This window comes from Brachycentrus maculatus, unplaced genomic scaffold (genome assembly GCF_059751285.1).
Source record: "Brachycentrus maculatus isolate JH-2025_06_01 unplaced genomic scaffold, ASM5975128v1 h1tg000304l, whole genome shotgun sequence".
Lineage (NCBI taxonomy): Eukaryota > Metazoa > Arthropoda > Insecta > Trichoptera > Brachycentridae > Brachycentrus > Brachycentrus maculatus.
This window is the reverse complement of record NW_028281054.1, coordinates 1-60,000: the sequence shown is the minus strand read 5'-3', so window position 1 is coordinate 60,000 and position 60,000 is coordinate 1. Positions and strand designations below refer to the sequence as shown.

At 31.7% G+C, this 60,000-nt stretch overlaps 2 protein-coding genes and 1 long non-coding RNA gene across 4 annotated transcripts; 2 read left to right on the top strand and 1 right to left on the bottom strand.

Moving 5' to 3' along the window:
* Positions 1 to 33,282: 33,282 nt before the first annotated feature.
* LOC148304783 (putative Ras-related protein Rab-33) lies at positions 33,283 to 38,545 on the top strand. Of its 2 annotated transcripts, XR_015838299.1 has the most exons (5): positions 33,283 to 33,607; positions 34,293 to 34,412; positions 35,217 to 35,366; positions 36,737 to 37,825; positions 37,987 to 38,545. XR_015838299.1 is itself a non-coding variant. In XM_088267741.1 (4 exons), the coding sequence occupies exons 1-4, from the start codon at positions 33,374 to 33,376 to the stop codon at positions 36,950 to 36,952; spliced, it is 720 nt and encodes a 239-aa protein (XP_088123867.1). In that variant the 5' UTR covers positions 33,283 to 33,373; the 3' UTR covers positions 36,953 to 38,187. The 2 variants fall into 2 exon arrangements, 1 of the variants encoding a protein (XP_088123867.1); XM_088267741.1 differs by having other exon boundaries at positions 36,737 to 38,187.
* Positions 38,546 to 41,307: 2,762 nt separating this feature from the next.
* Positions 41,308 to 50,611, bottom strand: LOC148304782 (RNA polymerase II-associated factor 1 homolog). The gene is made up of 8 exons (XM_088267744.1): positions 50,409 to 50,611; positions 49,951 to 50,326; positions 48,384 to 48,673; positions 46,629 to 46,827; positions 45,601 to 45,795; positions 44,009 to 44,073; positions 42,858 to 43,341; positions 41,308 to 41,460 (listed from the first exon to the last, which is right to left on the bottom strand). The coding sequence occupies exons 1-8, from the start codon at positions 50,474 to 50,476 to the stop codon at positions 41,389 to 41,391; spliced, it is 1,749 nt and encodes a 582-aa protein (XP_088123870.1). The 5' UTR covers positions 50,477 to 50,611; the 3' UTR covers positions 41,308 to 41,388.
* Positions 50,612 to 51,590: 979 nt separating this feature from the next.
* Positions 51,591 to 55,999, top strand: LOC148304781 (uncharacterized). The gene is made up of 3 exons (XR_015838300.1): positions 51,591 to 53,461; positions 54,191 to 54,576; positions 54,651 to 55,999. It is a non-coding gene; the product is annotated as an uncharacterized LOC148304781 (long non-coding RNA).
* Positions 56,000 to 60,000: the final 4,001 nt, after the last annotated feature.

Here is a 60,000-nt window from a genome sequence, read left to right as displayed (position 1 = left end):
CAGGTCGGGATTTGGAATAATCGGCGGGTTTGTATGAGGATATATATACATATATATATTTATATATATATATATATATATATATATATATATATATATATATATATATATATATATATATATATATATATATATATATATATATATATATATATATATATATATATATTTATATATATATATATACATATATAAATATATGTATAAATATATATATATATATATATATATATATATATATATATATATATATATATATATATATATATATATATATATATATATATATATATATATATATATATATATATATATCATTAAATATGTTTAATAGGATTAACCTGGTTTTTTCTAAAATTTATGATTGAAAAGTATATGTTTTCATACCACTATAAATATCAAATAATAAATAATTTTTTTGTAAGAAATGAATTTGTCTATTAAAACGTTTCTTTTCTACGGTCAAAAAGATCGAGAAAGAAATTTGGGAGCGAGAAAATGCCGGAAACAGTGAACAATGCGCTGAAATCAGTGTTCAAATCACCAAACAAAAGCTCATTATCGGAAACATAACGAGCGATGCGCACTTTATAGCGCAGTTATATGATATAATTGGTATTTAGGCAAAGCTCGCAAATAGCTTTACAGACAAGTCCTCAGAGCTTTCTATTTAGAGTAAAATAATGGTATATTGCCAATCTCGAAAAACATTTCAATTTTATCGTTATATACTACCTGTCTGTAAATCTCTTTGCGTTCTTTTTTGTGTCTCTGCATTTCAGCGTAAGTGTTCAATTATGGAAATCTATAAATTTCACAAATACACATCTGAAGTCAACACCCGTAGCCAAATTTTGTTATCTATGAAAATTAAAACTTATGTACGAAAACAAATAAATATTCATATTTTTACATTCAAATCATCATTACATAACTGCATAAAACGATCAATTAACACGTTCTGTACGAACACGGCTCCCGTGTCCATACAAATATTATGGCCACGCGTTGACGGGAGTCGTGTTGAATAAAAAAATGGGGTTAAATAAAAAAACGGAACCCACTTTTTATAGTGTTTAAATGTAAGAAAAAAATAATTTTTAACTAAGTTATGGGTTTTCAAAAAAATTTCGAATTAAAATTCCTCCGAATGACAATTTTATAAGCAGTGAACGTGTTAAGCATCACCGTCAGCCAAAATTATACATCTATCAAAATTACAACAAACAAATTAAAGAAATCCAACAACAGTGGATATGTTGTACATCTTTCTAAAATTCAATATGGGATGTTCGATAATGGGCAAAAAGGTTAATGTTAAAAGGATGTATAAAGTGAGCACTTAAACCGGCCAAATACCTGGTCGAAAGCCCTGAAATACTTGCATCTTCTTACGTATAAAAAAGATAGATGCTTCGACACAAGTAATCGACATGAATAAATTGTGATATTTTAATAATATTTTTTTTTAAACTGCATTGCTTCTTCAAAATAAATATGAAAACTGAGTGACACTAGTCATAATATGAGCTGTTGAACTTAGACAAATACCAAACAAATATTGTTTTGTGGATGTATAATATAAACGGTTAATTGCGGAGAAAATCTGTAACTGAGATAAACGTTATCTTAATGTTATCAACTGGAAAGTTTTTTAGGTTGGTTTTTATTTTAGAGAGGGGAAGTTTAATCCATCAGTTACAAGGAAATGAGAAGAGTAGTATTTTTATTATCACGTTAAATAATAACAAAGATTTGGACATTGTCAAAAATATTGTGGATATAAAAATGAAATAAAAACTTATACAATATCATTTTTGAGTTTATTCACGTAAACAAGTCTAGTTTCTTTCAACTTTCTCAACTTTTTTGTAATTTGTCTTTGAGTTTTATTATTTACTGATTTGGCATTAACTTTGTGGAATTTATATTGATTATCATAAATTGAAAAAATTGATAAATTGATTATCATAAAACTTGTATTAGACCTGTTTATTAAGTTTTATTTCATTTTATCATTATTATTAATATTTTAAGTATTTATTTTGTGCACAACACTTTGAGTGTGTCCAAATGCTTGTTCACAAAATCTGGATTATCTCCAATTACAGGAGTTATTTTCATATTAATTTTTGACATTTTCGTATTTTTTTACTCATCAAAGATGAAGAAGAATATGGAAGTCTGGGCATTTACGGGGCTGAATTAGAATTGATGAATGTTACACGTGTGTAAAGTGATCACTTAAACCAGCCTATGACGGTCGTCAGCCCCGTAAATGCCCAGACTTCCATATTCTTCTTCATCTTTGATGAGATGTCAAAAAATAATATTTATTTTGTGGTTATTCATTTTCACATTTATAATTTTTTTGACAAAAATATTAGTAACATTAGTATATTATCACCGAGATTTTTTGTCAACCCGTTTTAAGATGTACCCGTCTCTTCGTCGGACAATCAATACAACATTATGCGCACAATACTACACGTCACTACCATACCACTTTTCACACGCTTGAGTTTCAATTCATTTTTACTTATTTGTTTTATTTTTTATTGTTTTTGTCGATTAAAACATCCAAAATATTCAAAACTAGTCGAGTAAAATTAATAAAACACAATTAATAGTCTACTACAAGTGTTTAATTTTTATTACTGTCATTTTTCATTATTTCGAAACGAGAGTAATGCAATATATATAGTTTTTTGTTTTTTTAAAAAAAAATTATTTGTATATATTTATTTAAATCACAATTTATACATATTTAGAACTTTTTTTGCAGAGACCCACCAAGCCACCTTGTGTGTCTTGTCGGTGGAGTTCTTTTTTAATACATTTTTTATTGTTTTTAACGATTTTAACCTAATATAATTGAATTGCAATATACAGTATGTGTGAATGACAGCAATCAAAGTGCTTCAAACGAACAAATACTATACCGTCTACCTTGCTTATACAGTGATATCCCGACGATCTAATTCCGCTGTCTCGCCTAAATGAATTCAAAGTTTTGTAAAAAGTTTCGCCTGCTGAAAATCTTATGGAAAGTTTATTCTCACAAAAGAAATGTTACAAAGACAAAGTGTCGCTTCCACTTAAAGTGTGATGCTGGAATATTTAATTAGTTCATGTTTCAATGTGATTTTAAGATTTACTAGAGTATATAAATGAAAATTGGTTTTTATATGCGATGTGATATAGTATATTACCACATCTGTAACTGCTACTTTTTTGCTTCCCGATTGGGATGGTATTTGTCAACTTGTCTCAGTTTGTAATTCTTTCAAGCTTTAGTTTTTTATAACAAATTGTCAAATATTTTAATAAGGAGCTGGAAATACTTAAAACGCAACCAAATTTGTTAACGTATTGGCATGATAAAATTCAAGTGATGTGCTCAATATATGTAGAATTATATTAACCTATAATAATTATTTTTACATTTTTAGTTTGATATTTGTATGAATGAAAAAAGAAATATTTGATTTTAAAAATAAAACACTAGTTTAAATTCATTTTTGAGTTTATTAATGAAAACACGACAGATTTTCTCATCAAGAGGTGAAAATACAGACAGTTTGTATAATAAAACTAGTCGAAAGTCGCATTCACATTAATATACTCTAAATAGTGAATAATTTATATTAATGCTAGATAATTAACACACTAAACGTGGTCTTAAACATTTTTTTATTGAATGTTTTACAAAATTAATGCCAAATTGATCACCAAAAATAAAAAAAAATTATATATTTTAACTGTTTCGTAAATTTTAATCATAAACATGTTGCTCATTCCTTTCAACAACGTCATTTATAAAAAAAAATCGTCACTTTTCAGTTATGCATGTTTTCGGAATGCCCAGAAATTTTCCATATGTATAAATGGAGAAAAAACATTCAGGTTTTACCTAAAAAGATCTGTTGCACAGTAAAAAGTTCAATAAGTAGCTTAATATTTATTTTTAATACATTTTATTATATTTTTAAACTTTAAAAACGATCTCCTGAAAAATTAAATTTTTTGATATATGACGCTGTTGAAAGGAGTGAGCGATGTATAAAACAAAATAAAACATGGCAAATCGATTATTTTCTCTTATGAACTAGAAATTTCGATGCAAAAGGGCGGCAAAATTTTGTTTTATCGACAAATCATTCAATTCCATTAAATATTAGCAATAAAATAACTTTCAAACGGATTACAATAATGGGACCATTTTCGGACTTTCTTCGTGATATTCAACCTACCCACTGAGGTCCAACTACTGAAAAGGTCGTGAAATACTACCTCTTTTTGTGGCCGCACGATCATTGGTCGGGGACAATTGTAAATCACGTTCGTCCAAAATTCAGACGTTAAAATTTATCGGCTGAAATGGTCAATGGATTGTTACATAATGACCCGAAAATTCTTTGAAATCGGAATCAGTCAGAAATCTTTCATGAATTTTTCCATTCGGCTATTTTTCGTCGTAAAAATTCCTCCTTGAAATTCATAAGGCTATCGAAGTATAAATCAATCAGTTTGGCGTTTAGTGCATATAAAATACTATATTTATAACTGATTGAATTTTTATGAAAACTGAAATACGAAAAGCGATGTAGTTTTTTAGTACAGTTTAAAATTGCTGACGATTGTTTCATAAAAATGGAAAATTTTATATTATTTATTGTTTTAGCATTCACTTTGAAGTAAGATATAATTTAATCGTTAATAAAACGCTTATTTTTTGACCACTTGAATATTAAATTGTTACGACTAGTTTTTAAAAAAAATCCAAAAAAAAATCACGTAAAGAAAGAAAAGAAAAAAACCTCCAAAATACGTTTATTAAAAATTGAGGATAACTGGGCATGACCAAATATTTCAAATACTCGAATGTGGCCAGGTTGGAATAATCGGCGGATATATATGAGGAGATGCATGAATGTAAAAATAAAAAACATTGTTTGCAAAGACAGTTGTGTTGGCGATCATTCTCTCTGCCTACCCCTGTGGGGAAGCGGAGTGATGATTAGTTAGTTTTTTTTAACATATCTTGCCCTGTCACCTTAAAATTATACATTATTTTAATTTTCCAAGTATAAAACAATGTCGTTTCCATAAATCTACAGAAATCAGATTCTACAAATCATGTATTATATTTTCTCTTTTTTTTATATTTTCTCATTTGTTTATTTTAAATATACTTCTTACCTTATGTTTTTCTCATTTATTTCTTTTAAATATGCTTCTTATGTCTATTTACTAAACCTGTTTATTTTTTTTATATTCTGCCATGTTTTGGTTATTTTTTCAAAATCTTTTTTTTTTTTTACTTTATTCTTTGTGTTTCAGTCTTGTTGACCTTAATCCCATGTCCCAAAATGATAAATAGAAATTACTCATCGGGATTATTAAATATTATTATTATATGTGTAATATGTTTTTTTTCAATTACAAGTTGAATAGAAATTTCTAAACGAACGCGTAAATTCAAGAAAATTCTTAATCTTCTTCCACTTCTTCTTTTTGTAGGCCTTGTGGCATATTTTTAAGATGGGATTAGCGATGTCGATTCTCAGCTGTCAATCCATCTCTTTGGTGGTCTGCCCGGAAGTTATCTACCTTGGGGTTAGCCGTCCAGTGCAATGTGGGAGAGTCTGGATAGTTCCATTCTCCTCACATGCCCATACCGTTGTCTTCTTCGTCACCTTCCCCACCTAACGACATCTTCGATCTCTCATATCTCTCTTATCCTGGTGTTCCTTGCTCTATCTCGTAGACTCTTGCCAGATATGCTCCTAAGAGTCTTCATTTCAGATACTCTTGGCGCGTTTTTTGTTACAAGAGTATTCAATGAAGAATTATAATGATGAACATCAAGGCACTATTCACGTGTTGCTTTATTTTGTTATCTTGTATTTGCATTATAATATGGACCCGAAAAAAGATAAGATAAAATAAGGTGTTACCGCAGCAGATAACTATTCTAAAATATGTAAATAGGAGTATTCTTGATGTTTCATATTTCAGAAAATAGTACTAAATTTGAAATGGATCTGTTTGCAAAAAGGGGGCAAAACCTATACACAACTTATTTTATCCTTAAAATTAGTGAACTGGTTACTTTCTGCATAACGCCAGCCAGTGCCGGGTTGTGGTGGCGTGAATGTTATGGAATATTTACGAACCCAGTCTAAAATATCTTGATTCTTATTTTTAATAATGGGCCACTTAGTCCTACTAAAATAGTATGAACCTAATTATTTAAAAAATACATATTTACCGGCAATTTCTTTAACAATATTAATAAAAATATGTACAATAACAATAAATAATACGCTAATAAAAATCATCTGTGAATGAAAAACAACGTTTAAATTTATCCATTATAACATAGAGAAGAAATGCTGAGAAAGGACAGTACAAGTATTGGTGTATATAGTGAAGAAAAAAAAAATCTTTTAAAATGGACTATTCTGATACCTTAAATTTCGTAACTTGTGAAATGTCCTTTCGTAAATAACTTTAAATTTCCATTTTTAGAACTTGTTAAAAAAACATTTTACTTCGTAAAAAAAAAGTCCATAGGTCAGCACGCTCGGCTACCGTTCTGGAGGTCCTGGGTTCGATTCCCAGGGAGGGATCAAATAAATATAGGTGATTTTTTCACTCAAATATTTATACAATATTACCCTGGACTGGTACCTGAAGTGGAGGGCTGATCACCTTTCCTTCATGTGTTAACGATCAATATAACACTGCGTTTATATGACGCAGTTCCCTATGCACCATTGGGGTACGGGTAAGGGTTTTTTAAAAAAAAAAAAAAAAAGTATACTCCAGGTTGGCACAAAATTAATCACTCTATCGGAAGATGTTCTAATTTTTGCAAATGGCGGCGTACGACAATCATATTAGAAATTTATGAACTAGATAGTTGCAATATATTGTATAAACAAATTGAAAAAATGGGCACAAATGTGTATCAACACTGGCGGCAGCCACTTGACGGATATCATTATTTTACTTAACATAAAAATTAATTAAATGAAGATTTCCATTGCTTGTAATAAATGTTCTTTATTTGGGCAAAATAAATAAAATTTTAAGGCCGTACGAAGCCATTTGCAAAAATTATAACGTCTTTCGATAGGGTGATTGATTTTGCGCCATCTGTATAAAACTATACCATGGCAATTTTACCTTTTATTTTTTAAGTTAATATACGCTATTATATCGGTGGTGTAAAGGCAAAGGGGTATATCTGTCTCAGACCAAATTTTACAGGAGAGCAAAAACAAACTTGTGAAATTAAATAACTCATTTGTTTTATGTAGTTTTATATGTACATATCTTAAAAAACTAAATAAGTATTGCAACTACAGCTTTCTTCTTTTGCCAGATTATGGAATATACTATTTTAGATGTTTTGTGGAACAACCTTAGCCTTTCCGGGAGCACAAAAATTGACTTCCGATTTTCTCTGGGGAGTGGGTTCTTTTACCATGAAAAAAATTTTTTTTTTCATTAAATCGATAAATTATGAAGATAGAAATTATATTAAAATATTTTTTTTAGAAAAACGACTATTCGAAATATTTTTCAACTATGACAAAATTACACACAAATATCCACAGATGTCATTGCTATACAACTGACAGGCGGACTTCGACGTTCATTAACGTCGATACTCCTTTAAGGAAAATTTGCACTGACGTTCATTTATGTCCATACTCCCAGACAGGTTAAAAAATGAGAAATTTGACTGATATTATATTTGACCTTTACACTACCGATATATGGTATTACTCACACCACGCTCAAAGATTAATACTTCGTACTTCAACCTTAGGTTGCCACGTCATATTAATATTTGGTGGGAATCGATAAAGAAACGAACAATTTATCTAACGAATTTAATGATTGATTTATTATTCCCGTGGGAATGTCGGGAGAACCCAACTTTCCTCCACATTCCTCGATTGACCGATTTCCCTTTCATTAATTTTCCCGGCACAGAGCACACATCCCCCTCCCGTCAAATGCTGAAAACTAACTAACAACATTATTTACCATTTCCCATTTGATTAGGTTCAACCCTGCGGATAAGGCTTATGCGAAATGAACTTTTAAATCAATTAAAAGATGCCGCTAACTTTACTAGGACGGTTGTAAGCTGTAGAAAAATATCGATCCGGGTTTTCTTCAATCTGTGACGTAATTCAAAGAACATTCGTAAATTCCTGACAACTGTTTATTAAAATAAAACATGTGCAATTTTTGTACACGACAAAACTAAGTTTTCGTAATTTCATTTAATCTTTCAACCATTGGAAATATATTATACATTGATTTGGCATGAACTTTGTGGAATAACTTAATTATTTCTTAAACTTTATAAAATTAAACAAATTGGTTTTAACCACTTTTTGCATTATTAGTACCCTTAAACCTACCGGTTTCGACAAGAACCTTGACATCAGCAGGGTTTATTAAATTTTAAAACATTAAAATACTTATATTAAATTACATACCTAGTAAAAAATCCCAAATTTTATTTTTACTGCGCATTGCTTATTTTTTATTTATAATAATAAAAAAGTGGTTAAAACAAAGTTGTTTAATTTTATAAAGTTTATAAAATGTGTCACAAAGTATCTGCGGAAAACATTCAAGAAATAATTCTTTCTTCTTCAAACCCACACCCCATGGTGCATAAGGCACTGCATCATATAAATGCAGTGTTATCTTGATCGTTAACATATGAAGGAAAGGTGATCAGCCTTTCACTTCAGGTACCAGTCCAGGGTAATATTGCTTTAAATTTATAAATAAAACACTTGTATAAGACCATTATTTTTATTTAATTACTGATAATTTAGTTATGATAACTATATAGGAAACCTTTACTATTTATTAGGCCAGCTCATGACTCACCAAAAAATTAAAATATGATCTCCGTAAAAGTGCCTTCGTTTTCGAGATATTTCCACTTTTATGAATTTTCCGAAAATCTACCCCCTCAGGTATTTGAGTGCCACTTCTTCGAATCTTCATTTCTCAGGATTCTTATTTATGTTTCACAATAAAACACAAAAATGATTTAATTTAATATAAATTATTTTTACTTTACTAAACCAAAGCAAAGTTTTACATCAGAATTCCTAAAAAAATAAATAATAGAAAAAAAAAATTGACATCTCACCAAAGATGAAGAAGAATATAGAAGTCTGGGCATTTACGGGGCTGACGATAATATAATATCTGTAATTGGAGATAATCCAGATTTTATGAACACGTATTTGGACACACTCAAAATTATGTAAATTATAAAATCAGCTCATTTTGCATTAAAAAGGTACATATATATCGTAGTCGTACAGGAGAAAGTGACCAACTGACAAAAGGTAAAATGTTTAGGAAGGCCATTAAAGTCACTTTTGCTTAGCAACAAAATAAATATCAGTGCAGTTAGTCATTTTTACCAGGTCAATATATTATACTTCCAAGTTTAAAATCCTTTGGGATGTTTTCAGGGCAATAGTAAGCTAGTAATATATCAAATAGTCAATGATCACGTTTTTGTAAAAACATGCACTTGGTCACTTTCTCTTGTAGGACTACAATATTTATGTACATACGTTTTTGACAGACAAAATGGAGTTGAAAAAAAGTTTACTGCAATAGTTTGTATAGTATACACAACAATGCGGCTGTCCAAACTTAAAACACAGTAAGGGACATTTTTTGTAGTACGTTTTTTTTGCTTTTTTGGACTAAGTAGATTCTACTTATCCGAAATTGCAACAAAAAAACTTCTTCAAAAAAATGTCCCTTACTGTGTTTTAAGTTTGGACAGCCGAATACCTTTTGCAACGCTATGGGTAGGATCAAAAAATTAAAAAATAAAACATCGTAAATGGGAGTATTTTACCGTCGAAACTAGTCGTATCTCATTAGCATTCTGCGAGTTTATTTACCCCTAGTAAAATCTTTCAAGTAGCAAAATGCACGAAAAGTTGTTTTGTTGTTTTATTTCTAAATAAACAATGCTTAATTAAATTTAATGCAATGCAAATAAAACAAAAGCACTTCCTACGAAAATGCAGCGCAGTGTTGACATTAACACTAATTGCGTTAGGAAACCAACGAACGCTGTCTTTTTAAGCAGTAATTAGCCCCCGTTATAATACCCCTTCCGTTTCCCGCTCTTTATCTACAACCCTAATAATTATAAAATTAATCTTGGCTGAAAACCCTGAAGTCTCTTTATTTTACTTTTTAAGTTTTGCCTTTATTTTTTACATACTATTTTCTTTAATTCTAATAACGTAATTACATAAAAAAAAGTATAATAAAGAGCAGAGGCATCAAACTCAAAAGGCACCAAGGGCCGCATAAGGTATTTTGTGTATCCTGGCGGGCCGCATCAAAAAACTCAAAAATCTCATTTTCATTTTTATCTTGCCTTAAGTGAATAATTTAGTATCAAAGATAGTCACATGAGGTACAGTAGATTTTACTTTATGATTTTGTAAGAGAATATCATATGTTCCCGTACAAAAAAATTATTTCAATAAACAATTAAAATAAATGAAAAATATATCCGCGGGCCGCAAAAAAAATACCCGCGGGCCGCGAGTTTGACATGCCTGATAAAGAGCATAGATTTTACCACAAAGTGACTGCCGAATTAATCAATGAAATTTTTTACATATCCCTAGTTCAGATACACTTTACTAATATCTTCGTTCTTATGATATTTGTATGTACATAAAAGCAGCAGAAAGGTGAAAAATTGACGCTTTCAAAATGTGGTGTTGGAGGCGCATACTCCGAATTCCATGGACAGCTAGACGCACCAACGAGTCCATTCATCAGGAGTTACACTTGGATGGCTTGACTCTGTCCAATGTCTGTACACGACGGATTCCTTAGTTCATTGGACACGTTGCACTTAGCAACTGGTTGTGATCGGAAGAGAGGGAGAGGAATACCGATCAAGTTAAGGCAGCAGCAGGCACCTCGGTGGTTGGAGCGCTACGTGCAGCGCAGTCAAGGGATAACTGGAGAAGAGTCATTGCTTCCACAAGGGTCACAACCCTCAGTAATGAGGAACAAGGCGGAGAAGAACGTACATAATACATCATAGATCACGGCTTCCTTGGTTTTTTGCGTACTACAAAAATCTGCATGAATCTTTAATAATATGAAACAATATTTAAAAAATATATTAATAAGTATTTAATTTTAAATCGAACCCTGGATGATCACGACCCTCAGTCATAAGGATGCAAAGAAAACCAATGCATTAAAATAGTAAGTCTAAATTTTCGGATTCAACATCTTCAAGAGCAGACAAAAGGCAAACAGATAAACGTTCGAAAGTCCTTTTCTCTTCAGTTCTCGCTTACTGACCACTTTATTCCATCTTTACTCAGAAATTTCCTTTTAACATCCTATTTACCCGCAAATCCAAAGAACAAACCCATTACAATAGGAATATAATATAAGTTAGATCAGTGAAACAAGCCACGAGGTAAATATTAAAACTGCATCTGAGGGGAAAAAATTCAAATATTTGATTAAACTGCATTAATATCTTACCTTACTAACATTCGAGAGAAAACTTAAAAGGCATTAAATATTTTTCATATAATTTTACTAGGTAAAAGTAGCTTTTTTCATATGTTTAGGCTTGACACTTGTTTCGATGCATTCCGCATCATTTTCAAACACCGTATGTAAAGCTGAGTCTAAATTTTAGTGTTGTGTCCTTGGGACGTTGAAGGGTAAAGAGAGGGTGGGAGCTGCTTCTTATATTTATTTATTTATTATTATCTATATTTTACCAGTGGGAACATGGGAAAAAATGGGGAGGTTTTAGTCATTTTTCATATTGTTAATTATGAGGTTTTTTTTAAATGTGAATAACAAGGTGAAACAATTGCCAAAAAAAAACATTTTCATGTGTTTTTATAATAAAATACAATTTAGTAGACTCTAAAAATCAGTGAAAATTTTAATATTTAATATGTAAATTTATTATTTTTGATTTTTTATGAATTTCTGTTGTTCCAAAATGTTTTAGGATTTCTAAGTTATTGTTATTAAATGTGTTTTTATTTTTTTTATTCATTTAATATATTTACATTTTTGTTTATAACATAATACATTTGAATCATTTATACATACGGAGAACTTTTATATTTCGATTCGCTGTGCCTCTCCATAAAAGAGACTATGCTCTTGTGCTTGGAGAGGGACTTACACTTATCAATTACAATATCTATTAAATGATTCCCCTCTTCATTCTTCAACGTCTTCAGCTTCATATATGATATTTGAAAATGATACGAAATGCATCGAAACACGTATCACAATACATTTTTAAAAATATGGATGTATACCAAGTAAAATTAAATTAAAATGGAAACATATTACCACAAAATTACGAAAGTATCAAATATTATATTTACAACATTTTGAGTGCCTCCAAATACTTGTTCATTAACCTGGATTATCTTCAACTATAGGAGTATTTTTCTTATTATTTTTCATCTCAAAAAAATATATATAAAAAATTAAAAATATTGTATTATCAGCAACTTGGCAAATTTTAAATATTAAGTGAAATTTTATTAAAAAGATCAAACGATTTCTGTATTTTTCAATCTGTTGGTTCCACAAATCCAATGTCAAACGTGTCAGGCGCTTTACATTATAATACAATCCACTTTCATCGCACAATAGTAGTATCGAGTTACTATGCCCTGTGTTGACCAATAGAATATTACCCAAATATTGTATGTACGAGGGTAGTTTTCAATATTCGCGAAATGACAAGGACTCAGTTTTTAAATTGTATTCATACTTTATTTAATAAGGCTCAAAAAATATTTATATTATATAAAAACAAAAAAATATATAATTTAACAAAATATAAATGTAATGTTATGTGAAAATATATAAAATAAAAATAAAACTCCTATCCGCACCCCAATGATGCATACGGCACTGCGTCATATAAACGCAGTGTTATCTTGATCGTTTACACATGAAAGAAAGGTGATCAGCCCTCCGCTTCAGGTACCAGTCCAGGGTAATAATATTGAATAAATATTACAGTGAAAAAATTACTTATATTTATTTTACCCTCCTTGGGAATCGAACCCCGGACCTCCAGAACGGTAGTCGAGCTTGCTGACCATTACACCACGGAGGCGGACAAATCGCTCACTCCTTTCAACAACGTCATAAATCAAAAAACTTGATTTTTCAGTAGAACGATTATTAGAAGTTTAAAAATATAATACAATGTGTTAAAAATAAATATCAAGCCACTTATTGAACTTTTTACTGTGCAGCAGATCTTTTTAGGTAAAACCTAAACGTTTTTTCTCCACTTGAAAAATATTTAGTATACGTCAAAAATACTCAAACAATACCTTTTCTTCAAAATGCAAAAACAACACTTTCTGCCCTGTAGCGGGTAAATATTAAGTTAAAAATATGCCACTTTTGCTGGGATATAGTACATTTTTTGGGCATTCCGAAAACATGCACAACTAAAAATTGACGTTTTTTGGTTTATGACGTTCTTGAAAGGAGTGAGCGAAATGTGAAATTGTGAAAATATAATATGGAGAAACCCTAATTTATGTAAGTGAAGCATGAAGTTGTCAAAAGAAAAATGAAAGTAGACTGATCGAAATGCGGTCTCACAAGTGAATATGCGGCAAAACGATGCATGATATTCGAAAAGTTAAATTAAGAAAAAATGCAAGACTGAAAAAAGAGTTACAAATAAAATTTAAAAATGTGTGTTTCACTTTCAAGTATTTGAAATACTTGATCATGAAATATTTTCCTCGGTCTATTCTACTCCTTTTTCCGATTTCATTTGCATAAATTTGTTATGCTCTTCTTTCCTTATTCATTCATTCCACATATCCAAACCATCTCAACACACTTTTTATAATTTTATAGATAATGCTTTTCTCAGATTTGCATTTTTTCCTTATTTCACCATTTGAACATCTATCATATATCATTTTTGCTGCTCATTCGTCTGATGGATGATCGCATTGACTAAATTAAGTTAAGACCACCGACAAGACACACAAGGTGGCTTGGTGGGTCTCTGCAAAAAAAAAAAATAATAAAAAAGTCTCTTCCTCCATTATTTTGCCAAAACGCCAAGCTTCACCTCCGTCCATTAGGGTTGGAACCAGGACTCTGTTGTGTACTGTGGGTTTAGGCGTATTTAAATAATACATAAATATATTCAAAGATGTAATAGATGCATTTGATGTCCGAGATTTTAATGAAAAAAAAATACCGTATTTTCTCATATCGCAACTCATTCCACGAACTTAAAAACCACCCGTGTACATAGACATTTCCAGACTCACATACTTGATCATATTGTGACACGTGAAAACATGTCTACGGTTTAATAAAATGACTCAAATCAAATCAACTTGGAAAATGTATTACCTATATTGAAAACACACGTAAACTGGTTTGTCCTGGTTTGACGAAACTCTTCCCGCGTCTATTAATTCATACTACACAAGCGATTTTTTCGCTGAAGTATATTTTTTCTTCTGATATCAGGTCCCTTGGCGTCGACTATCACTTGAGAATAATTGCCCTTGTCCTGAGCGGCTCTCAACAGCGCCTCGACGGTCCTGATCCCCGTCCAATCTCGTATATTCCGGAGCCAAGAGATATGCCTTCTGCCCACACCTCGTCGACCCTCTATTTTGCCTTTTACGATTAGGTACAATAGCTCGTACTTCTCTCCTCTTAGCACATGCCCCAGATAGGATACCTTCCGGACCTTGATATCAGTCAGCAACTGTCTCCCTGCTCTTGCTCTTTGGAGCACATTTTCTATGCTGACCATATCGGCCCATGGAATGCGCAGTATTCTACAATGTAGCCACATTTTAAATGTCTCCATTCGGTTCATAGTGCGGTTCATATTACTTTTAGGGTCCATGATTCAACTCCGTAAAGAAGTACTGACCACAAATGCAGACATAGCACTTAACAACATTTTGAGTGTGTCCAAATACTTGTTCACAAAATCTGGATTATCTCCAATTACAGGTGTTATTTTTATATTATTTTTTGACATCTCATCAAAGATGAAGAAGAATATGGAAATCTGGGCATTTACGGGGCAAAAACATTTACATTTGTTGTGAATAAATTATCTGGTCAAATTACAATCTTAAATAATAAAAATGAAAACGATATTTTCCGGCGTGTCTCATGTGTGTTATTTTAATCCAGGATTCGGATCTCACATACTAATAAAAGAGTTTCTGCTCAATAAAAAGCTTCCTTTCATCTCACCAATAGAAGTCTCTAGTGAAGTTCTAGTGATTCAAGAACAATGTTTCAAAATTGGTTCATATATATAGAACTTCCAAGAATTTGAGTAGATTGTGTCAATAATGGGTAGAATTGGTGAATATTACACGTGTGTAAAGTGATCACTTAAACCAGCCTATGACGGTCGTCAGCCCCGTAAATACCCAGACTTCCATATTCTTCTTAATCTTTGATGAGCGTCAAAAAATAATATAGCACTCAACCATTTTCTATCAAAGCTTTAGATTGATACTGAATATATTTCATTTTTGTCGTTGCAGAATATATTTTTCATGTAGTGAAAAAATTCAGTGCATCATTTACGCTGTTTCCCGAATTTACTCTCCTTCCTTTATTTGTCATAAGTTTTTTCCATTCTTAGAAAACGTTATTCTCAAATTCCTGGAAGAATCAGAAAAACCCATTAAAACCCGAATATGTTCTTCCGACAGTGGACTCAGACCTTTCCTGCCCACTAAAACCCCGGAGACATTACTATACATAATTAACATCGGTAATAAAAATAATTAAGTAAGTAGGTACAATGTTGTATTTGGCTGGAAATAAGACTAATTTATTTGCCTCGAAAGCCTGAAATACGATTAGGTTGTCAACCCTGAATGAAGCACAGTAAACCCTCCTATAACGTTGAGATAAAAACCGCGTTATTAGAAGGAACATACAACAAAGGGAGTTGATGTTTTCAATTTGTATTTAAATTTTCTCCTTCGCGGTGTAATGGTTAGCGTGTTTAGCAACCGTGCTGGAGGGTTCGATTCCCACTGAGGGGAAAAATAAATAATTGTGATTTCAACCTGTAATATTTATTCAATACTACCCTGTACTGGTCCCTGAAGTGCAAGAGTGATCACCTTGCCTTTATCTGTCAAGATAACACTGCGTCAATATGATGCAGTGCCCTATGCAACATTGGGTGCGGATAAGGGTTAAAAGAAGAAGATTTTTATTTTAAATGACTCATTTCAGTCATTTATGTATAAATACAATTGTGGAGGTCCAACCAAAAGTTGCATTTCCAATATTGCACAAAAATCCTTTAAATGCACATCTGTTCTGTTTACTGTATTCTATCGAAATCTTAATTTAAGTTGCGACAAAACGTGATCAATCCTGTGTTAAACCAATATGAAATCATTAAATTGCACCAAAACGTAACAATTTTACAAGCTAGAATTCCTGATTACTTAAAATAATTTATTTTGGAAATGTAACATTTTGGTGAGGACCTCAACATTTTTTTTAAAAATTAACATCCTAAAACATATCCTCCGATAACGCGGTACCTATGTCCACGTTATAGGGGGATTTACTTACCTTATATTCGTGATATTGTAATACATGCCTGTAGGGTGATTAATCCAGTATCTGATTAAAAATTAACACCCCATAACATTTCCTCCGATAACGCGGTACCTATCTCCACGTTATAGGGGGGTTTGCTTACCTTACTTTCGTGATATTGTAATACATGCCAGTCTGAAGGCTGCTGTGTGTCACTGTCACGCCCACGCAGACTATCACTTCAGCTAACAATCGCTTTAACACGGAGCATACTTGCTGTGGTCAGGTACCCTTCACAATATGTACAATCGTAAATTTACCCTTACATATGAACTGAGACCCTTAATCCTATACAATAACCAAATTTATCATTTACGTTGGCGTAGGCTGGAATTTATATATATATATATATATATATATATATATATATATATATATATATATATATATATATATATATATATATATATATATATATATATATATATATATATATATTTATATATGTATATATATATTTATTTATATATATATATATATATATATATATATATATATATATATATATATATATATATATATGTATATATATATATATATATATATATATATATATATATATATATATATATATATATATATTTATATATATATAAATATATTTATATATATATATATATATATATATATATATATATATATATATATATATATATATATATATATATATATATATATATATATATATATATATATATATATATATATATATATATATATATATATATATATATATTATAATAATAATGATAATTATTATTATACCTTTACTTTATAAAAATACATCTTTTAAGTCAATATATTTAATTCTCTTTAGTTTTAAAACTTCTGAAATTGATTTTATGTTATAATCAATATTTGTAGCTCTAACTTTATAATTTTCCATTTCGTTACTTTCAAAATAGTTTTACATTAATAAATATTTTATAAAGACTATACTTTCTCTATACTTCCCCAAAATTTTGGCTGTTTGCTTCGAAACTAGTAGACAATATAATTAAATTATAATAAGATATACATTTTTCAAACAAATTGGTTTTATGAGATATAGATTTAATTCATTTTCAGTGTAAGCGATTTGTTCAAAGTTCAAAATAAAATCTTTTAATTGTACAATTCACTTTCACGCGCCGGTGATTAAAGCCTTTATTTTTACAGCGCTGAGCTTTGTAGATTGTAAACTTTTACCACAATTTAATTAAATGGCTTATCGTTAAAAGTTTTCTACAAGTAAACAGAGAAAATGTCTCGACATACTCCGACTGCCTTACACAGTACAAGATCCTGTTCTCCTTTTTACTTATTTACAATATATAGAGTGTCCTAAAATGCGTTTCTTATCATATACTGTATAGATATCGTCGATTTAACATTTTTTCTTTTAATAAAATGTAACTTTGTTTTAAAATCACTATAAATATTTTATTATGACTTAATTATAATGTCTGCCGGTTTCGAAGCTAACCGCTTCTCCAAGACTGATTAATAGTATTAATCAGTCATAAAACTTTGACTCTAACTTTGTTTTAAAATCACTTTAAATATTTTATTAAGACTTAATAACTTAATAATAGTTTCAAAGCTAATATCAGTCTAATTAATACTAATGAATACTATCAATAGTATTAATTAGACTGATTAATAGTATTAGCCAGTCTTGATAAAGAAGCGGTTAGCTTCGAAACCGGTAGACATAATAATTATATTGATTTTAAATGAAAGTCACATTTCCATTATAAAATGGAAAATCACAAAATTAGTGTTTAAATTTTTTTTCTATCATAAAAAAAATAATGTTAAATTATTTGTATTTCATAAAATATATTTCATTCATATACATAAGAATCTTGAGCCCAGGACTAATTGCCTTGCCTTTATGCAATTGCCATAAAGTTGACAGCACGATGATGCAACAAAATACCCTATGTACCATTGGATGGAAATAAAATAAATGTGCTGTTTTAGATTTTAAAAAAAATATTTTTTTTTATTAACATAAATAGTACATTTTTTTAAAGATCAATTATAAACAAATTTAAAATATTTTTTGCAGAGACCCACCAAGCCACCTTGTGTGTCTTGTCGGCGGAGTTCTTTTTACGTAGGTACATTTTATTGTTGTTTTTTATCCATTTTAACCTAATATGACAAAAATAACAAAAAAGAGAGAGAAAATTATGAATATAAACTAATTTACAATTTTCATAGAGTTGACTCTTGATCATTTACCCATTCCTTTCATATTTTATTTTCACCTCTAACCTCCATATAATGATAAATCTGATAAATAGGAATGAATACTATGAGGCATATAACTAACTTACTAACCATTGACACCGCTTCCCTGCAGAGTTAGGCAGAGAGAATAGACCACCACACCACTATGTATTTGCAAAACATTCTTCGCCTCTTCCATATTCATACATACCTGCCGATTATTCCGATTCCAACCTGGCTACTTTCAAAATAAAAGAGATAGTGTAGGTGATTAAATCTGAAATATGTCGCATCATTCGGCCATGTCGTATTTGATTGCGTGTCATAAAAAATCTTCTCATCATATAGTTTTACAAATAAGTATTGTAAAATATGCTCTCGGTACGGGAAAACTCAGTAAGGGTAAATTGTGAATTGTGAATTGTGAATTGTGAATTGTAAATTGTGAATTGTGAATTGTAAATTGTGAATTGTGAGTTTTAAATTGTAAATTGTAAAATTGTAAATTGTGAATTGTAAATTGTAAATTGTAAATTGTAAATCGTAAACTGTAAATGGAAATGGAAATTGGAAATTGTTATTATGTGTAATATGAAAAATAAATACGATACGAACTGTGGCGTATAGGCAGTACGTTTGCTGGAGTAAAAATTTATACAATTTCAACCGAAGTAATTATTTTTTTAATTTCTGTTGCTATGTAATATTCAGCTTTAAGATAGTAAAAAAATGAATGATAAAACGAATGAGTGATAACTTTTAAGACAACCTATATAAAAACATCTTCCTATAAATATATATATATATATATATATATATATATATATATATATATATATATATATATATATATATATATATATATATATATATATATATATATATATATATATATATATATATATATATATATATATATATATATATATATATATATATACATCACCCTTATACCCTTATTCTGTAAAACAACGCCCTACGATGAACGTGGAAATTAAAGTTCCGCAAGCCTGTCTCGCAACGAACATTCAATTAAACAAAATCGAACTATCCCCTTAGGAAAGAACTTTATAAAGATATCGAAGAAATAATTCGGATTGATGATCGAACATTATAAAATCGACATCAATTGCATTTGAACATTACAAGGAAAAAAACTTTTCAAAAATTTATATTGTACAAGATTTTTTCATGTCTTTATAACTTCCTTTAAATCATATTATTTTTTTCTCTCAAGTCAGAGCTTCTGAGATCGAACCCACTTTACCACAATTTGATACCTTTTTCTTATATTAAGCCACTTAGGCTCACAGAAATAGTATGAAATTGAAATATTTGTGTAAATAAGAAAAACACAAATATTTCTCTTTACATTTAATAAAAATGATGAAAAAATTTAGTATAAAAAATGTTTTTTAAAGAATTCTTAATCATGTCAAAATGTCTTGTTTACTACAAAATCTATCAGACAATGACTAAATAGCATTTCAATAACATATATATAGGAATTTGACTTTTTTTAGAGAATATATAGAAAAAAAATATTTATTTTTTCTAACTTCTTTCCTTTCAGCAACTTTTTTCTTTACAAAACCATATTTTTATTTCGATAAAAAAACTTATTTTTTCAAAACAAAAACGGCCTTTTAAGAAAAAAGTCGTCAAATGTTGCCTAGGTTTAAGGAAAATTAAGTTGCTATTTAACGAATACTAGGCTTTAAAGTAAAAAAATAAATTTTTATTATGCATGCGCATAAAGAAATATCTGTGAATACAAAGGTATATTATACCGTTGGCTCGCATCGAAATTCTTATCGCCTTCCGAAACAGATTTCTAAAAATGGCTGAACAAGTACCGTAGACCATAAACAAGTCGACATAAAAACACGTTCCAATGTTCGACCATAGAAAAGGGGATAGATAATAAACTTCAATTTTCGAAGAGAACATTTTCAAAATTCGTAAAAAGAACGCTCACTAAAAAAGAATGGTCACACTTTACATCAGAGGAAAAGTGACTCAACTAAAAAATTTGTGTTTTATTTTTTCTTCTTCTTCTTCTTCTTTTAGGACTAGGTCCTGTCATTCTCGGGTCGCTCCTGGGAGGTGGAAGACCAGCTATCCTTCCATCGTTTAGGTGGTCTTCCTGGGGGTCTGATCCCGCCTATGCTGCTGTCCGCTGCCACCCTCACCACTCGATCCGAACTCGCTCTTCTCACATGATCTCTCTAGAAACGTCTTCTTTCTCTTCCCCATCGCACAACTTCTTTAACTTCGCAGATTTTTCTTATATCTGAGTTTCTAACTCTGTCGTGAAGTGTTAGGCCGGCAATGGGTCGTAGAGTCTGCGTTTCCGATGTCCTAAGAAGGCTTTTTGTTCTCGCGGTGTCGGCTCTTGTTTCCGTGCCGTATGGCAATGGGTCGTAGAGTCTTCATTTCCGATGTCTTAAGAAGGCTTTTTGTTTCCGTATGTCAAGATCGGTCTTACGCAGGTTTTATAGATCCTCACCTTACTCTCTTTCAGCATGTATTTATTTTTTCACGTAAATAAAACGGACCTCACATAAAAAATGAAAGAGTTTAAAGTCTAAATAAAGTAATACAACGACGAGTCAAGTGAATAATTGAGTTGACATAATATATGACACCCAGACCTGCTTCTTACGATTGCGGAAGGCATGTGCGAAGCCACAAACTACAGAGGACGACCCTCTTTACCTACATGGACCAAACATCTCCGATATGCGTTATAGCGGGTTCGCCGAGTTGAAGAGACGAGCGCAGGATAGAGAAGAGTGGATACTGACCATTAAAGAAGCAAACCAATCATTACAAAGATTGTAACCTTCGAGGAAGGAAATCAATAGATAATAATAAAAATATTAAATACAAATATAGTTTCTTACCTCTAATGGGTACTTTTCATACTAAATAGCCCCTACATATTATGAAATCCTTACGCGAGCTCAATAAATGTATCGCCTACTTTCAAAATCCGCCAGATCCATGTAAGTCGATTTTACAAAAAAAAATGCAAAATTCTCCGGGTTACATTTATGTTTCAAAGATTCGTCTATCTTTAGATAAATATTATGAAATAGAGAATTTTCCTATTTCTTAGAAATTTTTATGTATTTAAAAAAAACACGAGACACAAACCGATAATGACGTCATCTTAATTTTTTATCTATCCCCGCTCGCTGATTGGCCGATATGGTTCAGAAGGCAAGTTTCATGAATATAGCGGAATTTGAAATACAACGCTGTTTTTAAGTATTTTTTAGCGGGGTTTTCAAGTAGGTATATAAATATTTTAAACATTAAAAACCCACAATTGGCATTCCGATACAGTATTTATTTTTAAATCTTATAAAATTAGATCTGGCGGATTTTGAAACTGGGCGACACAAATGAACATCTTTATTGTAATATAAACCTTCTTTCTTAAATTTGCCATATTTGCAGATATCTTTCTTCGGCTCTGAGCTCCTTGTAAAATGGCCGTCCTTTTGTTCCGCATCGTTCGACATCCAAAGTCTTCGACACAAATCTACATATACTCGTCGAATCGATAAGGTTAGCCAATAAAAATGAGAGTGTAGTTGACTTTTATCCAATGGACCGGAAGAAATTGCTTAGAAATAGCTTTATTTAAAACTTTTGATATTTTTAAAGAATACTATAATATGATAGGTACTTAGTTTTTTTTGTAATGTAATTCAAGATAATGAATAGTAAAGGAATCGAAACTGTTCGTCTGTTAATTGAGTAACTTTCTTCTCTAGTTATCGTATTTTACACTAAGTTCTGTATATGGATATATATATATATATATATATATATATATATATATATATATATATATATATATATATATATATATATATATATATATATTGTTCAAATTCAAAACACAGAGCTTGAATTCACTACGACTTCACAGGAAACATCTATGGTGAGATGAAAGAACCTTTTTATTGAGCAGAAACTCTTTAATTTGTATGTGAGGTCCGAATCTTAGATTATAATCAGATACATGAGAAACGCTAGAAAATATCCTTTTCATTTTTTTTATTTTAGCTTATAATTTGAGAAGTTAATTTTTATTTACAACATTTTGAGTGTGTCCAAATACTTGTTCACAAATATGGATTATCTCCGATTAGGAGTTATTTTTGACATCTTAACATAGATGTGGAAGTCTGGGCGTTAACGGACTTCCATATTCTTCTTCATCCAGGTCGATGTGTCAAAAAATAAAATAAATCTTGTGTTCGTTTTCACAATTGTCGCTCTCCAGACTAATCGTCATATCTGCTGGTATTACCATTGATAAAAAATTAAGTTGCGGGCCATTGATTATACTACAAAATACTTTCTTTTAGAATCTGCAATATGTATTTTACATATTTTTTTACTCATTATCCAGAAGTCCACTGGAATATGTCTCGATAATATGGAAACCTCAGTGTAAAGTACCTATCCGTAGACAGTGTTGAACATATACAAGATGAATTTATAAAATACACGGACAACGAGCATAGTAAATAAAATATTCACCTCCTATTTCCGACTTAACAAAAACGGCAAGCATTTCCAGACGAATATTTACTCACGAAATCCTGACACAGCGAATAGACTGTGCACTCCTCCTTTCTACTATCAATTTCAATATCCTACCGAGACGGAGTAGACTCGCCAAATTATTTCCAGTAGGACCGCTTTTGTATTGTACTTTGTACTATTCTTTGCAGTACAAAGTACAATACAAAAGCGGTCACTAATGCATCCATCAATCGTGCCATGACCTCTTTATGATCAACTACATAGATACACTTGACATTGACACACACGACTAGAGGTGTTCCTAGTATATCAGTCACAGGTACAAATACTATGATACGTCAAAAGATTATTATATCATGACACTTGTATGGAGCTGTAATACGTACAATATACTAGCCACTAGCCACTAGTCAAATCTCACAAATCTGTTTCAAACCAATATAACCAGCGATAACATTGTCACTCATAAAACATAAAACTAATTTTAGCTTATCAATGACTTGCCGGTCAGTCGTTTTACATTGTATATTGTAAAGCTATTTCTTTCTTAGTATATTGGATAATTAGATAAAAATGATAAAAATAGACAAATATACATGTTGATGTCAGTCATGACATGGTAAATATCGCTCGGCTCAGGACTCACCGGGTTCAGAAATACGCAGAGATACTAAGTATCACAGATATTCCGTTATTAAATAATTTTGGGTACAGCGTACTGGCGCATAGTACAAAATACGAGGAGCATGAAGCAGAGTCTGGTTAGCAAGTAGCGTATACTAGTATCTTGACATGGTGATATCGCTAAGTAACAGTCTCAACACACCACTATACACGACGCTTAATTTAAATATGTGTATATATACACCGACACAGCAGCGCGAGTGGTATGTTTGCCACAGCACGCCTACCACATTGGGATGGGTTATTAAGACACCGAGTGGCAGGCTTCCGGGAGAGGCTGATGAAGAGCTCCAACCTCATCACAAAGCGGCTTGTGGAGCACAGATGGGGGCTGGAGATGTGGCAGCACTGGAGCACAGCGCTGCGTTTGCCAGCGAGCTGATCTTCATCTACTACATTTCTCCAAAAAAAACATTTTCTTTTAATCATTGTAATTTTGATTTCATTATATAAAAAAATGTTGTAAAACATATATGGCTGACTAAGTATTGCACCCATCACTTAGTAAAACTGGAATAAAAATTTATTGTTAACATTTATTTTCATATTATATATATATATATATATATATATATATATATATATATATATATATATATATATATATATATATATATATATATATATATATATAGTTATATATATATATATATATATATATATATATATATATATATATACATATATATATATATATATATGTAATAAAATAACTAGGTACCTACCTATACATTTTATTAAGTACTTACAAAAAGTACCTACATAAAACAGTTTACCACCAGATGCCGCATGCGTCGCTCAGAATAAAACAAAAGACTTCCGATAATATTATTAACTGTCAGAATCAGATAGATAGATAGATAGATAGATATAAAAATTATTATAAAGATAAATTAAGAATAAACTTTAATTACAAAGCAACACATTGTTTATTTTATTATTATACACCCACTTTACATATTATTTACACTTAATTTTCAAAAGGAAAATATTACCACGTTATAAAACGACAATTTTGTTAATTGGAAATGGATTATGAAACATTAGATGTATTAAAACAATTACTACAATATGTTCGGAGTGAGAGAGAAAAATTGGAAGATGATCAAAGAAAACGATTAGAAGATAATCAAAGAAGACGTGGAAATTTAAGAACTAGTGATAAAATTAAAAATAAAAATAATGTGAAAAAAATTTCTACAAAATATAAAATAAAATATACTCCAGAAAAGAAGAATTTCGAAGCAGATTGTGTGAGCAGGAATCCAGTATTAAACTCGAATGAAAATGCAGATGAGCAATTAAAAGTTGTAAATTTGGTTAAATTAGAAGATAATTTAAAAGATCAGGATAAAAATAAAGACATACAAATAACACAGAAACAGTGCTTGAAAAATGAAAATAAAAATAAAGTAGAAAAAACTTCTACGAAAGATAAAATAAAATATTCTCCCGGAAAGAAGAATTTAGAAGTAGATTGTCTAAGCAGGAATCCAGTATTAAACTCGAATGAAAATGCAGATGAACAATTAAAAGTTGTTAATTTGGTTAAATTAGAAGATATTTTCAAAGATCAGAATAAAAATGAAGACATACAAATAACACAGAAACAGTGCTTGAAAAATGAAAATAAAAATAAAGTAGAAAAAACTTCTACGAAAGATGAAATAAAATATACTCCAGGAAAGAAGAATTTAGAAGTAGATTGTCTAAGCCGGAATCCAGTTTTAGAATCGAATAAAAATGCAGATGAACAATTAAAAGTTGTACATTTGGTTATATTAGAAGATACTTTAAGAGATCTGAATAAAAATGAAGGAATTCAAAAGAAAAAAACAAATGGATTGAGAAAAACTGTGTCTACTTTAAAAGGGTCAAGAAGAAAAAAAAATACAAAAAAAAAGAAAAAAAAAGAACGAAAAAAAAAGGAAAAAAAAGGAAGAAAGAAAAAAAACAAGAAAGAAAAAAAAGAAGGAAAAAAGAAAGAAAGAAAAAAAAAAAAAAACTTTATCATATCACTAAACTTATACAAGAAGATGATCCGGAGGACGAGTGAAAATTTTACTATGAATTTTCATCCCCAAGGGGGGAGATGTAATAAAATAACTAGGTACCTACCTATACATTTTATTAAGTACTTACAAAAAGTACCTACATAAAACAGTTCTACCACCAGATGCCGCATGCGTCGCTCAGAATAAAACAAAAGACTTCCGATAATATTATTAACTGTCAGAATCAGATAGATAGATAGATAGATAGATATAAAAATTATTATAAAGATAAATTAAGAATAAACTTTAATTACAAAGCAACACATTGTTTATTTTATTATTATACACCCACTTTACATATTATTTACACTTAATTTTCAAAAGGATGATAAAATGGAAGGAAAAAACTTTCTCAATAAGATGGAATTACTTATGGCTAGTCTCAGCAGCTCCTCTTAAGTCATTGTCCAAATCTGACACACGGTCTGAAATTTATCACCGAAGTATCTAACAAAAATAAATTGATGTAAACTTATTTATTGATTTGGCGTTTAATTTGTAGAACTCCATTTTAATTTATGTATTAATTTTAAATCAAACACAGATTTTTGAGTCTACTAAGTTGTATTTTTGTAAACTTCATTGAAGGATGTTTAAACAAGTGTAATCAATTTTGCAATATTTTGTATTTCCCACCATGTCAAATAATTATTTATTGAATAACCAAAATATGTATACATACACTGATAAATTTATTTATACTTTCTTTCTTTGACTAATGACTACATATTTCACTCAGTATCATTTTTTTTTAATTATGTAAAGTCGGTCAATAAAAAATGTAATAAAATAACTAGGTACCTACCCATACATTTTATTAAGTACCTACAAATAGTACCTACATAAAACAGTTCTACCAACAGATGTCGCATGCGTCACTCAGAAGAAAACAAAAGACTTCCGATAATATTATTAACTGTCAGAATCATATAGATATAAAAATTATTGTAAAGATTAATTAAGAATAAACTTTTACTGTCGTTTCTTTAATTACAAAGCAACACATTGTTTATTTTATTATTATACACCCACTTTACATATTATTTACACTTAATTTTCAAAAGGAAAATATTACCACGTTATAAAACGATGTAATTTTGATTTCATTATATAAAAAAATGTTGTAAAACATATATGGCTGACTAAGTATTGCACCCATCACTTAGTAAAACTGGAATAAAAATTTATTGTTAATATTTATTTTCATATTATATATATATATATATATATATATATATAGTTATATATATATATATATATATATATATATATATATATATATATATATATACATATATATATATATATATATATATATATATATATATATATATATATATATATATATATATATATATATATATATATATATATATATATATATATATATATATATATATATATATATATTATATATATATATATATATATATATATATATATATATATATATATATATATATATATATATATATATATATATATATATATATATATATATATATGTATATATTAACATGAGTCTGAAGTACTCGTAGTATTATTGAATTAATTATAATTTTAAAGCAACTAATATATGTTTGTCTTTAACTAGAAACATTTGTGATTGAGATTTAAACCAGTATTTTACTAAGATATATTACAATTTTATATCATGTTTTTGTTACAATTCTGTTAATCCTCAAAAAGTAAGTAAATCAATAAAACTATTTTCTCTATTTAAGGAAGTGCTTTAATAATTCTGTTCTCCTTTTCCTTTTTCTACTCCTTCTAATCCTCCCTTATTTCCTTTCCTGTAAAAGAGTAATATCCTTCTCCCTGAGCTCCTTCACTAACATCATCTGCATATCATAAAATATATTCCACTCCCATAACTAACGTCATAAATCAAAAATCGTCAATTTTCAGTTGTGCATTTTTTCGGAATGCCCAGAAAATGTACTATATCTCAGCAAAAGAGGCATATTTTTTACTTAATATTTACCCGCTATAGGGCAGAAAGTGTGGTTTTTGCATTTTTAAGAAAAGGTATTGTTTAATTATTTTTTTTAATATACTAAATATTTTTCAAATGGAGAAAAAACCTTCGGGTTTTACCTAAAAAGATCTGCTGCACGGTAAAAAGTTCAATAAGTGGCTTGATATTTATTGTATTATATTTTTAAACTTTAAAAACGTTCTCCTGAAAAATCAAGTTTTTTGATTTATGACGTTCTTGAAAGGAGTGAGCGACTTGGTAACGGATATCCAATGTGTAACACATTCGAAAAATTGTGTTTTGGAGTTGAAAGTGTCACCGGTGAAGGATTGCCGTTGTTTTGCTAAAAGATCGGGTAACTATGTAAGTGACGCGTGATCCCAGTGCAAATATTTGCAAATCGAAGTACCTTTTCTTTATGGAAACTTGTTATCTTAAAAGTATTGTCTCCGCAAATATAATAATAATGTAATCTCTTGCCGCATTATTAGATGTGTTATTGCATAAGTTAGAATTTTGCGACAAAGCAGCAACAATATGTAAAATATTATTAAACAGACTGGAAAATGGAGAGATTTATGGGGTAGAAGATATACTATGAAAGCAATAGGATAGATCCCGACTGTGAAACGCATCGCGGGTTCGATTACCGCCAATAGCAAAAGATATAGCAAAATAGCAAAAGAAATAGTAAAATAGAAATAACAAAACAAATAGTAAATAGCAAAATCCAAGCAAGATTTTTCCATTAACTGATTTAGCTTTTTTATTTTCTTTTTTTTTCTTCTTCTTTATTCGTTTTTTAATAGGCATAGGGATCCTGAGGGGTAGGGACAAAGTGTCGGTCCATACATCCTCCTTCACTCTCATTAATCTGCATAGAGTTTTTATTCCTTAAGAATGAATTACAATTATTCTTCTATGCGCAGCTGACAAAGAGTCCCCCAGGACTTATAACCGCTGAGGGTGGATGGTGGTTTTAATTTTTTTAAATTAAAGAATTAAAATTTAAAAAAATATGTTCTTTTAATGTTTTCCGCAGATACTTTGTGGTACATTTTATAAACTTTATTAAATTAAATAACTTTGTTACAACCACTTTTTTACTAATACTATTTAACCTACTGGTTGACAAGAACCTTGTCATCATAAGGGTTTATTTTAATTAAAAAAACATTAAACACATTAAAATACTCTCACCAAAAAAACTTCCACACACTCCGTAAAAACCCTAAATGTTATTTTTATTATTTATTGCATAGCAACTTTTCTTGAATGTTTTCCGCAGATACTTTGCTATGCAATGAATGATGGTTAAATTGTTTTAAAAAAAAAGTGGTTAAAACAATGTTATTTAATTTTATAAAAAACTGATTCAGCAGTAAGTTTGTGGTAATATCTAATATTTTTTTGTTAAAGTATCACTTGGTAGATACCAATATTTCTTGAAATCTATTGTAACACGTGTTTCGATGCATTCAGAATCATTTTTAACCACCGAATGTAAAGCTAGGTCTAAATTTTAAAATTGTGTCCCAATATGACAACGACTAAAGCATCCCCCCTATGGTGCATGTTTTTACTGATAAAAAAATTAAATAAGAAACAGCTTCTACCCCTCTTCATCCTTCAACAACCCCATCCTTCAGCATAATCAAAACAATATTGTGGAGATGCACATTTCAATCAAATTTAAAAACGTATTTTTGATAAAGTGTCACGAAAACGTATATCGCTCACTCCTTTCAACAACGTCATAAATAAATAAAAAACTTGATTTTCCAGGAGATCGTTTTTAAAGTTTTAAAATATTATACAATGTATTGAAAATAAATATCAAGCCACTTATTGAACTTTTTACTGTGCGACAGATCATTTTAGGTAAAGCCTGAATGTTTTTTCTCCATTTGAAAAATATTAAGTATATTAAAAAAAAAAAATTAAACAATACATTTTCTTCAAAATGAAAAAACAACACTTTAGCACTTTAAAAAATTAATATTTACCCGCCCTGTAGCGGGTAAATATTAATTTTTAATTAATGTTTTACTTAGTAAATACCACTATTTCTTAAAATCTACTGTGCCACGTGTTTCGATGCATTCCGCATCATTTTCAAACACCGTATGTTTGAAAATGATGCGGAATGCATCGAAACACGTGTCACAGTAGGTTTTAAGAAATAGTGGTGCCAAAGAAATAGTGGTGACAAAGTGACTGCCGAATCAATTAAGGTAAATCGCTTTTGCTGGGATATAGTACATTTTCTGGGCATCCTTAAAACATGCATAACTGAAAATTAACGATTTTTTATATAATATGACGTTGTTGAAAGGAGTGAGCGATATAAAATATACATGTACTCGTAGGTACATACATGTATTTTTACTGTACCCACATAATTACAAAGAAAAGAATAAACAAGCATAATATAAGCCCGGGGATGTCATGCCGATCACGTTTTCATTATGTCGCCAGCTTTTCATCAAGTTGATTCCAGCTGCACATGGCACATGATAGGGGAAAGCAAAGGGAAGGAAACTTTGCTAAAGAAGAGGAAAAGGCGACTAAATAAATTTAATATTCTGGCGATGAATGTCGGGAAAACATTCCCAGTTTCTAACTTCACCCCAGTCGGTGAAAGAAATGAATTTCAACTCGAATGCACGGAACTTATTTCTGCTTCCAATATTTTTCACAGCTCGTAAAAGTGTTTTAGCACTACATTAATTTGTAATCCGACGTATTTTAATAAACCAACACGACTGGTGTCAGATAATGTCTTTTTCAAATCATTGAAAAAATATATAAAGTGAAAGTAGTAACTGTCAAGAAGCACACTATCCGCCATGAGTATATTGACCATTTGTTACAGTTATGTTATATTTTTTTTTATTGCATTATTTATTTATTTTATTAAAACTGTTTTTAAAAACACTTAACTGTCACTGCTGTCAAAAAGCACCATCCGTCCGCCGTGACCAATATTCAACAGATGGCGCTGCCATTGCGATAGTAAACTTTAAAACACTCGGTGAATAAGTTTAGGAGATTTAAGATTTTCGTAAGTAGTGTAATGGTAAGCACGCTCGGCTACCGTTCTGGAGGTCCCGAGTTCGATTCCCAGGGGGGGTCAAATAAATGTAAGTGATTTTTTTCACTCTAATATTTATTCAATATTACCCTGGACTGGTTCCTGAAGCGGAGGGATGATCACCTTTCCTTCGTGTGTTAACAATCAAGATAATACTGTGTTTATATAATGCAGTGCCCTATGCACCATGTGGTGTGCGGATATAAGGGTTTTAATGAAAAATTAAAATGAACATTTTGAACAAACGAACGTTTATATTTTTATTTATATAGCTTTTATCATTAATATTAGCTTTATGTGTCCCTGTTATTATGTTTTGACTCAGTGTTGAATACTTTCGTTTCCATACAAGACTCAGGGATCATTTTATTTAGCCAATATGAAAATCAAAAACCATTACAGTTCCGCATGCTTACCTTAAATATTAAATTACCAAATAATTCACTTTTTTTAATGTTTAAAATAATTCTAAAATATTGGATTTTAAAATGATCTGCAAATAACTCCCCTAAAGTTGTGTTGAAAAACGGGTAAAACTTTTTGAATAGTGCAGATTTGTGAGAATTTTTCCGTGAGCAAATTCCATCGAAAGTTTTATGCAAACACTTGAGTTTTTATGCCATGGTATTGATCGTAGGGTTTATCCAAGAGAATTATGTACTATCGCAGACCGTACTAGAACGTATCTATATAGACTAGAACGTATCTAGAACGTATCGTATATCTAGTCATATTAAAATGAAAAATAAACTAACTAACTACCCATTACTGCAAACATTCTTCGCGTCTTCCACATTCATGCATCTCCTCATACATACCCGCCGATTATTTCGACGGCCGCTTTCAAGTATTTGACATAACTGATTGTGCCGAGTTTTCCTCGGTCTTCCTCTGCTTCTATTTCGAACTAAATTTGCCTCAAATTTTTTTTAACCGTTCTTACCTCACTCGTGCGTTCCGCATCTCAACACACCTTTCTTAATTTTATCGATAATGCTTATCTCAACCTTGCATTCTCTCCTTATTTCTTCACCATTCGAACATCTATCATACATCCTTTTGCCGCACATTCGTCTGAGGGATCGCATTTAGTCTGCTTTCATCCTTATTTTACCAACTCCATGCATTACATGAAAACTTATGTTTCTATAATAGATTTATAAAAATAAAAAATATTTCCATCTTGTTCCCAAATATTAAATACCCTGTCGACAAAATAATTTGTAAGCAACAAATGATTTTTCCTTAGTTGGAATCTTAAAAAATGTATTTCAAATCTAAACAAAAGTTTCTGGTGATTCTGTAAGAGAGTCGTGTCCGTTAGCGTCAGCTAAATTTGAAAACACTTAAGAATAAACTATTTGTGAAATGAATTGTATTTTTTAAAGAGTAAACTTTTCTCTTGTACGTGATTGTAGTAAAGTGGTCAGCACATTTGGCCGCCGCATTAGAGGTTTCGGGTTCGATTTTCCTGGCGCGTTTTCCTTATTTATTTAATATTTTCGACAGCTAAAATGCATATGTATAACTAATTACCTTTCCTTCATATATTTAACGATAAAGATAACATTCTTCCATACTTTGCAGTACCATATGCATCATTGGGTGTTGATAAGGTTTTAATGAAAAAAGATACTCTTTAAGAATGTACATTTAGCAGTTCCCAATTGATTTTAACACGGATACTCTTTCACAGAGTTAAATTAATTTAATACATATATATATATATGATAAGGATGAATCGGTTCGTAAATAATATTTAAACTGCAATCAAAAATCCTTTAAAATTCCTTACGACACGTGGCATCTATAAAAACGTAATTAACAAATTACTTTGCATAACTCTAATGCCTATCTAACTTCATGTTATTCCTACCGAGTGATCGTCTGATCATGTTGCCTAAATGAACGCAGCTAAAAAATAATTTTGCAACCTGGCAACTGGCAGCCCTGTCAATTTGCTGTCAAAGTCAAATTGACGTGGTTGTGTTTACAAATCGCCATCAGTAACGGATGTTGACGAACTGTTTTTAACTTGCCAAAATGAACCAAATGCCGGGTTCGAAGTTTTTCGAAAACACTCAGTGCTATCGAAGACCCATCGATGGCCTTCTGCAAAACAAGATACTCAAAATAATTATAGTTGGCGATTCCAATGTTGGGAAAACGTGCCTTACTTACAGATTCTGCGAAAGGGGTTTCTTACAAAAGACAGACGCTACCATAGGAGTAGACTTCCACGAAAAAACAGTTAAAATAGGCGACGAAGACGTCAAGGTATGTATAGTCAATTTGTTTACCTTTAAACATGTGGTTTTTATTTATTTTTTGACATCTCATCAAAGATGAAGAAGAATATGGAAGTCTGGGCATTTACGGGGCTTACGACCGTGATAGGCCGGTTTAAGTGATCACTTTACACACGTGTAACATTCACCAACTCTACCCATTATTGACAACCACACTACTCAAATTCTTGGAAGTTCTATATATATGAACCAATTTAGAAACCTTGTTCATGAATCACTAGAACTTCACTAGAGACATCTATTGGTGAGATGTAAAGAAGCTTTTTACTAAGCAGAAACTCTTATATTAGTATGTGAGATCCGAATCCTGGATTATGGTTTTTATTTGTTGTTTATTTTTATATATTTATATATATAATAATAATAATAAAACCCTTATCCGCACCCCAATGGTGCATAGGGCACTGTGTCATATAAACGCAGTGTTATCTTGATCGTTTACACATGAAGGAAAGGTGATCGGCCCTCCGCTTCAGGTACCAGTCCATGGTAATATTGAATAAATATTACAGTGAAAAAATCACTTGTATTTATTTTACCCCCCTTGGGAATCGAACCCGGGACCTCCAGAACGGTAGCCGAGCGTGCTGACCATTACACTACGGAGGCGGACATATATATACATTAGCTAATGTTACGATCTCTTGTTATAGTTGCAACTGTGGGACACAGCAGGACAGGAAAGGTTTCGGAAGTCCATGGTGAAACATTACTACAGAAATGTAAATGCTGTCGTTATTGTATACGATATGACCAAAGTTAACTCCTTTAATGTAAGTACACTGATCAAAATCTATGGTTTTTTTGTTGCCGTTTTTTATATATTATATTTTCTCCTCAATACTCACAAAACTTTTAACACTTTAATTAAATAATCCTTTAAAAAATAATAAACGCTTAATCGATCCAGGATGATTTTTTCTATCGTAATTTGTATGTGAAATGAACATTTTATCTGGATAGGCCATTTGAACTCTGACCCTTACAATTCAATTGAGCTTTTTAACTCAAAGTCTATTAGTAAACAGCTGGCTGGCATCAACTTTCTGATTTAAAAAGAGACCTTACTATCACAATATATACATCGCTTACTCCTTGCAAGAACGTCATAAATAAAAACACTTGATTTTTCAGGAGAACGTTTTTAAAGTTTAAAAATATAACACTATGTATTAAAAATAAATATCAAGCCACTTATTGAACTTTTTACTGTGCAACAGATCTTTTTAGGTAAAACCTGAAGGTTTTTTCTCCATTTGAAAAATATTTAGTATATTTAAAAAAATAATTAAACAATACCTTTTCTTCAAAATGCAAAAACTACAATTTCTGCCCTGTAGCGGATAAATATTAAGTTGAAAATATGCCTCTTTTACAGGGATATAGTACATTTTCTGGGCATTCCGAAAACATGTACAACTGAAAATTGACGATTTTTGATTTATGACATTCTTGAAAAGAGTGAGCGACATGTACTAATTATTAAAAAATAAAGTAATAATAGTAATAAAATTTGTATAGATTAGGGGCAAAAAATAACACTTTATTTACTGACAAATAAAAACATATTTTTCCAGTCTGTCGAAGGCTGGGTTTCAGAATGCACTGACCAAGGCCTGGGGCAAGATATTCCTCGAGTGCTGGTCGGAACACACTGTGACACACCCGAGAATAAAGTCATTACCACCTCAATGGCACAACGACTAGCGGACCATTATGGGATGCCTGTAAGTACCTACTTTTTTTTTAATACAGTCATATTTATAAATTACATACACTTTATTATTTTGAGAAATAAAAAGACTTTGTTTTTTGATCCACTCACATTTTTATTAACCAACTAGTTTCGGTAACAACCTGTTGCCCTCTTCAGGGTTTAATTTATGACTATTTTAATTTAATTTATGACTATATTAGTCATAATTTAAACCCTGAAGAGGGCAACAGGTTGTTGCCGAAACTAGTTGGTTAATAAAAATGTGAGTGGATCAAAAAACAAAATCTCTTTATTTCTCAAAATAATATATCAATATGTTCCACAAAGTTAATGCTTTCAATATTCAAAACCTACATAAACTTTGATTGTATGTAGAAGTGCTTACATTGATATGACTTCAGAGTAAATTAATAACAATCCCACATATAACAGTTATAACATAGGGATCGCGAAAATCATTAACAAAGCCTTTAATTTGAATACTTCGAATTCTAGTTACAAAATAAAAGTTGTAAATTTTCGGCCCGTGTAGTTAGTCATTTTTATAAAATATCCTGTATAATCAACATTGTTGAATATGATATCCGGGGGTGAACTGAAGAGGGTTCACCAAGTTCCTTGTTAAATTTTATATCACAATTAAGAGCAAAATTGACAATCTCTAGATTATCTGTAATTTTTATTCCACCATTTTACATATACATCTCATGTTATGTAAAAATCTTTTAAAAATTATTTCTCATCGATACTAGCTTCATTTCATATCAATACATCTAATACTGATTATCTTTACTTACTAATACAAAAGCTGAAAAAATTAGCTCTTTGTACTCTAATGTTTTTAGTATGTGCATATATAATAACTAAATAAAATTCTGACACTTATTACTATTTAATTGTACTTTAAAAGTAAAAAAAACAATACATTAAAAATATTGAGTATTATGTAAACCATTTTTGGCTCCATAGCAGCAACACTTGAGTAGTATGGCAAACCATGTATGCTGCTTCTATGGCGGCACTTGAGCGCTATGGGTTAAAATTACTTTAGTTCTTTAAATCACTTTTTCTGTTTAGCATCTAAATTTATGACATAAATAATTCTAGTTATTGACTCATTCTAGCATTAACAAATATTTTTAATACTAGATTGATTCAATGATATGGATACTGGCCATGTTGTGTGATAATTGTGGTTTTGTTTTCAAATTACACACTTCATGCTATTTTTGTTTCCTAAATTATATTACTATTTATTCTGTCATATTTGTACATTTTTTACAACGCAGTTCCTGTTTATATTATTATAATAATTCATTGTGGATGATGATAAATAATAAATAAATAAAACAGTATAAGTACGAATCTTCTTTATTACAGTTATTTGAAACCTCAGCACGATTGGATTCCGAGTTGGAGACGGTGGATGCCATCTTCATGACTCTAGCGCACAAGTTGCATAGCCAACAGACGTTCCGGGTCGCGGCCATCAAGGAATCACCAGGGAAGAAACCGCACACCGTAGTGCTCAAGAGGAATCAGATGAGAAGATCCACATCAATAAACCACTGCCCGAATTCGAACAATTGCTGCTAACTTTCAAATACAGATTTAAGCGCTACTTGCTATCAAATCCACTGGTGACAATTTATTATCAAGATATTTTACAAACCTCCACGGTAAATATCTCTCCTTGTCGGTTTGATCGGTCTAGTTGTTCGCCATAAAAAAAGCTCTTCTTAAGGTGGGGACTGACCGCAGCATTTCGTTGTAGCGTCGTTTGCAGTGAGCATCTGACTTCGGATCGAGCACTTCTAACGCTATACTGACTACACGAATGCTCGCATCGTAACGTAACACATTACGATGAAATGACTCTAGTCAGTCCCCACTTTTAGGCATAGGTGCTTTACCATGGGATTAGCGCAAGCATCTGATATTGTGAATAGGACGCATTGGCGCACATTGTAAGGTATAAATTTTACACACCTTGCCCATGGTCTTTCATCCAGTTTGTCCTGAGAAATAGTACAGACATCACTTATCTTATGGTACAGCATGTATGTATAAAGACAACTATCGCATTAAAATAGAGATTGCATGTATATACAATGCCACGTCATTAATTTGGCCAATAGATCGAGATATTACGGGCCTATAATTTTGCTTGTGAAAACTGCAACGAGAGGTAGTTAGTATACTAACAGTAACTGATTTTTGGAAGAGTTGCAGCTTTAAAGTTCAAATAAACAATATGAAAGAAACATATCATACTGCGTTATTAACCGTAATCGTTATGAAGCTCTTTTTGCTGATCAAATGTTCAATTTGGAGAAGACTTCCATTGAAAAAAATTACATTTTTCAAATACATACAATTAAGTGCATCATATCAAATACAAATAATTTGCTTCCTGTGTTATTAATTTTTAAACATCAAATCATTGTGAACAATTTGATGATTTTAAAGGTGGAGACTGACCGGAGCATTTAACGTAACGTAACACGTTACGATGCGAGCATTCAGGCAGTCAGTACACCGAGCTGAGCGCTCCATCCATAGTTTCGGATGCTCGCTGATGCTTGCCGCGACTGATGTTACGGCGTTATGTTACGACGAAATGCTTAAAGTAAATTTATCCATAGTGACATAATTAACATCTGTAATAAAGAAAAATATTTTTTGTCATAACTTAGAAAAAAAAACCTATTAAACAATGATCTGTAATAGTTTATAAAAGGAATACCAAAAATATCCAATAATCATGAAAAGTTATTAGTGGAATATATTCACTTAAAAAAGAAAATGTAGTAGCTGCTACCAAACAAAAATAATGTGATTTGTAAACCTACATCAGTTTTATTTTTTATTTAGATTAAAACACTAATAAGTAAAATAATGCAATGCTTACTCAATGTTAGGAAGTGACCATTAAGATTTATATAAACATAGAATTTTAAATTATACAAAATTACATATGTATAATAGAAGCAAAATTAATTACATATACATATTGACTAAGGGGATAAGATTTTCAACAAAAAAAATATACACACACATTTATAGTTATTCCAAAGAATTTATTTGTAGCAATTTATGAATTTCATGTCTTATTCCTTATTTCTATATATTATTTCATACCTTCATTGCTTCATAACCTTTTTTATGACAAGATTTTTAAATTGAAAACAATAATTAATTATATGAGCTGAAAAAATAAAAATTCTTCCAAATATGCCTTAAATAAATCATTCTTTTACGAATTTCTAACACCATTATTGTGTAATCGTAAAATTGAATCAATTTCTAAAAATCTTTTTCAAAGACTGATGTTTTTCGATTTCCTATTCTTATTACATAAAAACATCTAACTTATTTATATGCATTTATAAAAAAACTGATTTACCAACTATGTTGATTAAATAATATCTTAGGCATATTTGAACATTGTCAGTTCAATAAATAATTTGAACATCAAAGGCATATTAAAAGCGACAAAGCTCTATATGTATAATAAAGATGAAATTTTATATATTATTAATATGTTATTAGATTAAAACCAATATTTTTAGCTTTTCCACTTTATTTTTATTTGACCAGCGACCGGGTTTCGTCGTTACCGACATCATCAGACTGGTGATGTCGGTAACGACGAAACCCGGCCGCTGGTCAAATAAAAATAAAGTGGAAAAGCTAAAAATATTGGTTTTAATCTAATAACATATTAAAAATGCAATTCCATCACGAAGTGTCAGTGGAAGTCATAAATCTATATATTATTAAAAAATCGAGAGTTTTCTTATGGTGCTACTCCACACTGAGGGTTAGCATTCATTATGGCAACTGCTATTTTGTTTGCAATCATTCTAAACATTAACTCAGTGCTACAGTCGAACCACCCTTCCAAACATCTGGCATGTAGCCAAGATATGTGTCTTCATCCTATGCCACTTATCTTCCGCTTTACCTTGTTTCTTCTTCATCTTTCTATAGATTCTAGGGATCTATCTGTCCCATAGCTTGTTGACCTTGATATATCGAATAGTAACTATCTTTCCACCTTTTCAGGGATCTAGAAGGTCTATCTCTCCATCTTTTCAGGGGTCCTTCGGGGTTTCCTCGAAGAGCAATATATGAAAGTCTGTCTTCTGACATTCCATTATTCTAGTATCACCTCCATTGTCGTCCCCACCTCACAATATTTTCCTTCTTACTCATGCTCCGGATATCAATGTTTCTGAAGCGGTCTCGCAACGTGTTTCCTATTATAGATTGGAGATTTCTCACCTCAAAGGTTCGAAGTCGAAATTTTGTCATAGAAGTATCTGCCCTTGCCTCAATTCCATAAGCGGCTTTTGGTCCAACACATGATTCGTATATCTTCATTTTACTCTAAATTTATATGTGTTTGTTCCTCCACACTGAATTTCTGTGGCATCCGGATATAGCTGCACCCTTGTTGATTTGTTTTAGAGTCTCACCATAGAAATCACCATCGCTACTAAACTCAACTCCAACTCAACTTAAATTCGATCACTTATAATAAATGTTATTTTGTTTTTTCTACCCATAACAAAAGGCCAAAGTATCTAGCTTTTTTCTTCATAGTATCTATAGATTGAAAAACATAAATTAAACGGAATTATGTATCGAGATTAATAGTTTTTTAAGATATCGCTGGCTGTAAAACTTATATTTATCATTCAAACAGCCCCGTGAAGGGATAATCATAAAACATCTTTTCATTGTGATAGGAGCAAAGTCAGAATTTATACCTGTTATTTACGTTTAAAATATGTATTGTGAAAAAAAATAACAATGTTTTATATTGTCTTTTATGCAGAAATGTGCCAATTCGATTATTTATTATTAAGGCTTCAATTTATAATGTACACAACGATATACAAAATGTTACGACTGAAATATTTATTTGTACTGAACAACCATTTTGTGATAGTGATCTCATATTTTTCATGTAAGACGTTTTTTTTTCCTTTGCATTTATTAAATTTATCACACTTTTTGTTAGATTTGTGAGCAAATAGAGATTACATTTGTTAAATAAATTTTACTATTGCATACTATAGTATACCATTCAGTGATATACTTTGAAGCGTATAACTGAAGCATACATTTTTCGTTGTTTTTTTTTTGTTATTCATAAATGTATTTATAATTTACATTTTTATATAAATAAATATAAAAAAGTTTTTCATAAACTGCTCTTTTTATTTTTCATTCTACCATAACTGTTTACATGTATGTTTAACCGTTCAGCATATTAGTCAATGTTTAAAATATATATATTTTAAGTACATTTATTATTGTTTAATATCATTTTTAAATAAATCAATTTTTAAAAAGTAAAAGGCCTTATTGACAAATAATGCAAAAGTTCTTTTGACCCACCATTTATCAGATTTCTGTGCGTGTTTTACGTGGTAAATACTACTATTTCTTAAAATTTATAGTGACACGTGTTTCTATACATTTAGCATCGTTTTCAAACACAGTATGTTTGAAAATTATGAGAAATGCATAGAAAAACGTGTAACAATAGTTTTTAAGAAATAGTGGTATTTACCAAGTAAAACTTAAATTAGAAATAGATATTACCTCAAAGTGACTGCCGAATCAATTAATAACCCTACTATATGTTCGCCTCCGTGGTATAATGGTTAGCATGTTTAGCTACGGTGCTGGAGGTCCCGGGTTAGATTCCCAGAGGGGTGAAAATAAATATTGGTGATTTTACATATTAATATTTATTTAATATTACCCTGGACTGGTCCCTGAAGCGCAGGATTGATCACCTTGACTTCATGAAAGTAACAATCACGATAACACTGCGTCAATACAATACAGTGCCCTATGCACCATCAGGTGCAGATTAGGGTAAGAAAAGATATGTTTACTGGTTTTCTAGGCACTTTAAAAAATAATACTAGATATTTATGTTGAATTATTTATTATTTAAAATAAGTTTATTAATACGTAGAGATACTGAGATGTGATTAGAAGTAGAATGAAACTCATTCAGAGTCGTCACCGCTGCGTGCTGATGATCTAGAAGAGGCAGAAGCACTACGAGAACCTCCAGACCCCTGGAACAAACAGATTTTAAAAATAAATACAAAACTGGCATCAAAACTAATTCAATGTAACATTCACTTATAAAAGTAGATGCAGAGATAAAACATATCGCTCACTCCTTTCAAGAACGTCATAAATCAAAAAACTTGATTTTTCAGGAGATCGTTTTTAAAGTTTAAGAATATACTAAAATGTGTTCAAAATAAATATCAAGCCACTTATTGAACTTATTACTGTGCAACAGATCTTTTTAGGTAAACCCTGAAGGTTTTTTCTCCATTTGAAAAATATTAAGTATATTTAAAAAATAATTTAACAATACCTTTTCTTCAAAATACAAAAACAATACTTTCTGCCCAGTAGCGGCTAAATATTAAGTTAAAAATATGCCGCTTTTGCTGGGATATAGTACATTTTCTGGGCATTCCGAAAACATGCACAACCGAAAATTGACAATTTTTGATATATGACGTTGTTGAAAGGAGTGAGCGATATGTAAATGAAAAGGTGAGTTTATTTCATCAGGGTCATCAAAAAAACGAACACTGGATTTAAATATGAATAAACAATACAGAACACAAACACAAAACAAAATCTTTTCGTGATTATGATGAAAATGTATTAATTTTAAATCAAACACGCATGTATTTTTAGTTTAAATCAACATTCGTTTGATAATGCCCTAACAAGGCGAAAAAATTGTCACAAGATTAATTTTTTATGTGTTTTTGTTGATAAAATACAACTTAGTAGACTCAAAAAATTTGTGTGATTTCAAATTAATACATAAATTAAAATAGAGTTCTACAAATTAAACGCCAAATCAATAAATAATGATAAAAATGGTTTACATGCAGTGAAACTTGAATTTAAGCATGTTTAATATTGACACGTTATATTTTTTTTTACATTTAACCAAATTTTTTGTCCATTGTATCTGAAGTTCGTTAAATAGAGGTCCGTTATATCGAGGTTTTACTGTAATTTCTATTTTTTTTTTTAATAATAAAATCGTACTTTTACTACCGTTTTTGTAACTGTAATATTTTCAGACACTTGAAATTACTATTTTTTAATATAATTTTTTAACATCTCAACATAGATGAAAAGAATATGGAAGTCTGAGCATTTACGGGGCTTACGACCGTCACAGGCTGGTTTAAATGATCATTTTACACACGTGTAGCATTCACCAATTCTACCCAAGATTGACAACCACACTACTCAAATTCTTGAAACTTCTATATATGTACATGAGAAACGCTAGAAAATATCCTATTTATTTTATTATTTAAGCTTATAATTTGACCAGTCAATTTATTTACAACATTTTGAGTGTGTCCAAATGCTTGTTCACAAATTTGGATTATCTCCTCTGCTACTATTTTTTAATTCTGTAAATTTTCACCTGTCTTGATCCACTGCCTGATTTGGAACGGCTTTTAGACTTCTCGGATCCGCTCCTCGACCTTGACCTGGACTTCCTTCCGCTGGCGTTGGATCCCGCGGGAGACCCCGACCTCGACCTGGATCCCGAGGCCGATCTAGATCCCGACCTCGACCTCGAGGTTGCCCTAGAACCGCTTCTCGACCTCTGCGGCGATGCAGACCCCTTCCTGGATCCCTTGCGAGAGCCCGACCCGTCCCGGGAAGCCACCGAACTCCTCCTGGATCCTGACCTCGAACGGGATCCCGACCTCGACCTCGATTTGGAGCGGGATCCAGACCTCGACCTCGATCGGGATTTAGATTTAGAGCGAGACCTGTCTCTAGATCCAGATCTGGACCTTGAGCTTCTCGAACCGGCTTCCGATCCCGCCCTAGATCCTGCTGGCGATTTTTGGGGAGATCCTTCCTTGGATCCGGCAGGAGAACGAGATTTACTTCTGGATCTAGAGAGTAATTTACAAAATTACAATTATTTTCAATCTAAAAAACAGTCAGTGGAACTTTTTGATACAATCTTGAGAGTTTATTTTCTGACTACATATTTCTTTAACCCTTTGAGGACAGAATGAAAAATATTTTACTGAACATATTTTTATTTCTAAAAAAATATTTACAAATAGGTGTAAGTGTAAACTAAATTTTACTGAAAATTGTGCACACAGATTGATACCATATTTATCCCTCCACAAAATTAAAAATACACATTGTGTCCCTGGAAGTTAGCAACAAAGACCATGTTTTATAAAGTATAAATAAAAGCATTTATTCTAGAAAATATGAGGTTATATATAATACTATTTATTTTTAGCATCATAATGACTATAACTCACAAAATTGATAAACTAAGATACAGATAACCTATAAATATCCCGACATGTGCACATCGCCACAATAAGTAGTCTGACATAAGCTCCAAGACAATGATACGAACATGAAATCTATACAAGCACTATTTCTATAACATAGGCAACACATATTGCACTATGGTTTTAACTAGAAACCTGTAGACAATTTATTTTAAATTTGTGGTTAGCAGCAGTAACCAGTTGTCCTGAAAGGATTAAGAGAATTTAGATAAATATTTTAACTATGTATGTAAAAAATTATTACTTTTCTTTTTCGGTTGTATCCATTTGCTCCTCTTCTTCCTCTGGTTCTATCTCCTCTTCTTCATCCTAAAGAACAAACAAAACAAGCAAATTAAAAATAATAATAAATAATGAAATATTCTGAAACTAGTAAAAAAAAATCAAGGACTGCCCAGAAAAGGTAATTAAATTTACTGATACAATACATTCTGTCTAAGGAGTAGAAAATAATTAAGAGGGCTAGTGTAATTCAATATTTATTTTGATAATAATCGATATTAGTAATGTTAGTAAATAACCACTCACCGACTACTTCTGTCTACCGGTTTCGAGACGTACCCGTCTCTTCGTCAGGACATACACTACAATTTAACAATCATGCGAACAACACTACACCACACCCACTTAGTACTATTCACATACACTATCACTACACATGCAAAACATGCAGAGCGAGTTGTTAGTCCCACCATGCTTTTGGGAAACTGGCATGGTGGGACTAACAACTCGCTCTGCATGTTTTGCATGTGTAGTGATAGTGTATGTGAATAGTACTAAGTGGGTGTGGTGTAGTGTTGTTCGCATGATTGTTAAATTGTAGTGTATGTCCTGACGAAGAGACGGGTACGTCTCGAAACCGGTAGACAGAAGTAGTCGGTGAGTGGTTATTTACTAACATTACTAATATCAATTAAAATGTTTGACCACAAAGTAAATGCTTTGAATATAAATGATATGATAATAATCTTTAATTTCTCTAGCTACAATCACAAAATCAAAGTTAGCACAAAATAGCCATGCTACACTCAACTTGCTAAGTCTAATTCTATCACGCAATTTGCTTTTGCCATTAAAATTGGTTGTTATTCTGATATTTTCCAATGTCTTTTATTTTATGAGAAACTGTATTCATGAATAGTGTTGGGAGATTCTAGCCTCGTTTTATGAAAAGTAATAATGTAGCGTAACTGGAAAGTTTTTAGAAATAGGTGCCTGAGGCGAATACTGGGTGTAAAATGTTATGACTGAAAAAAATAACCTTCATACAGGAAGTCTTAAAGAGGAAAAAATGGACACGGTTGGGACATATCCTTAGAATGCCACCTGAAAGCATTAGCCCTTCACGCCTCTTCTAACATAACTTTCATTAACCACGAGGATTCCAGCACCCCGGAAGACCGCTGACAACCATTCACCGACTGTACTCAGCGAAACTTCGAGATGCCAGACTGATCCGGGAGGAAGCCGAGGAGATGGCACATGACAGAGTGACTTAGAGACCTCTCGTGTTGGAAATATTGTGAAATCTCCAACACGAGACTCGTGATATCTCCTATTGAGCGAACATGGAAGAAAGGAGTTTTTTTTTTGGGTCAAGGGATCTTGCATCCCTCATGTCACTGCGACCATATTAGGTCTATTGTGACCTCCCTATCTATTACAGTCCACTGCCAAGACCTACATGAGTCATGTAACTCACGACCTGTCTTGGTGGTAGGAGCTTCACCTTCTCGGAGTCCAGTAGAGGTCCTCCAAGGATGTGACTTCGTTTGTGAGCGAGTGCGTCACAATTGTAGAGAATAAGAAAGGAGATAGAGAATGCGCATAGCTCACCTCCTGCGGGGGCTCCAGCTGCTTCTCGCGCAGCCTCTGCATGCGGTGCTCGTTGAGCGCGAGCGGGCGGTGGCGCACCACGAGCCTCGTGCCCCCTGGCCCCCCCGCGCCCCCCGCCCCCGCGCGCTGCCGCCTCTTGCTCAGCCGCACGCGCGTCTCCAGCTCGTTGTAGTACGCGGCGCCGTTGCGGATAACCTAGACAGACAAGTGCATGGTCAGATTCTCAAGTGGTGCGACAATAATAATGTCTCTTCTTTTTAAGAGGGATCAGCCTGCTGCGATGTCGATTCCCAGATGTAAATCCATCTCTTTGGTGGTCTAGACACATTTTTTAATATATTAATTTGAGAAATAAAAAGACTTTGTTTTTTGACACTCACATTTTTATTAACCAACTAGTTTCGGCAACAACCTGTTGCCCTCTTCAGGGTTTAATTTATGACTAACAAAAAATAAAGTTTTTTATTTCTTTACAAAAAACAAAGTCTTTTTATTTCTCGAAATAATATATCAATATGATCCACAAAGTTAATGCTTTCAATTTTCAAAACATTTTTCAATACTTTTTTCTCATAGTTAAGTCAAGTTATTTGATTATTTCGAAAGCTGTCCCACCGCATTCCCAGATCTGATACAAAAGCATCAAGGCTTCCTTCTAGACAGACCTTCTCTTGCAAAGAATTTTTTTATTATTTAACATTCAATAAATAAATTAAAATGGAGTTGTACAAATTAAACGCCAAATCAAAAACATTAAAATACTCTCACAAAAAACTTTCACACACTCCATAAAAATCCTAAAATTTAGGTTTTTTAATTTATGTTTTTAATGTTTTTTATTTAAAATAAACCCTGATGATGACAAGGTATAGTAGAAACCGGTAGGTTAAATTGTATTAATAAAAAAGTGGTGAAAACAAAGTTAATAAATTTTATAAAGATATTATAAAATGTGCAACAAAGTATCTGCGGAAAACATTCAAGAAATAAATATTCTCTTTAAAAAAAGTAAATATATGAGTTCTCACAAGGAAGTAGTTTTCTTCGTATCCCTTGGACGCTTTACTCTTGACGTTCCAGTTGTATTCTCGAGCCATCTTGTACTCGTACTGCTCATCATCTGCGTAGGGAACTCCATCTGCCACGTCCTTCTTCCTCTGCACCAGGGTTTCGTCGGTAGGGAGGAAGTAGGCCACAAACTGCTCTCCACTTTCATCCATGACACCTCTACAAATGACATTGTTATATACAGTGAAACCTCTTTCTATCGTTTTTAAAGGGACCTATGAAAATAAACTATATATGCGGGAAAAACAATGAATGCGGGATTAAGAAATCAATACGCAAATAGATACGACCGAGTAAAGATACCGTCCTCCCAATCTGCATAACCATTGGTAGGCTAAATTTCTAAGAAGAATACATGTTTCAGATGCAAATGTATTTATTTAAAAAAATATACAAACCTGAAGAGAATTTGAAAAAATTCTTTTGTTTTTTAAGTATAAGTTGCCGTTGAATGTAAGAAAATTGAAAAGAATGTACAAAAAAAAACAGACAAAATGTATCAAATATGCAGTTTAATTCGAACGATAAATGCGGTAAATGGTGATACAGAAAAGATCGATGCGATTTAGTTTAGTATGAAATTAATTTGGGATAGAAGAAATAAACGACACATCCGGGAAAACGATTATTCGAGGAACAATAGATAGAGATTTCACTGTACTTAGAAAAACATACAGAAAGTTGGACTTTAGAAGAAATGTAAAGGCGTCATTAGGTACTTTAAATTCTTTAGTGTGAAAGAAATTAAGTTTGTATGTAAAGATTAAGTAAGATTCTATCCTCTTTATCTACCCTACATAAAATGATGTGACGCTAAAATAGTTACTTTTTCATTCAAGAACACAAAATCATTTTCCTATAAACAATAAATAAGTAATATAAAATCGAAGATAAGCAATTTTCCCAAGTATCGAAATATCCACTGATAAATGTGAGACGTGATTACAATAGAAAACAAGAGTTATTTGTTGAAACTGATAGACAGTCCACATTAATTAACCTGAAAAATCATCAAAATTAAATGCTTAAATAAGGTATCCATTATCAGAATATCTTTCCATTTATTCCCATCTTTAAAAAATAATTTGTCTAATATTCACATAAAAACTGAAGCAGCAAATGTCTTTGTGTTCATACTTCACAAAAATAGTATAACCCTTTCTCTGAAGATTTTTTTGATCACAATCCAAGCCAAGGGTGGCCAACCCGCAGCCCGCCGGGTGTCTACTTGCGGCCCGCGGAGCAAATCACACATTTTTTCCTTGGACACAAAACTTCCAAAAGAACATTCCATCGTGCGTAGTTCATATCATATCCCATATATGGGAGTATCTCACTATCCTGACGATTTCAAGACCGTCGTCAAGCAGTACAGACGTTGGACTAAAGAAGAGAAGAGTAACAGAAGAGCTGAGATGTTTTTAAAATCTGGCCCGGCTATGGAAAATGTTGGCCACCCATGATCTAAGCTATGTGTTGATAATTGATGAGCATATTAACACATTGTTTGCGGAAAACGCTTTAAAAGCATCTTTTACATACTGTTTTGGTAGAGCGCGAGAGATGCCAAAAAACATTGTACTAATCGGAATTGGATTTGCAGTTACTTGTGATTGGCATACTGAGAGTCGGGCGGTAGACTGTCTAGTATAACTAGTGTGGGGGTCGATAAAAAAACCGCCCGACAACAATGTGTTCAGAAAGATAAAACGCACCTGATCATAGCCTGTGACATCTGTTCAATCTGCGCCGCAATGTTTTTATCCTGCGGAGCGGGATCAGAGTCAAATATGACCTGAGCACATGGATATCTCCACGTATCGTAGTCAGGGAAGATGGACATTACTTCCACGGGTACCACTCCGGGTTTACTGTAGTGCTTCTCAATGGGTATCTTGGCATCTTCAAAGGTCTTCTCAATAGCCTTGATCTGGCTATCCCGATCCATGTACATGGTCTCTTCTCCCAGACTCTTCTTGACGTTATAACCCACCTTCGCTTCAACCTGGGTGAAAAATATTTATATTGAAACATATTTGAAGTATCTGACAAAGAGAAATGTAGAGAAGCTCAAATGCACACAGCGATCCATGGAAAGATCCATGCTTGGTCTAAACCTGATGGATAGAATAAAAAATGAAGATACCAGGAAACTGGCAGTACAAAACGGAGTCCTGGTTCCGACTCTAATGTATGGAAGTGAAACATGGAGTTGGCAAATTAAGGATGAAAGTAGACTGAATGCAGTCGAAATGCGATCTCTCAGAAGAATGCGCGACAAAACGATGTATGATAGATGTTCGAATAGTGAAATAAGGAAGGAATGCAAAGCTGAGACAAGCATTATCGATAAAATTAAGAAAGGTGTGTTGAGATGGTTTGGACATGTAGAACGAATGAGTGAGGAAAGATTGGTAAAAGAAATTTTATATATTTGAGGCGAATTTAACTGGAAAAAGGAGCAGAGGAAGACCGAGAAAACCTTGGCAGGGCATGGTATGCCAAATACTTGAAAGCAGTCAGGTTAGGAGTCGAAACAATCGGCGGGTGTGTATGAGGAGATGCATTAACGTGGAAGAGGCGAGGAATTTTTGCAAGGATAGAGTGGTGTGGCGTTCTATTCTCTTTGCCTACCCCTGCAGGGAAGCGGCGTGATGGTAAGTTAGTTAGTTAGTTATACCAGGAAAAGAGCCAAAGTAGAGGATATCATAAGTAGAGGCAGGATATATTGCAAGACAGGGCCCCACAAGACAGACCCCAAAATTTTTACGATGGAGACCTTGGGAGAACAAAAGAGGTGTCGGAAGACCCCAAATGAGATGGTCCCACAACATAGTCGCTGTGGGGGGTAGAAACTGGCTGCAAGCAGCTACCGACCGAGGAAATGGAATGAAGGGGAAGAGGCCTATATGTAGGCCTAGGTTAGAGGGCTCATGAAGAAGAAGAAAGATATTTGCAGTTGCTCTATTGCTAATAAATTTCCGCCCATTTGCATATCAGGCTAAAGCACTAGATTTCTAAGGAAAAATAAGTATTGAGAGTATAAGATATCAAAAACTTCTTCCATTCACAAATATTTGTTATTACTTAAAACGGTGTTCTTTAACCCCTTGTGTGATTTGCCCGAATACAATTCGGGTAGGTATTATGTTGACACAGTGATTTGCCCGAATCCAGTTCAGGCACATCGTACACTAAACTTTTTATAGTGATTTGCCTACTAAAAGATGGACAGTTAAAAACAGCAGAAATACACTAATTTACTGGAAAACTAGAATTTACCTTCTCCATGCTTTGGGGCTGGAATCTAGTCTGTTCTGTGGAGATATATTCAGATCTCCGCAACCAAGAAACACTCTTGGCATGATGTCTAGATCTCTTGGAATCCTGTGGAGTGTGAACATCTTCCTCCAGCAACTTTTCGTCGGCAGGATCGAGGTGTACGTATCCATCGGTCTGGTAAATATCCCGATTGATCAGGTCGATATTTACTCCAAGATCATGTTCCGTCAACACTTCATATTTATAATTTCTCTCCAGAGATGTGGGGTTATACTGGATGAACCGCGTAGACTCAAAGGGATAAGTAATGAACTTCAAGTCAAATGGAATATCGGGAAGAGTATTACAGTATTTTACACGACATACTAACTCTGACCTAAAACAATGCGAGTAAAATAAGCATTATTGAATTCGAAATGTTTTTTTTATGACAAATTTTACACAAGAAAATATATTACTTGCGTTCTCCTTCTCGCGCTGGTCGTTTGTCAGCAGCATTGGTCCCAGTTTGAATTGTCGGAGGCATCGCGACTTTTTAGCCTAATTACTCGACCCTCATCAAATAATATATCGAAGAAAACAAACTGAAACGAATCTGAAGCCCGCAAAAACACCGAGCCGAAATTTCCGATTGACCATAGAAAGAGATATGATCGGACGCATAAACGAAACGTCACATTGAACCATAAACAATATGATGAGTTTATTTTCCTTTTCTTTATTAGATAAGTACGAAGATAAAAACGACATGTTTATTTTTATAAAATATAAAAACGTAATGCATGTTATACTTTTTCCATTTTTAGTTATAAAAAATAATTGTTGATTGTTGATATTGAATCAAAAATCACAAACGATATTTTTTTATATAGTTTTGGACAATAAAAATAAAATGAAGGCAAAAATTATTCCATTCATGAGTTAACCATTACAATTTTCGACTCATGTCTATATTCCTTTAATATGATATGTGTTTTCTTTTAAATTCATTATTCATTAATTTAAACTCATCAATTCTTTAAAGGGTAATTCTTGAGCTCTCACGTTTTACATATATTAATCATAAACCTTTTTCAAAATTTGTTAAATACCAAATACGTAATATTGTTATCATCGAGAGGAAAATATTTTTTTTCGCTAGAGCACGGAAAGGTGATTTGTCATATTTTAGTAACCAAAGGGTTAAAAATCTCTTCAGAGATCGCTAGGTACTGAATAATTTTCAATGAATCCGCAGTGTGGTCAACACATTACAATTTCATAATTATATATTTACAACGATTTATCTATGACAATCATAAAAGAAATAAGGAAGCAGGGGGGGTCGACTCGTAAACGTCAGATTGTTCAAAAAACGACCAGAAATGACGAGACACGCTAATACACTAACAAAAACACCAAAACGGGAACGAAAAATACGAGATACCAACAAGTTGTTCAAACGAAAAATACGAGATACCAACAAGTTGTTCAAATATTTGAAATAAATATGGACTAACTATGGCTATAGACAATTATGGATAGAAAAATAGAAATCCGTAGGTGCCTACCTATTGCAGCATCGATTATATTGATATTTTTGTTTTATTATGTTGCTGGTAATTATTCTTTTATCTTCTTATTGTTGGTTGCAGTTTTATTGCGGGCAATTAAAATTAGAACCGATTTCGATTCGAGATTTGCTCTACTTCCTTACATACATCTGCTTTTATTAATCTTTATTTTCAATTTTTATACGTATCATAATTTTTATTTTCAGTGCCTTCAAACAACTTGGATTATCCATTTTGACCTGCCGGAATTGAATCTGCATTTGCTTTTTTATAATTTTTTAATAGTGCATTATTATTTTCAGTGCCTTCAAACATATATAATGGGTTATAAATGTATTGTTCCTGGCTGCCCTTCAAGGAGAAATTATTCAATAAAATTTTTTAGTGTTCCTAAAGGTAAGGGTGAGTTATGGTATAGGATAATGTTCCCATATTTGACGGATATTAATAACTTTTTGAATATAAAAGATCCTCGAATTTGCTCTAATCACTTCAATGTCAGTGACGTTGCACGTAATCGTTTAAAAAAAGGGGCTCTTCCTAATCATAATCTGCCTTTGCCTTTAAGTTTTTTCAGCAATATTATTGATATCCCTTGTTCAAGTGAGTCAATTTCACCCATTTATTCCTTGGATGTGTGCAGCAATTCTAAATTTATAAATAATCAATTAGATAATGTTAATAATCATACTTTCTCCACAGGTGATAAAGAAAACAGGGTTCCTACAGTGGGCTCTCTTAAAAAGAATGTTCTTCCTACTCCGTCAGGTTCTGTTCTTCCTACTCCGTCAGGTTCTGTTCTTCCTACTCCGTCAGGTTCTGTTCTTCCTACTCCGTCAGGTTCTGTTCTTCCTACTCCGTCAAGTTCTGTTCTTCCTACTCCGTCAGGTTCTGTTCTTCTACCAAATACATCCACTGATACTGATCACGAAAGAATAAAAATATTAGAGTCAATTATTCAAAATCTAAGTAAAGATTTTAAAAAAATTCTAAAAGAAAATAAATCCTTAAAAAAAAAAGTTGACACTAGAAGTACTCCCACTCTTTATTTTAAAAAAGTTTTGTCAAAAATGCGTCAATTTCCCAAAACATTTATCGCTGCACAATTAAGACTAATCAATTCACATCCTAAAGGTAGAAGATACACATTTAAAGAAAAGATAATGGCACTTTCTATAGCTAAGCTCAGTAACAAAACATATAAATTTTTGAGAACAGAGTTTAACCTACCTTGCAAATCCACTCTACAACCCATTTTATCAAATATTGATTTATCTTCCGGTATCAATCCCATAATTATAGATCATTTAAAAAAGACTTCGAGGAAACTGGATGAACATTCTAGACAATGTGTTTTATTATTTGATGAGATGGCTATTCAGACACATGTGAGTTATAACCCTTCAAATGATGTCATTGATGGATTCGAGAACAGTGGGATGGGGAGGCGCACAGATAATGTAGCTGATCATGTTCTGGTATTTATGCTAAGGGTTATAAAGCACAATTGGAAAATACCTGTTGCTTTTTACTTTGTGAAAAATTCTACTCAACATATTTTACTAAAAACTATTATAAAAGAAATAATTAATGAAATAAATAAAACTGGTTTCATCATAAGAGCCACTGTAAGTGATCAGGGATCTTCCAATGTGTCTGCAATTAATTCTTTAATTTCAGATACGCGAGCAGATATACTTCGAGTTTCTCCAGGAGCGCATCCAGAAAATTATAAATATTGTGTAAGTGGTATAAATATTTATCATATTTTTGATCCACCCCACTTGTTGAAATGTTTCAGGAATAATTTTTTGGCCAAAAATATCCTATGCGATGGAAAGAGAGCTGAATGGAAGCATATTGATGCACTATATAAGATTGACGGAGCCGGGGGAACTGTGAGACACACCAAACTGACAGAACGCCATATAAACCCAAAGGGGAAAGAAAAAATGAAGGTAAAGTAAATAATAAATAGTATTATTATTTTTATTCAACCCTTATGGATAAAACTTAAAAACAGACCTAAAAATTCAAATATTTCCTGCTGCAATAATGAGAATGGTAATAAAGGAGATCACCGCAGACAGTTTCCTTTATGAATTTTGCAAAATACAGTTTTATATGTCCCAATGTGTTTATTACTGCCTCTGGTCTAAAATTTGTCTATTTATATAAATGTCGGTATTTTCCCTCTTCAGCTATTTCCAGCCTCTTTCAATAATGAGATATGAGTGCTAACATGGTGGCCTTCAATATCCATAATATTGTGTTAAGAGTTCAATATGAAAAACTCAATATAATATAATTGATCTTAGTTGTGAATGAAATTACTATAGATTATGTATGTAAATTGAACAATTCATAAATAAAATAGTGCCCATTCACATGTATTTTTAAAATATATTTTTTAGCATCTATTGACATCTATGATTTTTTTCCAACATTAATTGCTATTGTTTATTATATTCTCATGTCTGATTGTAATTATCTTTTTATTGTTTAGTTTTTCTTAAAGAGTATGTTATAATGAAAGAAATTTTTTATTCAAATACCGCAGTCAACTTTATAAAAATTATATCTACTTTTTTAATGATGCGTATTTATGATAGTGAGTTTTATTTATGATGTATGTAGTAGTGATTTCAGGTAATGTTTACGTTAATGAATAACATTTAAAATTTCAGGTGAAATATGCTGCACAAGTATTCAGCCGTTCTGTAGGATCTACATTGCAGCTTTTATTAAATGCTAGAAGATTAGAACAAAACTCTTCGCATAATAATTTTCCTCTACCCGACACTGCACAATTTTCTATGGAAATAATTTTTTTCATGAATTCCTTATTTGATAGTTTGAATTCTTTTGGATATAAACATAAAGGATTAAAAAATGCTATATCTCGTAACTCTGAACATCTCACCTTCTGGACAGAAGCTGTAAAAATATTACAATCATGGGAATTTGATGGCAATACTGTAAAAGAGCGCAGACCGATAACAATGCATAATTTTCAAGTGACCATCAATTCAATGAGAGCAATTTGGGAAGATCTGCATAAAATGGGATTTAAGTAAGTGAACCATATTGACTTACTTTTATAAAAAAGTTAAAATTATTTTTGGTACTGAATTTTTTTTTCTTCAGATTTATAAATTTAAGGAGGCTAAATCAAGACCCCTTAGAAAATTTCTTCGGCCAAATTCGAGCACATGGAGGACAGAATTTGCGGCCATCGTGTTACCAGTTTATAAGTGCGTTTAAGACTCTATTATTAAATAGCATGACAACAGGTAAATCAATAGGGAATTGTGAAAGTGATAGTGACAATATGATGAACATGTATAGTTTTTTAAAAAGTATGTATAAAAAATCACAGGATTTGTCTACTATGGAGCCTTCTATGGATCTGTCTCTAGAATTAAATAATGAAATTGCAAGCGCAGAGCATTTACAAAATATTACTATTAATAGTGTTGATTTTTTTGAAAAAAATACAGGTTCTTATTTTGCAGGCTTTATATGTAGACAAATCTTGACAAAATTAAATGTATGTAATTTATGTAAGGAAAATTTACTAAGCGAAAATATTAATTTAGATGAGCACAGTTTAATAAAAAGTCTACAATATTCAGAAACAGGGGGATTGTTATATCCAAGTAGTGATTTTTTAAATAGTTTTCTTATTACACATAAATTAGTTTACCAAGCTATTGTTGACCTATGTTATAGTGATAAAATTAGTAAAAAAATAATTAGACAGATAAAATTATGTATCGATTTTAATTGGTTTTCATGTGCCACTCATAAGGAAACATTTATTAGTTTATTTTGTCATCATATTACAAAAATATTATTAAATGAGTGGTGTAGGATATTTAATAATAAATTGAAAAATATTGATAAAAGGGTAAATACAGCGGAAATGGAAACACTTTTGAAAAAAAATATTAGTAGTAAAAATTAGACATTTATAATACTTATATATGTTATAATATACTTGTTTGAAAATTATTACATAATTTTTTATAATATTATTTTTTATAAATTGTTACATGTTATTTATAATTCATTTGTTTTTTTTAGAATTGTATCCCTAATGTAGTTGTTTATAAATTGTTGCATATTATTTATAATTCATATTGTGTTTTCTAGAATTGTATCCCTAATATACTTGTTTTGTAAATTGTTACATATTTTGTGTTTAAAAGGGCAGAAAGAACATTAAATAAATTCAAATTCAAATTTGTGGGAGTCAAGTAGTTACCGTAGCCTTCAGCTCGTACACTTGCCTTGGGAAGTGGTGGGTACTTCTTCTGCCCTTTTATAAAATGTTTTTTAGAGAATTGTATCTGTAATATACTTGTTTGTAAATTGTTACATATTTTGTGTTTAAAAGGGCAGAAGGAACATTAAATAAATTCAAATTCAAATTTGTGGGAGTGAAGTAGTTACCGTAGCCTTCAGCTCGTATACTTGCTTCGGGAAGTGGTGGGTACTCCTTCTGCCCTTTTATAAAATGTTTTTTAGAGAATTGTATCTGTAATATACTTGTTTGTAAATTGTTACATATTTTGTGTTTAAAAGGGCAGAAGGAACATTAAATAAATTCAAATTCAAATTTGTGGGAGTGAAGTAGTTACCGTAGCCTTCAGCTCGTATACTTGCTTCGGGAAGTGGTGGGTACTCCTTCTGCCCTTTTATAAAATGTTTTTTAGAGAATTGTATCTGTAATATACTTGTTTGTAAATTGTTACAAATTTTGTGTTTAAAAGGGCAGAAGGAACATTAAATAAATTCAAATTTGCGGGAGTGAAGTAGTTACCGTAGCCTTCAGCTCGTATACTTGCTTCGGGAAGTGGTGGGTACTCCTTCTGCCCTTTTATAAAATGTTTTTTAGAGAATTGTATCTGTAATATACTTGTTTGTAAATTGTTACAAATTTTGTGTTTAAAAGGGCAGAAGGAACATTAAATAAATTCAAATTTGCGGGAGTGAAGTAGTTACCGTAGCCTTCAGCTCGTATACTTGCTTCGGGAAGTGGTGGGTACTCCTTCTGCCCTTTTATAAAATGTTTTTTAGAGAATTGTATCTGTAATATACTTGTTTGTAAATTGTTACAAATTTTGTGTTTAAAAGGGCAGAAGGAACATTAAATAAATTCAAATTTGCGGGAGTGAAGTAGTTACCGTAGCCTTCAGCTCGTATACTTGCTTCGGGAAGTGGTGGGTACTCCTTCTGCCCTTTTATAAAATGTTTTTTAGAGAATTGTATCTCCAATATACTTGTTTGTAAATTGTTACATATTTTGTGTTTAAAAGGGCAGAAGGAACATTAAATAAATTCAAATTTGCGGGAGTGAAGTAGTTACCGTAGCCTTCAGCTCGTATACTTGCTTCGGGAAGTGGTGGGTACTCCTTCTGCCCTTTTATAAAATGTTTTTTAGAGAATTGTATCTGTAATATACTTGTTTGTAAATTGTTACAAATTTTGTGTTTAAAAGGGCAGAAGGAACATTAAATAAATTCAAATTTGCGGGAGTGAAGTAGTTACCGTAGCCTTCAGCTCGTATACTTGCTTCGGGAAGTGGTGGGTACTCCTTCTGCCCTTTTATAAAATGTTTTTTAGAGAATTGTATCTCCAATATACTTGTTTGTAAATTGTTACAAATTTTGTGTTTAAAAGGGCAGAAGGAACATTAAATAAATTCAAATTTGCGGGAGTGAAGTAGTTACCGTAGCCTTCAGCTCGTATACTTGCTTCGGGAAGTGGTGGGTACTCCTTCTGCCCTTTTATAAAATGTTTTTTAGAGAATTGTATCTCCAATATACTTGTTTGTAAATTGTTACATATTTTGTGTTTAAAAGGGCAGAAGGAACATTAAATAAATTCAAATTTGCGGGAGTGAAGTAGTTACCGTAGCCTTCAGCTCGTATACTTGCTTCGGGAAGTGGTGGGTACTCCTTCTGCCCTTTTATAAAATGTTTTTTAGAGAATTGTATCTGTAATATACTTGTTTGTAAATTGTTACAAATTTTGTGTTTAAAAGGGCAGAAGGAACATTAAATAAATTCAAATTTGCGGGAGTGAAGTAGTTACCGTAGCCTTCAGCTCGTATACTTGCTTCGGGAAGTGGTGGGTACTCCTTCTGCCCTTTTATAAAATGTTTTTTAGAGAATTGTATCTGTAATATACTTGTTTGTAAATTGTTACAAATTTTGTGTTTAAAAGGGCAGAAGGAACATTAAATAAATTCAAATTTGCGGGAGTGAAGTAGTTACCGTAGCCTTCAGCTCGTATACTTGCTTCGGGAAGTGGTGGGTACTCCTTCTGCCCTTTTATAAAATGTTTTTTAGAGAATTGTATCTGTAATATACTTGTTTGTAAATTGTTACAAATTTTGTGTTTAAAAGGGCAGAAGGAACATTAAATAAATTCAAATTTGCGGGAGTGAAGTAGTTACCGTAGCCTTCAGCTCGTATACTTGCTTCGGGAAGTGGTGGGTACTCCTTCTGCCCTTTTATAAAATGTTTTTTAGAGAATTGTATCTCCAATATACTTGTTTGTAAATTGTTACATATTTTGTGTTTAAAAGGGCAGAAGGAACATTAAATAAATTCAAATTTGCGGGAGTGAAGTAGTTACCGTAGCCTTCAGCTCGTATACTTGCTTCGGGAAGTGGTGGGTACTCCTTCTGCCCTTTTATAAAATGTTTTTTAGAGAATTGTATCTGTAATATACTTGTTTGTAAATTGTTACAAATTTTGTGTTTAAAAGGGCAGAAGGAACATTAAATAAATTCAAATTTGCGGGAGTGAAGTAGTTACCGTAGCCTTCAGCTCGTATACTTGCTTCGGGAAGTGGTGGGTACTCCTTCTGCCCTTTTATAAAATGTTTTTTAGAGAATTGTATCTCCAATATACTTGTTTGTAAATTGTTACATATTTTGTGTTTAAAAGGGCAGAAGGAACATTAAATAAATTCAAATTTGCGGGAGTGAAGTAGTTACCGTAGCCTTCAGCTCGTATACTTGCTTCGGGAAGTGGTGGGTACTCCTTCTGCCCTTTTATAAAATGTTTTTTAGAGAATTGTATCTCCAATATACTTGTTTGTAAATTGTTACATATTTTGTGTTTAAAAGGGCAGAAGGAACATTAAATAAATTCAAATTTGCGGGAGTGAAGTAGTTACCGTAGCCTTCAGCTCGTATACTTGCTTCGGGAAGTGGTGGGTACTCCTTCTGCCCTTTTATAAAATGTTTTTTAGAGAATTGTATCTGTAATATACTTGTTTGTAAATTGTTACAAATTTTGTGTTTAAAAGGGCAGAAGGAACATTAAATAAATTCAAATTTGCGGGAGTGAAGTAGTTACCGTAGCCTTCAGCTCGTATACTTGCTTCGGGAAGTGGTGGGTACTCCTTCTGCCCTTTTATAAAATGTTTTTTAGAGAATTGTATCTCCAATATACTTGTTTGTAAATTGTTACATATTTTGTGTTTAAAAGGGCAGAAGGAACATTAAATAAATTCAAATTTGCGGGAGTGAAGTAGTTACCGTAGCCTTCAGCTCGTATACTTGCTTCGGGAAGTGGTGGGTACTCCTTCTGCCCTTTTATAAAATGTTTTTTAGAGAATTGTATCTCCAATATACTTGTTTGTAAATTGTTACATATTTTGTGTTTAAAAGGGCAGAAGGAACATTAAATAAATTCAAATTTGCGGGAGTGAAGTAGTTACCGTAGCCTTCAGCTCGTATACTTGCTTCGGGAAGTGGTGGGTACTCCTTCTGCCCTTTTATAAAATGTTTTTTAGAGAATTGTATCTCCAATATACTTGTTTGTAAATTGTTACATATTTTGTGTTTAAAAGGGCAGAAGGAACATTAAATAAATTCAAATTTGCGGGAGTGAAGTAGTTACCGTAGCCTTCAGCTCGTATACTTGCTTCGGGAAGTGGTGGGTACTCCTTCTGCCCTTTTATAAAATGTTTTTTAGAGAATTGTATCTGTAATATACTTGTTTGTAAATTGTTACAAATTTTGTGTTTAAAAGGGCAGAAGGAACATTAAATAAATTCAAATTTGCGGGAGTGAAGTAGTTACCGTAGCCTTCAGCTCGTATACTTGCTTCGGGAAGTGGTGGGTACTCCTTCTGCCCTTTTATAAAATGTTTTTTAGAGAATTGTATCTCCAATATACTTGTTTGTAAATTGTTACATATTTTGTGTTTAAAAGGGCAGAAGGAACATTAAATAAATTCAAATTTGCGGGAGTGAAGTAGTTACCGTAGCCTTCAGCTCGTATACTTGCTTCGGGAAGTGGTGGGTACTCCTTCTGCCCTTTTATAAAATGTTTTTTAGAGAATTGTATCTCCAATATACTTGTTTGTAAATTGTTACATATTTTGTGTTTAAAAGGGCAGAAGGAACATTAAATAAATTCAAATTTGCGGGAGTGAAGTAGTTACCGTAGCCTTCAGCTCGTATACTTGCTTCGGGA

Coding starts and splice junctions, on each gene's coding strand:
- LOC148304783 (XM_088267741.1), top strand. CDS start 33,374: ATGAACCAAATGCCGGGTTCGAAGTTTTTCGAAAACACTCAGTGCTAT. Junction 33,608..34,292: donor TAGGCGACGAAGACGTCAAG/GTATGTATAGTC, acceptor CTCTTGTTATAG/TTGCAACTGTGGGACACAGC. Junction 34,413..35,216: donor CCAAAGTTAACTCCTTTAAT/GTAAGTACACTG, acceptor ATATTTTTCCAG/TCTGTCGAAGGCTGGGTTTC.
- LOC148304782 (XM_088267744.1), bottom strand. CDS start 50,476: ATGCCTCCGACAATTCAAACTGGGACCAATGCTGCTGACAAACGACCA. Junction 44,074..45,600: donor AGCTGGAGCCCCCGCAGGAG/GTGAGCTATGCG, acceptor TTTGTTCTTTAG/GATGAAGAAGAGGAGATAGA. Junction 43,342..44,008: donor GATACAACCGAAAAAGAAAA/GTAATAATTTTT, acceptor ATTACTCTCTAG/ATCCAGAAGTAAATCTCGTT.